General features: G+C 34.8%; 2 protein-coding genes and 1 non-coding gene across 4 annotated transcripts; 2 read left to right on the top strand and 1 right to left on the bottom strand.

Annotated features, from left to right (window-relative positions):
- Positions 1-37,717: 37,717 nt before the first annotated feature.
- Positions 37,718-41,179, top strand: LOC107895105 (sucrose transport protein SUC8). The gene is made up of 4 exons (XM_016820336.2): positions 37,718-39,073; positions 40,004-40,067; positions 40,626-40,669; positions 40,832-41,179. The coding sequence occupies exons 1-4, from the start codon at positions 37,856-37,858 to the stop codon at positions 41,006-41,008; spliced, it is 1,503 nt and encodes a 500-aa protein (XP_016675825.1). The 5' UTR covers positions 37,718-37,855; the 3' UTR covers positions 41,009-41,179.
- A 2,229-nt stretch (positions 41,180-43,408) lies between these two features.
- LOC107895106 (tetratricopeptide repeat domain-containing protein PYG7, chloroplastic) lies at positions 43,409-50,147 on the bottom strand. Of its 2 annotated transcripts, XM_016820337.2 has the most exons (6): positions 49,771-50,147; positions 48,897-48,983; positions 47,349-47,400; positions 45,548-45,840; positions 45,179-45,325; positions 43,409-43,792 (listed from the first exon to the last, which is right to left on the bottom strand). In XM_016820337.2, exons 1-6 carry the CDS (start codon positions 49,909-49,911, stop codon positions 43,511-43,513), a joined length of 1,002 nt encoding a protein of 333 aa, XP_016675826.1. In that variant the 5' UTR covers positions 49,912-50,147; the 3' UTR covers positions 43,409-43,510. The 2 variants fall into 2 exon arrangements, with proteins under 2 accessions (XP_016675826.1, XP_016675827.1); XM_016820338.2 differs by lacking the exon at positions 49,771-50,147 and having other exon boundaries at positions 47,349-47,404.
- Positions 50,148-62,705: 12,558 nt separating this feature from the next.
- On the top strand, positions 62,706-62,812 carry LOC121212967 (small nucleolar RNA R71). Its single transcript, XR_005908337.1, has one exon. It is a non-coding gene; the product is annotated as a small nucleolar RNA R71 (small nucleolar RNA).
- Positions 62,813-72,089: the final 9,277 nt, after the last annotated feature.

Genomic DNA, 72,089 nt, shown 5'->3' with positions numbered 1-72,089 from the left:
CCAGGGGTGCCACCTTGTGCTGATTGGGGGAAAAGTCTTGTAGGCGAGTGTTGGAAGAGGACGGGAGCTTATATAGCTTGTGGATCTATGGAGTATAGGATCAAGAGTTGCCCTAGAATGCCAGGTCAGGTGCCAATCATGGGCCGAGGTAGTGTTCAGCCACCAAGGGGTGGTCAGCTACCGCCAAGGGGCCGTGGTCAGCCCAAGGGCGGTAATGGCAATGGCTGTGGATGTGGAGCACTAGGCAAAAATGTAGGCCATGCTGAGACGAGGCTGTAACACCCCTATCCCGTAACCGTCGCCGGAATAGGTAAGGGGCAATACCGGACTAGTAACTCATGTCAGAACAGTAAAATTTTGAACTTTTTCTTGAAATAAAGATCATTCATTTAAATAAGTACTAAGCACAGCCAGGGATAAAATTTAAACTTCTCTAAGTAAACATTCAAAAGATGCCATTTTCGCATGGCTTATATACATTAACCAAAAGTATTCTTCCGCCACTAGTCTATTCTATACATGCCATAAGATAATCCAAAACGTAGCAGTACCAAACAATGGATAGTGATAGTGCGACTAGTTGCTGATGATCCCGAGCCTGTAGCTTCCAAATGAGATCTATAAAACAGAGGAAACAAAGTACACGGAGTAAGCATTACAATGCTTAGTAAGTTTTAAGCAGTGTCAACAGATAACAATCAAATTATAACATAGTTGTTCGTATTTTTATTTCACTCTTCCTTCGGGCATACCATCCCTTTACCGAATATGCACATCTCATCATATATAATAGGCAGATAAATTCTCACTTGATAGTGACCTCTTATGATCATAGGTACATTACATTTTTTTTTTCTGACTTTCCACATTGACCAAATGCACAATAATCATAGAACAGTCTTATTGCTTTACTCACATGTGCATCACATAACGACCTTGTGATTTAGTCTAAATCAAACTTAAATATAATCTTAAAATACATACCTGACCAACTTAACGCATTGAACGTATTTATTACCAATTGTTACTGTGAAGTTGTATAATCTTACGCTTTACTTGAATCTTCAGCAAAACCTTTAGTTCGAGGCTTACCTGGACAAAATCTCCACACGTAGTCATCGGGTCTTTAGAGCTCGGATATAGTACGAGCACGAAGCTTACGGACATTAATCAGTGATAATATTCTCGCATAAAGCCTGCGGGGTTTTAACCCGGATATAGTACTGACACAAATGCCCTTCGGGACTTATCACATTTATACACTTTCACATCCATCACGTTGGCCACTCGGCCCTGTCACATATATGCACTTTCACATTCATCACATCGGCTATTAGGCCTTATCACATATATACACTTTCACATTCATCACATCGGCTATTAGGCCTTATCACATATATACACTTTCACATTCATCACATCGGCCATTAGGCCTTATCACATATATATATACACTTTCACATTCATCACATTGGCCATTCGGCCTTATCACATATATACACTTTCACATTCATCACATCGGCCATTAGGCCTTATCACATATATATACACTTTCACATTCATCACATTGGCCATTCGGCCTTATCACATATATACACTTTCACATTCATCACATCGGCCATTAGGCCTTATCACATATATATACACTTTCACATTCATCACATTGGCCATTCGGCCTTATCACATATATACACTTTCACATTCATCACATCGGCCATTAGGCCTTATCACATATATATACACTTTCACATTCATCACATTGGCCATTCGGCCTTATCACATATATACACTTTCACATTCATTCAAATATACTTCACATACCACATATACTATCATGTACAGACTTGGTCTTGGCCGAATCTACATCCATCACTTTCCAATGAATAATTCAATTTTACGCCATACTATCATTTCATATTCGAATGCTCATAAGCTTACAATATCACGATTTAGAATTCAAGTATGGGTTTAATCACTAGCTTATGAGCAACTAAAACAAGTTTTATCCATGTTTACAACAAAATCACATATTCACTACGAGCTGTTTTCCTGAGCAATGGTCACTAAATTATTTATAACCGGAGCTACAAAACTCCAAATCACTTGCCGTTAATTTTCCTGAATATAGACTCGTATATCTTCCATCCATAAAATTTCCAGAATTTTAGGTTTGGCCAATCAATACCAGATTTTTCTTAAAGTTTCCCCTGTTTCACTGTTTGACTAATCTGACCACTCTTCACTACGAATCAAATTTCTCATTTTACAGAATTCAAAATGTGTTGTATTTGATTTCATTTGAAACTAGACTCATTAAGGAGTCTAAGCATATAAATTTTATCTTATAACCATTTTTCTACAATTTATAATGATTTTCTAAAAACAGAACAGGGGATTTCGGAGTCATTCTGACACCGTCTCACACAACTTTAAATATCTCTTTATAGGAAATTTCTGTAACACCCCGAACCCGAGACCGTCACCGGAGTCGAACACGAGGTGTTAACAGACTTTAAACCACTTATAAAAAAATTTCCCATACACTGCCAATCTGCATACTAGTCGCTTTAAAAATCATATCCTGAGTTCAGAAACTCGGAGTCCAGTTCCGTAAATTTTCCCTGAAACTAGACTCATATGCCCATCTACATATTTTTTTCTAGAATTTTTGGTTGGGCCAATTAGTACAGTTTATTAGTCAAATTCTCCCATGTTACAGGGCTCAACTACACTGACCTTTGCGCATTACAACTTGGATATCTCCCTGCACAGAGCTTCAATACTGATGCTGTTTATTTCTATAGAAACTAGACTCAGAGAGGAATCTATAAATATATGGCTGACTCCTAATTGTCTCTGGTTAATTTATAATGAATTTCCAAAGTCGGAACAGGAAATCCAGAAACCGTTTTGGCCCTGTCTCACGAGAACCTGAATATCTCTTAACATACTGTCCATATGACCGTTTCGTTACTTTCCCATGAAAATAGATTCATCAAGGTTCGTTTACATAATTTATTCACTATTTAATTCCCTTACTACTATTTTTAGTGATTTTCCAAATCTACATCACTGCTGCTGCCAGCATCTGCCTTTAAGGTAGACTTTACCTATTTCATAGTTTCCATGATTCAACTAGCCCTTTTAGCATAAATAGCACAAATTATGATAGTGATTAACCATTCCCAAGGCCAATCCTTGTTAAGCATATCCACACCTCTCAATAACCATGTCCATACCAAATGATTATAACATTATACTCAAACATATATAAGCCATTTTCGCATGGCTATCCAAAATTATACAAGTCCAAAGGGTCCATGACCCCCAACAAAAAGGGTAGTCCTATACATGCCATTTCGAAGTTCAACCAAAATTGTACCAAAAGGGGGGCTTTGATAGTGTGGGCGACTTCGACTTCAAAATCCCGAGTCCGATAGCTGGAGAACCAAAATCTATAAAACAGAGAATCAAGGAGACAGAGTAAGCAATTTATGCTTAGTAAGTTTTGAGCAAGGGATTCCAACACAACAAAAGTATAGCATTCATGTAGCTAAACGGATTGAGGATATTTCTGGGCCAACATTGAGGATATTACAGCTGACAACCCCTTTAAGTCCGTAGACTCAACTCGGATCATCTCGTTATTTGCGCACCTCAAATCAATAGTCTTGCTTTTGCAATTCACAACCGCATCATGCGCGGTCAACCAATCCAAACCAAGAATAACATCAAATTCAACAAACGGCAAAAGCATCAAGTCCGCCGGAAAACAGGAACCTCGAATTACTAGGGGACATTTCTTACACACTTTGTCGACAAGCACGTAACGACCCAAGGGATTTGACACCCGAATTACGAACTCAGTAGACTCAATAGGTAAAGTCTTACTGGATGCTAAGGTTTCACATATGTAAGAATGAGTAGAACCGGGGTCAATCAAAGCAATTACATTAGTATCAAAGAGAGTAAAAGTACCGGTAATAACATCAGGCGAAGAAGCATCCTCGCGGGCATGTATAGCATAAGCTCTAGCAGGCGCACGAGCCTCGGATCTGGTCGTAGCATCTCTAGATCCTCTCTGACCACCACTAGCATTGCCCGTATTTCCAGATTGTCTACCTCGAGCAGTGGTAGCACCCGGTTTCCCACTCTGATTTACATTCTGTTCAGACAACCTCGGGCAATCTTTAATGAAGTGGTCAACTGATCCGCACTTGTAACATGAGCGGTCAGGGAATCTACAACTCCCTGAATGCCATTTACCGCAATATCGACATTTCGTTCTGTCTCGACGTTCATTCCCAACACTGGCGACCGAAGTGCCTCGTGTACCCACAGGGGGTCGATCACGATCTCGTCTAAAAAGGCCCGAAGTGCCTCTAGACCGGCCCACATCATCTCGAAATTTCTTCGATGCCTGTTGAAGAGACTTTCCCGAGGATCTTTTACGAAACTCTCCAGTTCCCACATCAACTTTTTGTTTTTCTTTTCTAAGCTCTTCGGCTTTACAAGCTCGCTCGACAAGTACTACGAACTCTCGTATTTCAAGAATGCCCACGAACATTTTTATATCTTCATTTAGCCCATCCTCGAAGCGTTTACACATGATAGCCTCGGACGAAACACATTCCCGAGCATACCTACTAAGTCTAACAAATTTTCGCTCGTAATCAGTAACTGACATAGAACCTTGCTTAAGCTCAAGAAATTCCTTCCGTTTTTGATCAACAAATCTCTGACTGATATACTTTTCCGAAACTTAGTTTGGAAAAACTCCCAAGTTACTTGCTCTCGGGGCACAACCGAAGTCAGAGTACTCCACCAATAGTAGGCAGAATCACGTAGCAAGGAGATAGTACACTTTAGACATTCATTGGGTGTACAAGATAGCTCATCGAGTACCCAGATAGTGTTGTCCAACCAAAATTCAGCTTGCTCGGCATCGTCGCTATCCGTAGCTTTAAATTCAGTAGCCCCATGTTTTCGGATTCTGTCAACTGGGGGCTTATTTGACCTTATTTGGTCAGTTTCCGGAGGTATTGTAGGTGCGGGGGTGGTATTTCTCGGGAATGGAGGTTGTGGAACAGCCGTATTAGTTCGAATGTATTGGTTGAACCAATCATTCATCACGCTATAGAAAGCTTGTCTAGCTTCATCATTCGGGTTACTAGCATTAGGTTGAGAGTCTGCCGGCGCTGTACCTTGTGCGGGAGCAGGCGCTACACTCTCAAGATCATCAGCTACCGCTCGGTCGGGATCGGGATCCATTACTCTATATAAACACATTTACAATTGTTAGAAATCACCACACTATCAAATAATCACATAAAATGGCATGTATAGCTAGACCCTACGCATTACGGTAGTCCTAGAATCGACTAAACCGTAGCTCTGATACCAATCAAATGTAACACCCCGAACCCGAGACCGTCACCGGAGTTGAACACGAGGTGTTAACAGACTTTAAACCACTTATAAAAAAATTTCCCAGACACTGCCAATCTGCGTACTAGTCGCTTTAGAAATCATATCTTGAGTTCAGAAACTCGGAGTCCAGTTCCGTAAATTTTCCCTGAAACTAGACTCATATGCCCATCTACATATTTTTTTCTAGAATTTTTGGTTGGGCCAATTAGTACAGTTTATTAGTCAAATTCTCCCATGTTACAGGGATCGACTACACTGACCTTTGCGCATTACCACTTGGATATCTCCCTGCACAGAGATTCAATACTGATGCCGTTTGTTTCTATAGAAACTAGACTCAGAGAGGAATCTATACATATATGGAATGACTCCTAATTGTCTCTGGTTAATTTATAATGAATTTCCAAAGTCGGAATAGGAAATCCAGAAACCGTTCTGGCCCTATCTCACGAGAACCTGAATATCTCTTAACATACTGTCCATATGACCGTTTCATTACTTTCCCATGAAAATAGATTCATCAAGGTTCGTTTACATAATTTATTCACTATTTAATATTCTTCCTACTATTTTTAGTGATTTTCCAAATCTACATCACTGCTGCTGTCAGCATCTGCCTTTAAGGTAGACTTTACCTATTTCATAGTTTCCATGATTCAACTAGCCCTTTTAGCATAAATAGCACAAATTATGATAGTGATTAACCATTCCCATGGCCAATCCTTGTTAAGCATATCCACACCTCTCAATAACCATGTCCATACCAAATGATTATAACATTATACTCAAACATATATAAGCCATTTTCGCATGGCTATCCAAAATTATACAAGTCCAAAGGGTCCATGACCCCCAACAAAAAGGGTAGTCCTATACATGCCATTTCAAAGTTCAACCAAAATTGTACCAAAAGGGGGGGCTTTGATAGTGTGGGCGACTTCGACTTCAAATCCCGAGTCTGATAGCTGGAGAACCAAAATCTATAAAACAGAGAATCAAGGAGACGGAGTAAGCAATTTATGCTTAGTAAGTTTTGAGCAAGGGATTCCAGCACAACAAAAGTATAGCATTCATGTAGCTAAACGGATAATTTCATATGCACAAATTTTCAATATCATACTTACTTCACATTACCAACCCTTTTATTCATACACAAAGATCAACTTAGCCAAAGGCCGGTAGCTCATTTATCAACTGAGCGAATACTTATTTGTAAGGGCTCAACTAATTCAAAGCACATACGAAACATACCTCAATGTTGGGATGTTTCAAGCGTATTAACTGAAATTTTTACAGCAAGATCATTCATTCCCAAATCACGTACCTTCGGATTTTAACCGGATATAGCTACTCGTTCAAATGCCTTCGGGACATAGCCCGGTTATAGTAACTCGCACAAATGCCTTCGGGACTTAACCCGGATTTAGTAACTCGCACAAATGCCTTCGGATCTTAGTCCAGATATGGTCACCTAGCACAAAGCCTTTGGGACTTAGCCCAGACATCATTCAAATAACCATGCACATTTAACAATAAATCATGGCACATTCGTATTTCGTTTTCGTTAGCAAAACTCAAACGCAAGACACTTATCATTCTTGCAATTTCGGCTCAATAGCCACACACAAAGAGCATGATTTTGATTTGCTTAAAACATGATCTAATCAAATCATAATTTAAGCTCTTTTACTCAAGAACTTACCTCGGATGTTGTCGAACGAATCCGATAGCTATTCGACAACTTTTTCCTTCCCTTTATCGGATTTAGTTCCCCTTTGCTCTTGAGCTTAATTAAACAAATAAATTGATTTAATCATTTGAGCATCGAAAAGAGGAACACAAGGCACTTAGCCCATATTTATACATTAGACATTAAAGTCACATATATACGAAATCATGAATCAAACTCAACATTTTAGCTAATTTTCCCCCTTGGCCGAATTTTCTAAGCCAAGACAAAAGCATCAATATGCTTGCCTCTAACCGAATACATGCAACACCAATCTCCTTCCTATGGCCGAATATGCATGTCTATGTTGGGGCCGATTGCAACACTTAATACATTCTACAAGTATGGTCACTTGTATTGACTAAACACCATTTTGTTTGAAGTTCAAAACTTGGCTAATACACACATATATACACTAGTAAAGCATCCTCTCCCTTTCCATCAATTTAACACATGCATTACTCATTAATATACAAAAATTATATTCGGCCTTAGCACACAACTTGCTAGCCGATTCTTCTCCATCTAGCAACCAATGCACATATGTGCTCACTCAAAAATGCTAAAAAGAAGATTCAAGAATCATCAATCCACCATCACATGCATCATTAACAAGCTTCATATTTAGCATGCAATGGCATTAACACAAAATCCACCTAGGCCGAATATCATCCCCATGACATAGCAAAGATTTGAACCATGGGCTAATTAGAACTCAAGCTAGCAACTAAAAAAAACATGCATGAATCTCATGGCACAACCTCAAACATACCTTGATCTAGATACAAGTATGGCCAAACCTCCTCCTATTCCCTTTCCAAACCAAACATGAAGCAAGAACTCCTTCCTCCTTCCTTAGAATTTTCGGCCAAAAGAAGATGAAAAAGGATGAACAAAATTTTTCTTTTCTTTTCTTTAACTCACGGCAATAGGGGGGGAAACAACCACACACTTTTTTTTTGTTTTCATCATATTCCCTTTCATTATTTTATGCCCATGCTCCTTATTTTATCATACTTCCCATGAAACACTAACTCAACATGTTTATGACATGTTCTTGCCCATCACACTTGGTCTACCATGCTTGTCATGGCCGGCCACTACTAATAGAGGGGGGTAATTGACATGCAAGTCCCCCCTTTTTCAACATGCACTAATAGGTCCTTATGCTTTGACCTATCACATTTCAAAATTTTCTCACATAAGTCCTATTTACTAAAACTCACATGCAATCGACTAAATCGAAGCTTGAAATTTTCACACATTCATAATTACATATTCTAGACCATAAATATCACATTCGAACATTTCGGTGACTCGGTTTAGCGGTCCCGAAACCACTTCCCGACTAGGGTCAATTTTGGGCTGTCACAATTTCTTTGCTCACAAGGTCTCTTTTATAAGAAACTAGACTAATTAAGCCTTGATTACATATTTTATTCAGCCTATAATTCCACACCAACAATTTATAGTGATTTTCTAAAATCACGTTACTGTTGCTGTCCAAAGCAAATTATTACAATTTGCTCTTAAATTTCCAAGTCCAAACACTTATGAACTTACCATTTGAGTTTAAGACATATCATGGCCACATCATATCTTATTAAATCAACTCATTATGTCCTATTATGATTGAATTTACTCAACGTTTAATCACTTAAAACTTACCTCGGATGTTGTCGAACGATTTCGGCGGCTATTAGATCACTTTTTCCTTTCCTTTATCCAACTTTGGTCCTCTAAGCTCTTGAGCTAATTCAAACAAATTTAACTTATTAAAGTCTCATTATGCTAGCTTATGGCCGAATATGACAATGAATTTGATAGGTCATATGGCCACCTTTAGCTCAAATACAAAATGGTCATACGCATTTTTAATCACATTAAGCAATTTAGTACAATTAATCAAACATTTCCTCATGTGCACCTTTATGACCAAATACACACATCATTAACCTAATATCAATTAACTAAGCACTTAACAAATTCTCCTTGAGCCGATTGTCTAAGTCAAGATAGGATCATCATTATGCTTACCTATAGCTGAATGTACAACATCAATCTATGCATTCATTCGTGTGGCCGAACATGCATGTCTATGTTGAGGCCGATTGCATACTTAATACATTCTACAAGTATGGTCACTTGTATTGACCAAATACCATTTTGTTTCAAGTTCAAAACTTGGCTAATACACATATATGCACTATTAAAACATCCTCTCCATTCCATCAATTCAACACATGCATTACTCATTAATATACAAAATTATATTCGGCCTTAGCACACCTCTTGCTGGCCGAATTTTTTCTCCATCTAACAACATTTTATGTACTATGCCGAACCAAAAAGATCAAACACCTAGCTTAATCATTTCCAAAACACTTAACCGGCCTTTGACCAAGACTTTAAACAAAGTCTATGTTCGGCTATCACACATATGGGCATTATTAGTTCAAAGTTTTAACAAGATTAATTTCTTTGATCTTAACCTAAATGACAACCCCCATTGTTCATCTAGATTTAGCATGAAACAAACACCAACCAAGAAAACAACACCCATGGCCGAGTATCATCTTCATCACATAGCAAGATTTAAACCATAGGCTAGGTAGAACTCAAACTAACATCAAAAATATGCATGAATCTCATGGAACAACATCAAACTTACCTTAACCTAGCTACAAGCATGGCCGAATCTCTTCAACATTTCCTCCTCCTAATCCTCTTCCAAACCAAACATGAAGCAAGAACTCCTTCCTTCTTCCTTAGAATTTTTTGGCCAAAAGAAATGAAAGAGGATGAACAAATTTTCTTTTTTTTTCTTTTCTTCACTCACGGCAATAGGGGGGACAATCACACACATCCTTTCTTTTCTTTTTTTGTTTCTCATCCTACTAACACTAATATTTTATTGCCCATGCCCTTTATTTTATTAATCCTTACATAATGCACTACCCCAACATGTTTATGACATGTTTTTAGCCATAACATCTTGTCCACCCATGCTCTTTATTTTATTAATCCTTACATAATGTACTACCCCAACATGTTTATGACATGTTTTTAGCCATAACATCTTGTCCACCCATGCTCATGGCCGGCCACTACATATTAGGGGGAAATTGACATGCAAGTCCTCCCTTTTGATTACATGCACTATTAGGTCCTTGTAGATTAGCCTATCACATTTCAAAAATGTCACCCATAAGTCCTTTTGACTAAATTCACGTGCAATTTACTAAATCGAAGCCTAAAACTTTCACACCTTCATAATCACATATTTTAGACAATAAATATCACATTCAAATAATTTGGTGACTCGGTTTAGCGGTCCTGAAATCGCTTTCCGACTAGAGTCACTTTAGGGGTGTCATAACTCTTCCCCCCTTTAGGGATTTTCGTCCCCAAAAATTTCTACCGATGCATAGTTTAGGATAACGTCCTCTTATTGAATTATATTCATATAAACATTAGCTCATCGATAGCAATTGTAATTCATTATTGATTTCTCATCGATCTATAAAATCATTTTCTTATCTTAAAACAAATACATAAACATTTCTACAAGTATGCACATATATCTCATTTTCTTGATTTCATAAGCAATAATCACTTAATTTAATTCACAAATGCATTTGAAACACATATTAAGCACATATTAACATGTATAATTCACATCATCAACCCACATATTTGTAACCCACATTTTCATTCATGTATAAGCTGTAACCTAACCGAAAGTACACATATACTCAAACATCCCAATAAATATCCTTTATAACTTTATCACATCTCAATATTCAACTTAACTCATTTCCAAAAGAAAAGTCAACTTCCACGTACCTGAACATTTAGTTCATTTAGCACATTCAATCATAGTTAACGTTACCCGTATATAGTCGAATAGGTATAAAGCCTAATATAATACACTGGCATGAGATTTATTCTAGCGCATAACTCGTATATCCAAAATTATCAACATTCATCAAAAATTCTTTCAAACTTTCGAATGTCGAAACTTAATCAAAATAATTTCTTGAACAAGATTAACAAAATAGTGTCCATTCAGCAATAGCACATATAACTTCATATACCGAGAATCTCATAGACTAAATCCATAACACATCTATAACATGAATTCATTTCTTAACAACATATCCACCATCTTTTTACGTATTCACTTATTTAGTATACATAACATAATATAATATGAACTCACAAATTTTCACTTTCATTTGATTTTCACATACCTTCCGTACATACCTGTATCACTTATTCTGATCTTACTTTATTTATCATCTTAAATATACCCGTTGAATCATTTGAAATCATTACGGATACTCATTAAGCACATATAGCTCTTACAATGCCATATCCTAGATATGGTCTTACATATTCTCACATATCGAGCCGATGCCATGTCCTAGACATGGTCTTACACACTATCTCAAATCAATGCCTTCGTCCCAAACGAGGTCTTACATGAATTCCACTTCACACACTTAGTGCCCACTGACCGATCTCGCACTCATAGTGCTCGGTTAAAGGAATTCGCACACACACAGTGCCTCTAATCATTCACACACATAGTGCTCTTATTCGTTAATACACATTGATATGACTTAACCAAGTCTATAAACATCATGTATGTACACTTTTAAACATATCATCTCATTTAAATTTGAATTCGTATAGTAATGAGCACTTAAACTTTGCTCAAATTACCGGCACGAAGCCTACTAGGCACGAAGGCCCGAATACACGTCACCAGCATGATTACTCTTCGGGACCTAGCCCGGATATAACACCAGCACGAATGGTCTTTGGGGTTTAGCACGGATATATCACTAGCACGAATGCTCTTCGGAACTTAGCCCAGATATATCACTAGCACAAATGCTCCTTGGGACTTAGCCCGGATATATCACTAGCACGAATGCTCCTCGGGACTTAGCCCGGATATATCACTAGCACGAATGCTCCTCGGGACTTAGCCCAGATTTATCACTAGCACGAATGCTCCTCGGGACTTAGCCCGATATATCACTAGCACGAATGCTCCTCGGGACTTAGCCCGGATATATCACTAGCACGAATGCTCTTCGGGACTTAGCCTGGATATATCACTCTCAATTCTCATGTACATATACACATATAGCAATACACATTAGTATATCATTTACATTACTTGAATACAACCACAACATGCTTATCGACCATTCAACTTCCAGTTCCATAGCCACATACAAAAATCACATTTATAGTCATAACACTCTTTCAAAATTGCATCACTTATACCCTTATAATTCAATCCAAATCGAAATTTAAATACGAGTACATGATACGTACCTGATCAACTTAATAATTTAGGCATATCTAAGTGAAGTTATATCGCAAATTCTCATAGTCAGAAGCTTGCTACAGCTCGATCGGGATCAAGATTCATTGCAATACAGCAAACACATTGTAATAGCCAAAAATCATCACACTATCATTTTATCACTTTATGGCATGTATAAATAGACTCACGCGTGCTACGTTAGTCCTAGAATCGACTAAACCGTAGCTCTGATACCAATAAAATGTAACACCCCTATCCCGTAACCGTCGCTGGAATAGGTAAGGGGCATTACCGGACTTGTAACTCATGTCAGAACAGTAAAATTTTGAACTTTTTCTTGAAATAAAGATCATTCATTTAAATAAGTACTAAGCACAGCCAGGGATAAAATTTAAACTTCTCTAAGTAAACATTCAAAAGATGCCATTTTCGCATGGCTTATATACATTAACCAAAAGTATTCTTCCGCCACTAGTCTATTCTATACATGCCATAAGATAATCCAAAATGTAGCAGTACCAAACAATGGATAGTGATAGTGTGACTAGTTGCTGATGATCCCCGAGCCTGTAGCTTCCAAATGAGATCTATAAAATAGAGGTAACAAAGTACACGGAGTAAGCATTACAATGCTTAGTAAGTTTTAAGCAGTGTCAACAGATAACAATCAAATTATAACATAGTTGTTCGTATTTTTATTTCACTCTTCCTTCGGGCATACCATCCCTTTACCGAATATGCACATCTCATCATATATAATAGGCAGATAAATTCTCACTTGATAGTGACCTCTTATGATCATAGGTACATTACATTTTTTTTTTCTGACTTTCCACATTGACCAAATGCACAATAATCATAGAACAGTCTTATTGCTTTACTCACATGTGCATCACATAACGACCTTGTGATTTAGTCTAAATCAAACTTAAATATAATCTCAAAATACATACCTGACCAACTTAACGCATTGAACGTATTTATTACCAATTGTTACTGTGAAGTTGTATAATCTTACGCTTTACTTGAATCTTCAGCAAAACCTTTAGTTCGAGGCTTACCTGGACAAAATCTCCACACGTAGTCATCGGGTCTTTAGAGCTCGGATATAGTACGAGCACGAAGCTTACGGACATTAATCAGTGATAATATTCTCGCATAAAGCCTGCAGGGTTTTAACCCGGATATAGTACTGACACAAATGCCCTTCGGGACTTATCACATTTATACACTTTCACATCCATCACGTTGGCCACTCGGCCCTGTCACATATATACACTTTCACATTTATCGCAACGGCTATTAGGCCTTATCACATATATACACTTTCACATTCATCACATCGGCCATTAGGCCTTATCACATATATATACACTTTCACATTCATCACATTGGCCATTCGGCCTTATCACATATATACACTTTCACATTCATCACATCGGCCATTAGGCCTTATCACATATATATACACTTTCACATTCATCACATTGGCCATTCGGCCTTATCACATATATACACTTTCACATTCATCACATCGGCCATTAGGCCTTATCACATATATATACACTTTCACATTCATCACATTGGCCATTCGGCCTTATCACATATATACACTTTCACATTCATTCAAATATACTTCACATACCACATATACTATCATGTACAGACTTGGTCTTGGCCGAATCTACATCCATCACTTTCCAATGAATAATTCAATTTTACGCCATACTATCATTTCATATTCGAATGCTCATAAGCTTACAATATCACGATTTAGAATTCAAGTATGGGTTTAATCACTAGCTTATGAGCAACTAAAACAAGTTTTATCCATGTTTACAACAAAATCACATATTCACTACGAGCTGTTTTCCTGAGCAATGATCACTAAATTATTTATAACCAGAGCTACGAAAACTCCAAATCACTTGCCGTTAAATTTTCCTGAATATAGACTCGTATATCTTCCATCCATAAAATTTCCAGAATTTTAGGTTTGGCCAATCAATACCAGATTTTTCTTAAAGTTTCCCCTGTTTCACTGTTTAACTAATCTGACCACTCTTCACTACGAATCAAATTTCTCATTTTACAGAATTCAAAATGTGTTGTATTTGATTTCATTTGAAACTAGACTCATTAAAGAGTCTAAGCATATAAATTTTATCTTATAACCATTTTTCTACAATTTATAATGATTTTCTAAAAACAGAACAGGGGATTTCGGAGTCATTCTGACACCGTCTCACACAACTTTAAATATCTCTTTATAGGAAATTTCTTTGCTCACAAGGTCTCTTTTATAAGAAACTAGACTAATGAAGCCTTGATTAAATATTTTATTCAGCCTATAATTCCACACCAAAAATTTATAGTGATTTTCTAAAATCACGTTACTGTTGCTGTCCAAAGCAAATTATTACAATTTGCTCTTAAATTTCCAAGTCCAAACACTTATGAACTTACCATTTGAGTTTAAGACATATCATGGCCACATCATATCTTATTAAATCAACTCATTATGTCCTATTATGATTGAATTTACTCAACGTTTAATCACTTAAAACTTACCTCGGATGTTGTCGAACGATTTCGGCGGCTATTAGATCACTTTTTCCTTTCCTTTATCCAACTTTGGTCCTCTAAGCTCTTGAGCTAATTCAAACAAATTTAACTTATTAAAGTCTCATTATGCTAGCTTATGGCCGAATATGACAATGAATTTGATAGGTCATATGGCCACCTTTAGCTCAAATACAAAATGGTCATACGCATTTTTAATCACATTAAGCAATTTAGTACAATTAATCAAACATTTCCTCATGTGCACCTTTATGAACAAATACACACATCATTAACCTAATATCAATTAACTAAGCACTTAACAAATTCTCCTTGACCCGATTGTCTAAGTCAAGATAGGATCATCATTATGCTTACCTATAGCCGAATGTACAACATCAATCTATGCATTCATTCGTGTGGCCGAACATGCATGTCTATGTTGAGGCCGATTGCATACTTAATACATTCTACAAGTATGGTCACTTGTATTGACCAAATACCATTTTGTTTCAAGTTCAAAACTTGGCTAATACACATTTATGCACTATTAAAACATCCTCTCCATTCCATCAATTCAACACATGCATTACCCATTAATATACAAAATTATATTCGGCCTTAGCACACCTCTTGCTGGCCGAATTTTTTCTCCATCTAGCAACATTTTATGTACTATGCCGAACCAAAAAGATCAAACACCTAGCTTAATCATTTCCAAAACACTTAACCGGCCTTTGACCAAGACTTTAAACAAAGTCTATGTTCTGCTATCACACATATGGGCATTATTAGTTCAAAGTTTTAACAAGATTAATTTCTTTGATCTTAACCTAAATGACAACCCCCATTGTTCATCTAGATTTAGCATGAAACAAACACCAACCAAGAAAACAACACCCATGGCCGAGTATCATCTTCATCACATAGCAAGATTTAAACCATAGGCTAGGTAGAACTCAAACTAACATCAAAAATATGCATGAATCTCATGGAACAACATCAAACTTACCTTAACCTAGCTACAAGCATGGCCGAATCTCTTCAACATTTCCTCCTCCTAATCCTCTTCCAAACCAAACATGAAGCAAGAACTCCTTCCTTCTTCCTTAGAATTTTCGGCCAAAAGAAATGAAAGAGGATGAACAAATTTTCTTTTTTTTTCTTTTCTTCACTCACGGCAATGGGGGGGACAATCACACACATCCTTTCTTTTCTTTTTTTGTTTCTCATCCTACTAACACTAATATTTTATTGCCCATGCCCTTTTATTTTATTAATCCTTACATAATGCACTACCCCAACATGTTTATGACATGTTTTTAGCCATAACACCTTGTCCACCCATGCTCTTTATTTTATTAATCCTTACATAATGCACTACCCCAACATGTTTATGACATGTTTTTAGCCATAACATCTTGTCCACCCATGCTCATGGCCGGCCACTACATATTAGGGGGAAAATTGACATGCAAGTCCTCCCTTTTGATTACATGCACTATTAGGTCCTTGTAGATTAGCCTATCACATTTCAAAAATGTCACCCATAAGTCCTTTTGACTAAATTCACGTGCAATTTACTAAATCGAAGCCTAAAACTTTCACACCTTCATAATCACATATTTTAGACAATAAACATCACATTCAAATAATTTGGTGACTCGGTTTAGCGGTCCTGAAACCGCTTTCCGACTAGGGTCACTTTAGGGGTGTCACAGAGGCATCCAGCTTTGGTTTATGCTGCTCGTCGCCGAGAAGATGGAGATGCCCTAGATGTGATAACGGGTATGTTCTTTATACATTAGTTACCTTACATTGCATTGATTGATATTGGATCGACACATTCATATGTTGCATGCAATATGACTGAACCTTTGGGTGATATGTTTGAAATTACTGCGAATGAGATTACTGTGATAAGTCCGTTAGGCCAGTTAATGGGAGTGAATAAGTTGTTAGGGAGGTACCTTTAGTGGTTCAAGGGGTTACCTTTTTAGCAGACTTGATGGAACTGCCGTTTAGCGAGTTTGATTTAATCTTGGTTATGGATTGGTTGGTGAAACACCGTGCAACCTTGGATTACGCTACAAAGTGAATGGTGTTAAGAACGGTGGAGGATAAGGAGTGGTGGTGATTGGTGAACGCCAAAATTATCTGTCGAATGTGATTTCGGCATTAAGGGCTGAGAAGTTGCTACGGAAGGGATGCGAAGCCCATTTGGCTTATATTAGCTATACGGAGGCTAAGAGCCCTACTATTAAGGAGTTGAGAACAGTTAGGGAATTTCCTAATGTTTTTCCCAATGAGCTGCCAAGGTTGCCGCCCAACAGAGAAGTGGAATTTGGAATCGAGTTGTTACCTAGTACGGCTCCGGTGTCATCGCCCCTTATCGGATGGCACCGAAGGAGTTGGTAGAACTTAAGGCACAGATTCAGGAATTGTTGGATCGAGGATTCATCCGACCATGTGTCTCCGTGGGGAGCACCGGTATTATTCATAAAGAAGAAAGATGGGACGTTATGAATGTGCGTCAACTACCGGCAGTTGAACAAGTTAACTATTAAAAACAAGTACCCTCTGCCGAGAATCGATGATCTTTTTGATCAGTTAAGGGAGCTTCTATTTTCTCAAAGATTGATCTACGTTTGGGGTATCACCAATTGAAGGTTAAAGAGGCGGATGTTTATAAGATAGCTTGATCTACGTTTGGGGTATCACCAATTGAAGGTTAAGGAGGCGGATGTTTATAAAATAGCTTTCAGAACTCGTTATGGGCACTACGAGTTCTTGGTGATGTCACTCGAGCTTACGATCGCACCTGTCGCTTTCATAGATTTCATGAATCGGGTCTTCTAACCCTACCTGGATCAGTTCGTGGTGGTTTTTATAGATGACATCTTGGTGTACTCAAGAAATGAGGATGAGCATGCTGCACACTTAAGGATTGTGTTACAGATTTTGAGGGACAAGCAGCTGTATGCCAAATTCAGTAAGTGCGAATTTTGGCTAAGGGAGGTTACTTTTCTAGGACATGTGGTGTCAGCTGAGGGAATTGAAGTGGATCCCCGAAAAATTGAAGCAGTGTTAGACTGGAAAACACCTAAGTCAGCGTATAAAATTCGAAGTATTCTGGGCTTGGCAGGGTACTATAGGCGGTTTGTTAAGGGCTTTTCATTAATTGTTGCATCTTTAACTAAGTTGTTGAAGAAGGGGGTATCGTTTGATTGAAGGGACAAGTAGCAAGAGGGTTTTGGAAAGCTTAAGAAGGTTTTAACTGAGGTCCCTGTGTTGATTCAGCCAGAGCCTGGGAAGGAGTTTGTAACACCCCTCACCCATATCTAATGCCGGGACAGGGTTCAAAGTGCTACCGGACTTAAACTTAACCAATTATATAAAACCAAGTCGTAAAATTTTGATCAATTTAAAACTTTTCATTTCACATATATTTTTTCCCTTAAACGGGCTCACGAGGCCCAAAACATGTATTAGAGGCGGCTCAGGACTAAATCGAGAACTTAAGAAAAACTTGAAAAATTTCATGGTTTAAGGCTCCACATGTCCATCTCGATATAGACCGTGTAGTCACACACGCCCGTGTGGCTTGGGACACACTTGTGCCATTGGCCCGTCTGCAACACTGACTTTAAAACACGGCCATGACACATGCCCATGGGGGCAGACTGTGTGTCACACATGGTCTATACACACGCTCGTGTGTTTACCCGTGTAGACAATTACAATGCTATTTTCCAAGCCATTTGTCACCCTCACAACATATGCACACATACTTATCCAATAACATACAACATGACATAAATGAGCTCTTAAACATATACAAACATGTTATGCTCATGTCAATTTATTATGCAATAAATATCATAGAATTTACTCACATCATTACCACATACTTGTCATGAGTATCATTACGTTACAAAGCTTATGTCCATCACTAGGCATGCATAATCATATCCACAAACCATTCATGAGGCATTATTAACTATTTACCAATCACTTAATCTTGCATCAGTTACTAACTCATCAATGAATCTCAATTCAATCTCTAGGCATACATGCTGTAAGCCACATCACAAGAGATAATAACATACATGCATAAGAATAATCATATAGGCCCATAGCATCATTAGCCGACATAGGCAATTCACATGACTATATACTATCTTAATAACAAGCCAATGCGTTTGGCTAAATCATAGTATCACATACTCAACATTAAAATCCTATACATGCCGTAGACTCAAAACACTAGGATTTACTTACGTCGATAGCGTTAACTCGACAGTGTGATAATATCTCTGACGGCCTCCAACCCGAGCTAACCTGGAACCCTAGGGAACATGGGAAAGAAAAGGGGGGTAAGCTTTACGCTTAGTAAGTTCATATGAAAACAATAAGCAACTCATTAACATGTTTTATCAATGTTTACAACATATTCTCAAATTCACGACAAACTATCTTCCTGAGAAACAATCACTAAATTATTTATATCTAAAGATAAAAAAACTCCAAATTAAGTTCCATTAATTTTCCTTAAAACTAGACTCATGTACCTTTCTACCAAAAAATTTCCAGAATTTTTGGTTTAGCCACTTAGTACAATTTATTCCTCAAAGTTACCCTTGATTCACTATCTAACAGTTCAGACCCTTTTGCACTAAAGTTCAATTATCTCATAACACAGGACTCGAATAATGTCCTAGTCTATTTTTATTGAAACTAGACTCATTAAGTATTCTAAAAATATAAATCATAACTCATAAACATTTTTTTACAATTTATAATGATTTTATCAAATCAGGACAGGGGATTTCGAAGTCATTCTGAATCTGTCCCTCACAACTTCAAATATCTCATTATAGGAACTTTTTTTTCTAACTCATTAAGAAACTAGACTCAATAAGATTTATTTTCATATTTTATTAAGCTTCTAACTCATTTTACACTATTTTTAGTATATTTTCAAAATTACACTACTGCAATACCTTAAATCTGTCAAGGCTAAGTTACTCATTCATGATCATTGTTCACAAATTTAATAAAACATCATTTCATCCATCATGGTAAGAACACATATTTATGCATCCTAGATCATCACATACCAAGGCATTCTCATAGGCTTAATGTACATACATGCACAACTTGTAACATAACTCAAGTGCATACTTACCAATGACTTACCTCATTGGGACCATCATCAACTCTTTCCTCGGATTACCTGTTGAACACTTGGAATACTAATTGGATACTCGGAAAAAACCTTTGCACATAAATGCCTCAATTGTAGATAAAGCTACCTCATATCTCATGACATTTAAATGCTCACTCTCGAGCTAGTCATCTATACTCATAATTCCTAGTGACATGTCACTCGTATCCTATTTTATTCCTAAGGTTCAAACGGGATTTTTCCTCGCTTATCAAGGCTTTCTCTCATCATATTTATACTAATCACATACACATTAATATTTACATTTAAATACATGTATAGCATGGTATTATTTACATATGAAGTTACCTCGATACCACAAAGGTGAAATAGACGTAATCGTCCATAAATTGATTTTCCCCGTTCTAGGTCCAAATCGTGTTTTTCAATATATAAAACATCACATTTAGCTAATTAAAACAATGTACTGATCAAATTAGTCCATTGACACACTTTAGCAAAATTTACAATTTTGCCCCTCTATTTTGCCAAAATTACCAAATTGCCCCTAGGCTCGTAAAATGATTTTTATCACATTTTTTTTACTCCTTGAGGCTAGATGAACCATTTTCATAACTATAGCAACTCATAATTTCAACTATTTCACACATTTACAACTTCTTTTACAACTTTGCATAATAACCTTTTTAAGGTATTTTCATGCAAATTTCCTTCACAAAAGTTGTTTATTAGACAACTATAACTCATATTCTTCCATAAAAACTCAGAAAAAAAACACATATACATTCATGGAAAAACTCTAGACTCTTTATCATTTTGCAAACTAGACCCCTCATTTGAAAGCTTATGCTTTAGGGTTCCAAAAATGCAAAAAATCATTAAGAAATAACCAAAGATTACTTACTTGTTAGGGCTTAAAGTGGCTGAAAGTTTAAAGCTCAAAACCCCCATTCTTTGTTTCCATTTTCGTGAGGAAGAAGAAGAAATGAAAGAGAAAATGACATTTTATTTCTTTTTTCTTATTTTATTACAAATTAGTCAAAATAAAACACCTAAAAGCCACAATTTTTGGCTTTTTGACCAATTGGTCTCCCCTTGGCTGACCACACATTTAGAAAGGGTCTAATTTCCCTTTAAAGGCCTCCAATTTTATTTCTCTAGTCTATTAACACATTTAGGCATTAACACACAACTTTTACATTTTACGCGATTTAGTCCTTTTTCGAAATTAGACTAGAAATCGCTAAAATTAACTTACCAAAATTTACATGCACTTATAAAATTATATTATAACACATAAAATAATACTAAAAAAATTCTCTAGCCTCAAAATAGTGGTCCCAAAACTACTGTTCCGACTAGGCCCAAAATTGGGCTGTTACAGAGTTTACGGTTTATAGTGACGCGTTGCATGTGGGCTTGGGCTGTGTATTGATGAAGGAAGGAAAGGTGGTTGCGTATGCGTCACATCAACTTAAGACTCACGAGGTGAATTACCCAACCCATGACTTAGACCTAGCTGCGGTAGTTTTCGCATAAAATATGGAGGCATTATTTATACGAAGAGATGTGCATAATTTATTCGGATAATAAGAGTTTGAAGTACCTCCTTACCCAAAAGGAGCTAAACCTTAGGCAGCATAGGTGGGTGGAATTATTGAAGGATAATGATTGTACGATTGAATACCATCCTGGCAAAGCAAATATGGTAGCCAACGCGTTGAGTGGTAGGGTTAAGTCAGACTTGAGGGCTATGCTTGCCCGTTTAAGCTTGTTGGATGATGGTAGCTTGTTAGCTGAGCTTCAAGTAAAATTGGTGTGGGTCGAATAGATAAAGAGTAAGCAGTTAGTGGATGAGACTTTGGGTGCTCGTTTTAGACAAGTAGAAAATTAGGAGACGTCAGACTTTGGGATAAGTAGTGAAGGAGTGTTGTGTTTCAATGGAAGAATGTATATACCAAAGGACGATGATCTAAGGCAGTCTATTGTACGGGAAGCGCATAGCAGTCTCTATGCTATGCATCCTAGTGGAAACAACACGTATCAAAATTTGCGTGAGCTTTATTGGTGGCCTGGACTTAAACGCGAGGTTATGGAGTTCGTAAGTAAATGCTTGATTTGTCAAAAGGTGAAGGCGAAACATCAGTTGCCTTCAGGATTGCTTCAGCCAGTAAAGATTCCACTTTGGAAGTGGGAGAGGGTTACTATGGACTTTGTTAGTGGGCTACCCTTGATGCCTACTAAGAAAGACTCGATATGGGTTATAATGGATCAGTTAACCAAGTCTTCCCATTTTGTACCGGTCCGCATCGATTACTCGTTACAAAAGCTGGCTAGGTTGTATGTGGCAGAGATTGTGAGATTGCATGGAGTGCCAGTTTCCATAATATCTGATAGGGACCCACGTTTCACTTTGCGATTTTGGAAGAAGTTGCACGAAGTGTTAGGTACTAGGTTGAACTTTAGTACGGCATTCCACCCTCAAACTGATGGACAGTCAGAAAGGGTGATCCAAGTTTTGGAAGATATGTTGAGGGGAGTGTAATTGAGTTCCGAGGTAGCTGGGAAGACTATTTGTCGTTAGCCGAATTTGCGTACAATAATAGTTATCAAGCAAGTATTGGGATGGATCCGTATGAAGCACTGTATGGGCGAAGGTTTCGAACTCCAACATGTTGGACGGAATTGGGTGAACGAAGAGTTTTGGGTCCTGAGTTAGTAGTAGATACTGAGGGTAAGGTAAAATTGATTCAGGATTAGTTGAAGGAGGCCTCGGATAGGCAGAAGTCGTATGCTGACCTTAAGCGTCGAGAGATTGAGTATGCAGTGGGGGACTTAGTTTTTCTTAAGGTCTCTCCGTGGAAGAAGGTATTAAGGTTTGGACGGAAGGGGAAGCTAAGCCCAAGGTTCATTGGGCCATATCGGGTTGTGAGGTGGATTGGGCCAGTCGCATATCAGCTGGAATTACCTTCTGAACTAAGCCAAATCCACGACGTGTTTCATGTTTCCACGCTAAAATGGTATCGCTCGAATCCTTCACATGTCGTGTTGATTGAGGAGATTGAGGTTAGGCTAGACTTAACTTTCGAGGAAGAGCCCATACAAATAATTGGTCGTGATGTTAAGGTACTCAGAAGGAAGTCCATCCCATTAGTCAAAGTGCGTTGGCGTAATCACAAGGCTAAGGAGGCTACTTGGGAACCTGAGGAAGCGATGCGACATCAATATCCTCAACTGTTTGGATCAAGTAAAATTTTTAGGACGAAATTTCTTTTAGGGGGTAGAGTTGTAATGCCCTAAAAATCTCAAACTTTTTTTCGGTTTTGATAAAAGGTATGCTTAATATTCCCAGTCAAGTGTTATTTATGTGATAATAGGCCATGGTTAAGTTTTGAGTTCAAACTTTGGGGTGAAGGAAATTATAGTTTAATAATTAAAAGAACCTTAATGGCAAGTAGTTTGGTTTTTAAATAAATAAATGAGGAATTGGACACAATGAACCTTGTGTTAGAGTGTCAAGTAGCGTCAGATGTGGGGCTTAAAGGTGGCGTCATATGCATGGCAAGGAGGTTTGGGGTTCGGATCCCTCCTTGCTTAAAAGAAGGATTTATTCTTGCTCAATAACTGGCCAGTAGTGGTGTTCGATGTGAACTCTGAAGGGAGTGATCAGAGGAGAAATTTAAGGAAAGGATTAAGGAGTTATCAGGGAGAAAATTTAGGAGATGAGAGGTGTAGAGAAGTGGAGCCGAATTGGGAATTTGGGGATAGGTAAATTTGGCTATAGTATATATAGGTGCCGGTTTTGGGGATTCTAGGCTAATGCCGAATTCTCCCTTTCTATTTTACCAAAAACACGTGTCTCTCTAAATATCTAAAAGTCGAAATCCCTTATTCTTTCTCTTTTATTTTTTGTCAATTTCTTCCCTTCCTTTCTCATCAAACTCTTTTCTTTCTTGCTCCTATTTACTTTCTCTAAAGATGAATATCTTTTGGCCAAAATCCTGTTGTGCCGGCACTTTTTCTTCAACATTGGCCGACCGATTCTTATGTAAGTGCTTTACTTTCTTTTAGTTGGTCTTCCTAGTACCGATTTCTTTTCTCCCTCACTCTTAATAAATCGGTTTTGTTAGGGGATTAGTATCGAATCTCAAATTTCAGATCTCCGCCGAATTGCTCCTTAGGCATTTTAGGGTTTTGGGTAAGTTTTCCTCTTTTATTGGTTAAGGTTGGCCGAATGGTCATGGATGATTTAAGAGTGACTTAAGATGATTGCGAGTCACTTTTTGTTTAGTTCCTAATGATTAAGATTGATGGAGATTAAAGAAATACTCATGATTAGTGATCAAGGAAGGGTTGTTAAGGCTTGTCGTTCAAGGTAAGGCAAAGGTGAGATTTTTAGTTTCTAGTGATCGTATTTGATAAGTGTGTGATTAATCATTGAGTGACATTGGTTTTAGGTTCATAGCTAAGGAGATTGTGGCATGTCTTAGTACTAGGTGTGTCTATACATTGCACACACACAATAGACTGGCAAATCCTGAAATGCCAAAAAGCCGAAATACCGAAAAGCCAGAAGTTTGGCTACAGTAGACTTAAGAGTGAGCGAACACTCGTAAGAGGGGAAATTGATAGGTTATTAGAGGCTCCATGTGCGATTCCATGGACTTGGGCCGTGTATTGGCCAATCGAGCCAAAATAGGCTAAATGGGTTAAATGGGCCGATGAGCTGTAGGGCCCATAATAGGCAAAATTGGCAATTTGATACTTTGTGATGAAAAATCATATGATTGCATGGCTATGAATGTGATTGGGCCTGATGGTCCACACGAATGTGATTGGGGCCAATGGGTCATATGAATGAGATTGGGCCTAAAGGGGCCAAATGAATAAGTGTGGATCTGTTAGTGTTTAGTAAGGGGTTGTGAACCTAGTTTTTGGTAATTACTCAATCAGACATAAAATTTAAATAATTAATTAATTATTTGCGACCGTGGATGAGTCATAAGGATAAGGTGTGGCAATGGGTATATGCATGTCTAGGATTAGATCTAGAGAGAGCTTGGTACTTAAGCAGTCTTAATGACTCACCTCCTCTTCTTTGGAATCCTACCTAGTGCATAGTATCTATTCACTTTAGCCAACGAGGACTTGTTAACAGGCCAAGGTAAGTAATAAACCCATAATAAAGAGAAATTACCGAAATGCCCTTAAGGGCAAAAATGACTAAAATACCCTTACGTGTGGAATGTAAGATTTATGGATGTTACATGTATACCTGCTGCGTTAATAGGACAATCTGATTAGGTTGCATATGGGTTGGGATTTATGGAACGGAGGAAGAATATGAGGATTACATGGTTGTTTGACGACTGTGGATCCACCGGTGGCTTTTTAAGCCTAATATATGAGTAGCAACTTGCTGCAACGTTAGGTAGTACCGTAACTGGGCTACCATTGGAGTGTATCAGATGGGTGGGTCGATATTTATATTCCCACATGCTGTGTATTGGGGGATGGAGATGGTGTGTAACGGTTGGGTGGATAGGATTCGTGCATATTTGAATGTTTTACATCTGTTTTGATATTGAATTGGGCTCAGGCCCAAAAAGACTTGTTATTGCATGCTTTACTATTTGCCGAGGGTTGTACACACTGAGTTTTCGAAAACTCACCCCCCTTTTATTTTTTTCAGGTGATCCCCAGTGGGTGGTTCGATGGTTGGAGGGACTCCGAGGTGGCCAGCTAGCAAGACGACTTGGACCTGTTTTCTTAAGCATATAATTTCTAGTATTTTAAGTTATTTTAGTCCAAATTGTAATAAGGCCTATTCGCTAGATATTATTTCATTGTCATTACTACGCTTTGAAACTAAATACAAACCAAATGTTACTTAAATTTTCTCTTTTGAAGAGTTTTCAATGAAAACAAGATATTCGATAAAACACTTCAATGTTTTCACCAATGGCAACTTTCAAAATCTTTAACAGTTTTGGAAAATAGTCCCTGGGCTAGCTAGACCTAGCTGCAACGATCTCAAAAACATAGAAATCATTAAAATCGGGAAGAAAAATGGACTTACTTGCAAGGTTGAACTATGGCCGAATGTTTGAAGCTTTATCCATGGTTTTTTTCTCAACTCCAATCGGTTTTGATGAAGAAGATGGACTAAAAATGATTTTATTTAAGATGAAGAAGATGGACTAAAAATGATTTTATTTAACTTATTTACTCATTAATTAACCATTTACAATTATAACCTTTAATTAAAACATCGAAATTCACTTAAATAATGTCCATATTTGTCCACCAAATTTATAAATGGGCTAATTAACACTTAAGGAACTCTACTTTAAATTTCTATAGCTATTAGACATCTTTAGCTAATAGAACACCGATTTTACGCTTTATGCGATTTGGTCCTCTTTATCAAATTGACTAATCAAACGATAAAATTTCTTAACGAAATTTTTACAAAAACATATTTTTATGATGTAGACTTATAAAATAATAATAAAATAAATATTTTTACTTCAGATTTGTGGTCCCAAAACCACTGTTCTGATTGGACTAAAAACAGGCTGTTACACATTCTTCGGCTTTACGGATGACTTGGGCGTTTGGGTCAACACCTAATTTAATAATATACTCAAAAATAAATAGCTAATTAATTATTAAATTTCTTCATTTAATCAATTTATAACACTTACCCAACAATTATGTCAAAATAACAAACTAGTTATCCTTAATTGTACTTATGCTTCACAATTTGTGGGATCCGATTGACTAATTGATCAAGAACGTCTCTCCATAATTAAAATGTGATTAAAGTATGATTAGGAGGATTTAATAACACAATTTAATTCTTGGAAAATATGGGCAAGACCCAAGAAACAAAACGGCCCCCTTTCTTGTACATAGGCGCACACACTACCACCCATGGTGGCCAAAATTGGGGTTGAATTTTAAAATGGTTTGAGATCTCATTAAAATCTGAAAAAATACCTTTTAGAACATTTAAAATCCCTCAAATTAAAGATTTAATTGACAAAATTAATCAAGAAATTGAAGAGAAAAGAGATCTTACCCAAGCTAGTTGAGAGAAGCAGCAATGATACTTTCTTGGCAATGTTCGAGATCGATCTTGGGGTTCAAGATTTTAGATTTGGAGATGATTTAGATGAGGATAAATTTTAGTAATAAAGTAAAGGAGATGGTGCACAATCTTGATGCAAAAAGAAGAAGAAAGATATGGTAAAATGGCAGGTGTAGGTGACGACAATAATGGGAGAAAGAAAGAAAATTGAAAAGAAAAGAGGAGAGGAAGAGGGTGAACGGCTAGGGTAGGGAAAAATTGAATTAAAGGCTGAAAAATACAATAAAATGTTGTATTTATACTTAGGTTTCAAGGGTATGGATGGCACACCCATTAAGAAAAATAAAGAATTTTTCAAATTTTAATTATTTCGCAAAGGAAAGGATTAGAACTTAAGACCTCATTTACTTTTCATGCTTTTTTATATTTATTTTAACCATTAAGTTTTTTCCTCATTTTTAAAATAATTTTGCAATATTTATTTTAAAAATAAGGCATGTCACATACTAGGGTCTAAGACAAAATTTGTAAAATAATAAAAATGGTGAGAGAGAAGGGATTTGAACTTGGGTTTTGTGGAACGTTTCACTAACACTTAAGCAAAAAAACTAACACCTCATTTTATTCCTAAAAACAGATAGATAATCTCAAAAATTAGGGCATGACCACTCTCTCTCGATTCTCAAACCTGATTCTACTAACCCCCGATTTTTTGGATGTTACAGGTATTAATAGTTGGCTTAAAAGTAGTCGTTGATGACCATTTTGACACCAACGTATTGATACATATAGCCATATATTGATACCTTGAAGCAAAGTATCGATACATGCCCTTCCAGTTTTATTATTTGGCTATTCACTTGCAATGTATTGATACTTAGATCCCTAGGACTAATAAATCCATCAAAATTCCTTTAAAACATTTTAAACACTTAAAAACACTTTAGTATTGACAAAAAACATTTGGATAAGTTAAAATACATTTGAAACATGTTTTTTGAGTATTTTACAAGTCTTTGAATTGTTTTAAAGATTTAAAACATGTTAATAAAATTTTATCTTAAATGTTGTTATATCAAAAATTTGGGACATCACTAATAAAATTCAAATACAAAATTACAATAAACTCAAAATTAAATTAATATTTTTTTACTTTAGTTAGCTTACATTAAAATTTCTTATCAAATCTTGTAGAATTAAAATTTTAATTTTCTTATAAAATACCTTAAATTTCATAGCAAATTATATTAAAGACAATAGAATGTTAATTACTATTACTTTTATAATTATAAATATTGAAATACAAATTTAAATTAAATTAGAAAATAAAAGTTAACAAAGTTTTAAAATTTATACTACATTTAAGCATTTTTAGAATATGTTTAATTATTTTCTGAAATAATGTTAAAATATAATTAATTTTTAAAAAATATTTTAATATTGTTTAAGATTGTTTTAATATCACATTTTTAATATATTCTTTGTCAAATACTTTATTTTAATTCTTTACTTGTAAATTCATTATTTTTTAAAAAATAACATGAATTAAATTATATATTTTAATTATATAAAACAATTATATATCAAATTTTATCAAACATGTATGGACTAATTTGTTATTTTTTAGTAGAGGGAACAAAATATAATTGTAAATTACATAAATGGTCACTAAACTATGGCCCACATTCTAATTTGATCACCGAACTTTTAATTTTTTATAATTTGGTCATTAAGCTATTTGGAGTCAAGTTTTTTGGTTACCAAACATTAACATCCGTTTGAAATTTGACAGAATTGCTGATGTGGGCGCTTTTTTATTAGTCTAAAAATAAATTTAGCCCTCTAATATTTATACATTCTATCAATTTAATCTTAAATATTACTCTTACGAAAGCTTAAATACCCTTGAATTGCCTATGCTATCTTTTCATTTATTATTTACACTATCATATTACTTTTTGAGGTGAAATGCATTCGTAAGTATCAATATAGTTTTTGCTAGTGCATTTTGAAATTGTAACTTAGGAGAATGTCATATCTAGATTGATGCAGCATATCTACTTTGCTTGTATATTGCATTTGGTAGTTGCTTAGGCCCTTGCACGAGATTATCTTTAAATTTTCTTGAAGGTTGCGAGTATTTTCACTATCTATGGGTCGAGTGAAGATGTCGCAGCAGTGAGCTTAATGATGTTTGAGGAATTTCTCGATTTACACTATTCCCGAATTTTTTTATGCAACTAACCAAATAATTAATTGTTTACGAAAATGATTTAAGTAAAAAATTATGTATGTAAATGACTTATTTTCTATAGTGACCGCCGGTTCCGCTTGATACATTGGTGGCATCAGCCCCTCATCGTTAGCCAATCATCGGCTTTTTAAATTAAATAATTTTTTGGGTGTTGCTACTATGTCAAGTGGCACCGGCAAATATTTCTCAAAATATCCATTAAAAATATGGGTGTTCAAGGAGGGAAAAAAAAGAAAGAAATTTTTTTTAATGGGTGTTGCTGGTCTGTCTTGCGCCATCAAGGAAATTTAAAAAAAAATTGGGTCCCACTGATGTGTTAAGCGACATTGGTTAGAAAATTTTAAAAAAAAATTGTGTCACTGGTGTGTCAAACAGCACCAGCGGGAATTTAAAAAAAAATAGGTGAAAAAAAAAGGTTGAAAAGAAACATTTGAATTAAAAAAAAAAAGAAAAATAAAAGGGAAGCCCATGATGATGCTTGTTTCATAGGTGGTTCTTTTCTTATTGATTTGATAGTGCCACCATCAGTGGATGAAATATTATTTCAAAAAAATTAATCTTAAATGAGATTAGAGTGGAAAAGAAAAAGTTATAGGAGAAAGATAAAGGGATGAGAGGGAAAAATATAGAGGAAAGAGGGAAAGTCAAAAATGGGAAAAGAAAAAGAATAACATATATGTAAAATAGAAACATGAAAAGGAATTGAATATTTTATGGAAAATAGAGAATCGAATATGAGAAAGAAATGAGAATAATATCTGGAAAATAGAGATATGAAAGGGAATTGTCACACCCTGAATTGTTAAGTTAAGTTGGAATGGGGAACCTAGGGACTAATTTGAAAAGCTTACAGATTGAGTGGGTTCTAGTGGAAATAAGAGGAACTGGCAGGCTAGTTGTGGAAAGGTTGGATTTCAACCTTGGTTCCGTTAAGTTTGAACTAGAAAGTTTCTTAGTGGGAGACATGATGATTATGGATATGCACATTTGGTTGTTTAATTTGAGATAGGTTAAGGAAGTGTGTGACTAGTATATAAGTTAGAGACATTATTCTTGTTGGAAAAAATATGATTTGAAAATGGTTTTCTTGCACAGTAGAAAATTAAAATTTTGAAAACTGACTCGATTTGTGATATTTATACCAATAAACCTTAATCGAATTCGTACATGCGTTTTTGGATAAATGGATCCTTGATATTTTTCGAATTTCAACCAAACGATCTTCTCCACTATTCTTGTACTAAGAACTACTTCGAGTGTGGGCTCAAATTAATTGAATCAAAACACAGAACTAGAAAAAGTTTTCCTTTTTGGGTGAAAACAGAAATTCTCTCTTCTTTAATACAAACTGGTAAAATTGTTATTCTAAAAAATATATTTATAAGTCGAGAATAAATTCTCTCTATCTTTCGGCAGAAAAACAATCTCTCAAAAGTTGTCTACTTAGCTCTACTGATGTCATCTATTTATAGAAAGAGAAGAGAGAAGCCTTGTAGAGTTGTAAAGATTTATTTCCACTAAAAAAATATATCCTAGTTTAACTAGGATATAAGGGGCATCAACTCTAGTTAATGATACTATGGTTTTGTCATCCCACCTCCTTACATGAGGGGTTTTGGGAGTCTCTTACATCACGTCCAATTACGAGTACTTCTTGAGCCTTTTTGACCCAATACTCTATAACATGATCCAACCCGATTCAATTTTTCTATTTTCTAAAATAAACTTTAATATTTACATATTAAATAATTTTCTCATCCAATATTTGCCCCCAATAAATTTTTTAACAATTTTACTCCTGGTAAAATTTAATGATTTTACCCCCGATAAAATTTGACGATTTTACCTCTAATAAAATTTCGAAAAAAATCGTTCAATATGTCACAACTCAAAATGTTCACTATGACTGAATGTTTTATTTTCATTTTTGAGTTTCAAAATGATCCAAAAACATAAACTCATTCTTCCATCATTTTTTAAGTAATCCTATATAGGATTGCAAGTTTCTATTTTCATTTTCATTTCCATTTTTGGAAACCTACATTCATTTCCAAATGATTCTATTTCTCTATTTCAGATAAAACCATAATCATTCTTGAATGTTTCCTATTTCTCTTTTCCTATTCATTTTGTTCATTTCTATTCAAACACGCAATTCATTTCTGGTTTCAACGAGCTAGCAGAGGGACATATTGGACATATATAGTTAAGGCTCATATTATTTATAATTAAGTTTTGGCTTTTCATCTATTAATTATAAACTCATTTAGTCACAAAGTCATTCCACTATAGTATCATGACTAAGCTCTCCTCAATGACATACCATTACAAAAGCAACAACTCAATGCTCGTCCAATGACCTTGTCATAAGTGTGTCATCCTCATAAGATATCCTTGATCTCTTTGGGATAATATCTGCTCTCCCAATATGATCATATTTTATCTCACGGTAACCATTACATCTTCCTTCATGAAAAGTCAATCACTATCAAATAGTGATCAAGTCATCCATCATAAAGACGGACAACTCGTGACCACATTTACTTTTCATCAACCATGCAATGCCAATGAGAGGATATCATTTACCCATGTTTTAGGGTATGAATTCCACTATTGTGAATAATGCTACATACTACAAAAGTCGTACACAAAACGCATCAGCTTTTAGTTCCTTATCTATTTGAACACAGGCTTTTACTTACATCAATGTGTATGAGTCATGCATACATAGTCTGTCATCCACTCAAGATTTAGGTATGTCACACTATGAATGTCATAAGTGAATAAATTCATAAACAGATTCAGAACTTGTTCTGCTTGGTTCATCTCTGATGTATTGTCAGTTCGATCAATCACATCTATGTCTCTATCTTCTTGGAGTCATCCGCTCCGATGCCCAGTACAAGGCATCTCCCCAATTGGATTTGATAAATGGCATATTAGTCTTTCAATTGGCTTGCTCGTTCGATTAGACTAAGGACATGTTTAGGTTCGTCTACTAATACAAGTTGTCTTTTTATACTACGATCCAACCATGTAATACCGCTAAGTATTAATTAAGCATTTAGACAATCAATAAGCAACATTTGCTTCTATTTTTCTTTTCATGAAAAAAACATTTAAGAACAGTAATACAAATTATATTAATTTAATTCATGAATAATTTTAATAATCAATCTGTTCAGAAAAATCACAATTGTACAAACAAATATACTACACTTAGGGCATCAGATCCAACAATTCTCTAATGTGGTTCTTTCATTTTTTTCTGTTCCTTCTTCATCTTCTTCACTATTCTAGTTGAAAAAGAGAAAGATTAAGAGCGATTTGCATAGAAGAAGGTAGCTAAAGTTTGTGCATAAGTAACTGATGATTTCTCAAGCTGGTAAGCTTCCTAACTATGTTCCCAGATTTAAGAAAAGGGAATAAAGTTAAGGAATTCAGCTATCCATCGATTCTGTTCTGTTTTGGATAAAGTTGGGGATAATCATTTTAATGGCCTTTGCACGCAAACGAATTCTGGTTTTTATGGTGATGAATTATCTTCGTTGGAAATTCTAAAATGGTTGTTATGTTTTGTAAGCTAGAGGCTCGGGTAGCAAAGGAAAAGCTTAGATAGATTTGGTGTCAACCTTCCGGTGAGTTCCAGAACTCAGAACTTAAATTGTTGCTTGTTTACCTTCAATATCGTGTGTTGAGTAGGTTTGACTGAAAGTTGTGCAAATGTTGAGTTATTCTATGGCCGAATTATTATATATTGTGATGCATGCTCTGTATAGATAAGAAAAGATGCATTGGTTGTAAATCTATCCATGAGGTATGAATGAGATGTTTGGAGTAATGTGTGTCATGTATGAGCAATAGTATTGGTTGAATGCTTGTGTATGAAATGCATGTATATGAATTATGTGGAGTTGTGGAGGGTTGTCGAAGTGTGGTTGATATGGAAAACGAAGAAAGGAATATGATATGTGATTTTTCTCCAATATGGCATGTAAATGCAAACCGTGATTGATGAATGCCCCGTCTTTGTGAGGGAATACTTATATGTTCAAACTAAAAATGAGGATTTGCGGAGGTTCAAGCGGACTATACGGAGAATGGTGTACACCAGTAATAAAGCCCTCTATGGGACATAATTGAGCCCTTTATAGGGCGTATGAAAAAATGCAATTCCGTGGTCATGGCGTGAACCAGGGAAGTTCGTGAGACAGTTTATGTTATGAATTCGCTTGACTTGTCTAAGTGGCATAATCCAATGGAAGTCCACGTGATAAAATCGCGTATTAGAATCTGTATATATGTATATGTTAGTATCTATGTCTCCACAATATGGGATCCGCTTGATAAGTCCACCAAGAGGGAGCTATTTGTTTATATGAGTCCGTATGTCCAAGATATGACAGCCCGTCAAGACTATCTTAGGAGTATGATTTCGCAAATAGGGGATTCAGTCTTAAGAATTCACCTTCACGTTATCTATTTCTAAAAGTCGACCACTATAAATGAGTTATATGTTATTGCGAGACGGAGGCAGGATACGACAATCTATCAGATTTTTCTATTTGATTAAGATAAGTTGATTTTCTTTATTAACCCGTAATGGGAGTTTTCTCTATGAATTCATTGTTATGTTTCTTAATCTTTGAATCCGAAACAAGAACCCAAAGGGATCGTACTATGTATATGAGTCCATTAAGACAAGCTACTAATAGCAGTCTGTGATAGGAACTATTTACCAAGATTTTTTTATCTGATTATCTATATTTATTGGTACGAGACGCGCTATGAGAATTATCCATGGGTTTTCTTTTACAATATCTCAAGGAAATAGATGCATAAGGGTATGCAAATGCAACTAGTAAAGGTAGAATTTGTAGGGATAATCCGCCAAAAGGTCAAAAGTTATTAAATATCTATTTTGATAGTACATATATGAAGTCTCATCAGTGAGCTTTATGTTCTGTATTTTGATACTACATCTATGAAGTCTCATTAGCGAGCTTTATGTGTGTAAGGCGTTGTTTAGCCGAACTTGAAATCTTTTGTTTTCAAGTCGCCAGTAGTAGGTCAAATATAGCCGAGAAAGCCGAGTTGATCTCTAGGATGCAAAAGTAAATAAGAAATGGTATTAATGAAGCTTATGCGTCAAGTACAAGTGAGCCAATTTATGGGATGTAAATACTATACCAATGAGATTGGCGAACTGTTCTAATTCAGGTAGTCAGACTTAAATTCTAAATCATGAAACGCCAGCTTGTTAGCATTTTTTTGATGTAAGGTATGTATAACTCACTAAGTTCATTTGAACTTACGTATGTGTCATTATGTATTGCAGGTAAAAAGGAAAATATGAGGATTCGAAGAAGGACCAGGCTAGAATATGTAGTGCTCAAATGGACATGCTCCTTAGATGTAATATGCATATAACAGGACGACTTAGAGGCGGAGCCTAAGGGTCTTAGTTATATTTGTAATTAAGTGGTCAGAATATAATTTCAGTACTAAGCAATTATTCAATAGGTTAAAGTTATTTTGTGAACTCGTTGTACCTTAAATTAAAGTTTTATCATTGAAATAGATTCTTGAGATTTGTGAAATTAATTAGTAACAGTGTTATAAATATTATTTGTCTTGCACTATTTTAAAAATGCGAATTGTAATAATGAATGTGCTAATTGAATTTGAATATGGAGTGTAACACCTTATACCCCAAATCTGGCGATCGAGTCGGGTATGGGGTGTTATATGAATTTAATATTTTATGGAGAATAGAGAATCAAATATGAGAAAGGAAAGATGAAAAATATAGATATGAAAGGGAATTTAATATTTTATGGAAAATACATATCTCTATTTTCCATATTTGTTATTCTCTTTCTTTTCCTATATTTGATTCTCTATTTTTCATATACTCATTTTTCCTTTCCCATTCAAATTTCCCTTTTTCTTCTCAATTGAAAAAGCTAACCATCATACTCAGTTGTCCTTTTTATTTTTATTTTTATTTTTATTTTATTTTATTTCTTTTCCTTCTTCATAGGTTCTTCTCTCCATCGGAACAATAGGGCCATTATGCTCATTACTAAACTTGTTGAAGAGATGAAATATAACCAAGGTATATCTTTTTGATCAGAGGTTGAATCGATCATCAGAAGAAGAATTAGGCCAAAAATTAGGATACATTCTGGGAAAATAAAACTTCCATCGAAGAGAAGCAAATGAAAGGCTTTCATAAAAATTCTCGTAGAATCGAGAATGAAGTTTTCATTCTGTACATGCCAGATCATGAATTAGTAACTGCATCCAATCTCCAAAAAAAATCCCAATTGTTTTGAACTTTCTAGTTTTGGAATGGGAATATTTACGGAATCCCCATGAATAGGATCAAACCTTATTCCATGGTATTTACATGAGATTCCTCTTTCTTATTCTTAATTGAAAACCCTAGCTGCCATACTCAATGCCACTGATGCCGCCATTTACAATGGCTTTTTGTGCCGATTTCGACACCAAAAAAGATATTTCCTCCTTCTCGTTGACTTTTACAGTTTAGATCTCCTAGTAGCCAACTCAAAATCTTCTAAAACAATGACCAAAACTTTGAACTATTTTTTCTACAATTTTTTTAAAAAAATATCACCGGTACCGCTTGACACGGCGACAACACCTAAAAATATTTTTTTAAAATATTTTAACGGGTGTCACCTGACATATCGATGACACCCATTAAAATTTCTTTTTCCTTTTTTTTTCTCCATCGTGAATACCTATATTTTTAACGAGTATTCTAAAAAATACATAATGGTGCGGCCTGACATAGTGGCAGAACCTAAAAAGATATTTTTTAAGAAGCTGATGATTGGCTAATAATGAGGGGACAGTGCCACCGGTGAGTCAGGAGGCATTGGCGGTCATTTTTGAGAACAAGTCATTTACGTACATTAATTTTTTACTTGGACCATTTTCATAAATAATTCTTTTAGGATTAATTGCGTAAAAAAGCCCCCTATTCCCGACATGTGACATATATATTGTCTTAAAATTATTTAAATTTGAAATCAAATTGATAGAATGTGTTAGTATTAGAGGGTTAAATTTGTTATCAAACCAGTAAAATAAACTCATGTTAGCATTTTCATCAAATTTTAAATGGCTCCAAAAATTTTGATTCCGAATAGATTAATGTTAACATAAAAAAAATAAAAATTTAAGGGATAAATCCCAAAGATGTACAAGAAATATGGTTTAATATGCAATTGCATATATGAACTTTGATTTGTGCAATTTTACACATGAAATTTTGATTTGACCCAATTTTGTAAATTATTAACACAATTATTGATATAACATCATTTTATGTTTATATATTGTATATATAAATAATTATATTTATCCAATATAAAAAAAATTTAATGTATTTATTTCTTTAAATTCGCATGATCAAATCAAAATTAAAGTTTTAAATATATATTAAAACTATAATTAAAGTTTTATATGTATAATTGCACCAAATTAAAACTTATATATATAATTACATATTAAATCAAAATATATATAATTTTAAAATTAATCCCAAAATTTAATAAAAAATACAACACGAATAATAATTTAATCAACATTTCTATACTTCATCCAAATATAATATTAATCCTAATACAAAATTCTTATACGATTTCAATGGAAATGACACCAATTGAATTTAGCTTTTTTGGCGGTAGAAACAAATTAAATATAATACTTGAAAATTTTACCTTCAAAATTATTTTTATTAATTCCCTCCCATCTACTTCTGAATTTCTTACCAAAATCAAAATAGAAGGTTATAATAATAATAATAATAATAATAATTGAATAAACATTTAACCTCGACGCAAGTCTCAAATCTTTAATTTAAAATTAAATAAGTTCCATTCACCCAAAGCAAAAAAAAAAAAAAAAAAAGCCAAAATAGGAAAGATGTAATTATGAGATTCCATCAATTGGGCAACTTACTTGGATTCGTTACAACCAAGCTTTATCCATATATTGAATCCACAAATAGTATATACTTGTACACACTCAAATTTATTTTAAAAGTTATTAACTATTTTTAACCATATATAATTTCTTGTGCCCTATATAAATATCATCTTATTTATGATTCACTCACACTTCACACCATCAAGACATATATACACCATATATGCTGATTGCACTTTTCCATCAATCATCAGTTTCTTGTTATTCTTTTTTATCTGTATGATAAGAGCGCCATGGAGACAGGTCAAACCGTAACCCCGATCCCGCTATGGAATATTGTGGTGATTTCAGCCATTGCCGCCGGGATCCAATTCGGATGGGCTCTGCAACTTTCTCTTCTAACCCCTTATGTCCAAACCCTTGGTGTTCCTCACGTCTGGGCTGCTTTCATTTGGCTTTGTGGTCCCATCTCCGGCCTCGTCGTTCAACCCATTGTAGGCTACAGCAGTGACCGTTGTACCTCTCGCATCGGTCGTCGCCGACCCTTCATTGCTGTTGGAGCTTGTTTCGTTGCCGTCGCTGTTTTCATGATTGGCTTCGCCAAAGACATCGGTCACCGATCTGGTGATTCACTGCAAAATCCCACAAAGCCTAGGGCCGTTGCCATCTTCGTTACAGGTTTTTGGATCCTCGATGTGGCTAACAACATGTTACAAGGTCCATGCCGCGCTTTCTTGGCTGACCTTTCGTCGAATGATCATAAAAGAATGAGGATCGCCAATGCGTGGTTCTCGTTTTTCATGGCTGTTGGCAACGTTTTAGGTTATGCAGCTGGTTCCTTCTCAGATCTCCACAAGCTCCTACCCTTCACACAAACAACCGCCTGTGATGTTTACTGTGCAAACCTCAAAACTTGTTTCATAATTGACATTGTTTTCCTCCTGTCTATCACAATAACCGCCATTACCACCGTGAAAGAGACACCAATAACAAGAAAGGAAGCTGGAGACGAAGAGGACAACGAAGGAAGGTCATCGGGGCGGCCTTTCTTTGCGGAGTTAGTGATGGCATTCAAGACCCTGAAAAAACCAATGTGGATCTTGCTTCTGGTGACATGCCTTAATTGGATGGCATGGTTTCCATTCTTGTTGTACGACACTGACTGGATGGGGGCGGAAGTATACGGAGGGAAAGTGAAGGGGAGTGCAAGCCAACAAAAATTGTACGACGAGGGAGTGCGTGCGGGTGCGTTGGGTCTAATGATAAACTCCATAGTGTTGGCGTTCGCGTCGTTGGGGTTAGAGCCTGTGAGCCGGTTGATAGGTGGAGTGAAGAACATGTGGGGGGTGGTGAACTTGATATTGGCAGCATGCTTGGCGGGGACGGTGTGGATCACCAAGGTGGCGGAGGCATGGAGGGGTGAACATGGACCACAAATCTTGACCCCTCCACCAACCAGAATCAAAACCTCTGCCTTGGCTTTGTTTGGGTTGTTGGGTATTCCACTTGCGGTTAGTTTTCCTTTTTTACCTTTCTTCACACTTAATCTCCAGCTCTTTCATAAATGTGTGATGCTACGTAATGGAAAAAGGTTTAAGTCACCCTCCGTGATTCACTATTAAATCACGGACACACCTTCACCATCAAAATAATTTTTCTTCATAATCATCGCCTGTTGGTTTTTAAGTAATTTTCAGACTTCTTTGGATCATTTTCTATAATTTATTTGGGCTTTTAAATTAACACACATTAATGGTATATACTTAAAACATGACAAATACACAACAAATTATATTTATAAAATATTTTAAAAAAATATTAATACAAGTTGAAATAAATTTCAAGAATGTTAAGATACTATTAATTATGATAAAAACAAAAAAAAATTCATGTGATAGTACAATTTTAGGAAAATTTATGGATATAAGAAAGATTTACATCTAAAATTTTTGGAGGCTCAATGTTTTGTTGAAGGTAAAATGTAGAGGCTTATTGAAATATAATTAAATTGAATTTGCATCACACTTTAATTTTTTTTTCTTATATATCAAATGATGCAGGTTCAAAGTTAAAAAAAAAAAGTGATACAAATTTGGTTGGCTAAAGATTATAAAAGTTTTAGGAAAATTGTTGCCTTCACAATAATACCCAATTCTTCAAGAGACCCATTCCTTTTTTAAATGGAATGATAGAAGGTTAGGTAAGTAAGGTTTAGAGTTTATCATTTAGCTAACCTAAACTAGACCCTTTTTTTTCTTAAACCATAAGCTTTATACCCTTTTATTAGTAATATTTTTGAAATCAATTTTAACAATCATGATTGGTAAAAATTAATATTTTTAATTTAGAGTTGAGTTTGGACATGAAAATAATTATCCAAGGTTAGATCCATAAGCACGAAATTGTAAAATAATCAATAAATATAATGATGTTTGATGCAGGTAACATTTAGCATTCCATTCGCATTGGCATCCATCTATTGCTCTGAAGAAGGTGGCGGTCAAGGTATGTTACAGTGGTGTTAATGATGTAGTGGCTATGCTTAATGCTTATACTAGCTTTTTACACACAAGTAAAAGTATTATGAAATATCTTATAAATGATATTTTGATTTTTATATTTAAAAAATAAATTAATTAATTTTTATACGTTAAATTAAAGAGTAAATTAATCTTTTTATTAATTTTTTATCCATTTTTACTGTTAAAAATTAGTCTTTATATGTTAGTAGAGGGTACATGTGGCATGTCACGCTTCACTGTCTGGTTATTCTATCAACTACACCAGTTTTTAACAATACAAAGAGATGAATTTTTTAAAAGAAAAGAATAATTTGCTCTTTGATTTAATTTACAAAAAATAAAATTTTTTTTGAATAGAAAAACCAAAATACAATTCGATTCTTACTATAAAAACTTCTATGGTACATTTACCAGAGAGAAAGGGACCACATGACTATTTTTTAAACTATACGCTAAGAATATGTAATTACCATTTTAATTAAATTGAATAATGTTACATGTATTCTACCTACTAAATTTGATGGTGATCCAAAAATTGTAGGTCTGTCTTTGGGAGTACTAAACTTGTCTATAGTTATCCCACAGGTAAAACATCAACTTCTTTGCCTCTGCTCTGCTCATTTTACATTGAATTTCAAACAATAATTATAACGTTTTGGTGTTAAGAAAAAAGATGAATGATATAGTTGTTTCAACTAAAAATAGATTCATAAAATAAAAAGGGTGTTGAATTGGGAAATGTGACAGATGATTATATCAGTGATTAGTGGACCGATAGATGCAGCATTTGGTGGCGGAAACTTACCAGCCTTTGTATTGGGGTCTATTTTGGCTGCCATTAGTGCTTTATTGGCAATATTTGCACTTCCCAATCCCAAAACACAACTCTCTCTCAACTCAACCGGAATGGCTGGAGCCCATTGACCACTGTCATGGAAGAAAGTGAGATACTATATTGTTTCCTTTTTTCTTTAATTTTCTGGGATCTACTCTCTTGTCAGAATTTCTTAATTACTGACTGATGTAAGTTCTTGAATGTGGCATTAGCCTTCCTTGGATCTTAAGTTTTATGGCGATATTTATATTTTGATTGTAGCACTATGCTTTACTCCTTTCTAGATATGCTGCAAATTAAAATTTCAAAATATATCAAAATAAAATTTTGCTTCTAAATCTTTATATCTTGAATATATATAGAGAGAGAAATTTATAATAAGTGTTACAATTCTTTTATCTAAACTATTTAATAAATAAAAAATAAGGTTATTTTAATTCAATAATAATCTAATAGTATTTTTTAACTATTCCAAATAATTTTTATTCTCTCTAAACCAGTTTCAATATACATTTGGCAATTGCAAAAGCATTTCTTCCAAATATATATACTTGCCTCCAAATTCTGCCCATATTAACTACAAGTTTGAAAGAAACTATTAACTAATGCATAATAAACATCTTGCGAGCTAAAATAGAGCAAACTCATCATAAACATATTATGTATTCATATAATGTAATATCTTAAATTTCTGATACACCACTAAAGGCAATACAAGTACCTGATAACAAAGTTCTTAGGAAGTAATATTGTTAGCCACAGCAACGTGGCTCGTTGTTGAAATCGGACGTAAATGCAATGATGAAAAGCATAATGGCATTGCCATTGGAACTTGGAAGAGTTTCAAACAGAAGGAGGTACATCTCAATTACATTGTGATTTGCCAAAAATATTGGATGCAGGTTACACACAACGGATTGTAGTAGCTTGTTGATTTACTAAAGCTCACCATTGATATAAGGGTCCTTTCAAAGTTTCAAGAAGAGTAGATAAAGGCCTACAAACTGAAGTTGTTGTCAATACTCAAGGGATGACAATTCAGATTGCGAATTTGGATATTTACAAATATTCAATCTATTTTTTCCAAATTTAGGTATTGTGGATTTATATAATATTTGGATTCATATTTTAAAATTATTATTCACTACAGATGCGAATAGATATCTCTAATATTCATTATCCAAATCTACATTTTTTATACAAATAACGGATGTATATTCAGATATTCGAATCCAGTGGTTATCAAATGCTTATAGTTTTTATGTTTTATATATAAAAAGAATTTTAGTGGATTGAAATTCATATTTTTGTAGATTTGGAAATCGAAAAATGTTTGAAAAATTTGAAATTGTTTTTTTTTATTTGGATATCCAATGGATGGTAATATTTAATTTGGATTCATATATACATAGTAATATCAGGATAATTTGCGGATAATAAATAGATTCAAATTTTTAGGCAGATTTGCATTCGTAGATTTGGATATTCAAAAAATGTTGATATTTGATCTAAGATCATTCCTATGGCACATGGAGTTGAATAGAGGTAGAATTATAGTTTGGGAGTTTGTTTGAAAGAAGAGATTACCAGATAGTGAGGCTGGTTGGAAATCAATTGAGGTCAGATAAACCAATTTCATTTCAAAAACATAACGAAGGCGTCTCTAGAACAAATGGTGGATAATGATATTGAATGCGCTCAAAGGATCAAGACCGAGGCGCATATAACAACAGAAGGCGTTCATTTAAGTAAATTATGTTACTTAACTCACTAGGAATTACCTAATTGTTAGAGCATTTTAGAAGTGGATCTGTAAGTCTAGTAACCTAATAAACACTCCAGTAAATTTTAGCTATTATGTTTATTTGAATTCTAAAAGATATAGATATAAAGTTTAAATTTCCTTAAACTTATAGATAAATTTAAGTATTAGCTGTTGATGTAAATTAATTTGTATTGTTAATTTGAGAGTATTCAACTATAAAGCCTCCTACCTTGATTGTATCATTCAACATTGAGTTGAGTTTTCCTTATCTCGCGTGAATTACTTTCCAACTTTAATCCCTTGGAGAATTCTTCAGTACTTTCAACTTTGGAGGTTCAAGTTGATACAGACCAACAAATTGAAGTGAATTCTCTGCTTAACACCCCACATTTGCTTTGTTAAAGTCCAAGCCATGACACACTCACAAAGCCGGTGACAATGTGGCTATATATAAAATCTATTTTCTTTTCTGGGTTGTCTTATACCGTCTGAAATAATACAAATGTTTGGTTTTTCTATTGTGGTTTTGAAGGGAGTTAAGCTCATTTAGGCCATTTTTGAGGAAAGATATTCCCAACGGCTGGTTAGTTGAGCTTGGAAGGGCAATGCTTTCGAAAGATCTGTCCATGGCCGTCTGTTCTGGTATTTCAGATGGCCAAGGTAGGTGATAGGAATCTTCGGTATGAGAAGATAGAGGTATAGAGATTGTATCAAAACAGTAATATAAAGAACTGTCATAATTCCTTTTCTGGGTGTTAAATTGTTTGAACCAACCTTTAGTCACTTGTCCAAAATTCATATCCAAACATGCAGCAACCTCACAAAATCATCTGTCTTTTGATTTGATAGGAACTCCTTTGTACATTTCTACACGATCCTTCAATGCGTCTCGCCTTGGGCGTGCTATCTTATTATTAGGATCGAAAAGCAATACTTCTTCAAATGCTTTCAGTGCAGACTTGTAGTCTTTTTTCTTCTCATATGCATCGCCAAGATTGTTCCAAGCTGTGACATATCCTGGTTGAATCTTCACAGCAGTTTCAAATTGATTGATTCCTTTCTCAAGCTTCCCATCCCGAACGTAACTGACACCAAGGGCATTGTAAACCTATGCAATGGTTCGGAAAATACTTAAGGTTAGTTTCATGTTTACAGAGCACCAATCAGGATACCAAGAAGAAAGTACGAAATCAAGATGACCCGAAAAAAGTATTGTGTATCCTTATTTATGTATTTGTTTAAGTTAGGTACTTACCACATATAGGTAACCTTCACAACACATGCTTCAGAGTGAAACCAAAAATAGATGCCCAACATACTGCTATGTGTCGGTGTCATAATAACTTTTTTGAGTTTACGAGTGCAGTACAAATGACAAATATCATATGTCTGAGCAACTAGAACTAGAACTAACTTAATCCAAAACACTACGGACTGAAAATCGAAATATATCTGGATTATCATAATAACTAGACAAGTTCTATTCATTATTGTAACCAATCAATGAGTGCAAAAAGAAAAAATACCAGCAAATGAATAACCAGACTCATGAACATCAAGAACACAAAACTGAAGGGAAAATTCAACATAACAAATTCTATCAATGCACATGGTAGTGGCTTCCATTTGTCCAGTTGGCGGTCAAAATCCATGATTTAATCCCCTTTCTGAGTTTGACCTAATGCGTACGAAAAACCAAAGGCCAACTCTTGCTAATGCAGTTTCAAGACTGTACTTATTGATAGAAAGAAAGGCTACCACTTATCATTTTGTTTCATAAATAGTTCATATCATGCAATTTCAGAATTAGACAGCTATAATTCCTGTTAGATCCAGGTTTCTCTCACTAATGTTCTGTCGATTTGATTCTTAGTCATTTCATGCTAGAAATTGTTGAAATGTGTATATATTTTAAATTTATTTAGGTAGATAAATCTTATTTAGGAAGATAAATTTTATTCTAGGAATATTTTTATTTTATTTTTTAGTAGTTTATTAGAAAAAAGGAACTATTTTCCCTTATGTTTTAGTAGTTTATTAGAATAAGGGAACTATTTTCTCATTTAGAATTAGGACTGTTTTCTCTATTTAAGTTCAGTTCTTTAGTTAATAATATAGAACAGTTTTATTAAAAGCTCTCTTGGAAACTTTCAGAAATCACCACATTTTTGTATGCCCTCTGACTAAAACCACAAAGCAGACAAATTGCACTGCTTATTGCGTGATTTATGACTCATAGAAGAAGAATACTTAATCAATGGATGATTCTACGTTAATGGTCGATAATAGTTTTCAACACAATCATCCAAATGAATCTCCTTAGCAAACTCATATGTGATGCTTAAAAGCAGTAAAGTTCATGCAAAAAATGGTTGACATAATTGATTGTAACAGCAAGGCAGGACATACGAATCACATTCTGTAAAGTAGAATTTATAAAATAAAACAAAATGCTTCTGCTTGTAAGATATGGAAGATCCAAATGATCTCATACCTGGGCAAGATCTTGATCATCTCCATCCCATTTTTCGATTGCCTGAAGCAAAAATTTATTTGCAGCTGGGTAAAATTTCCTTCTCAACATAACGGCACCTAGCTCAAAAAGCTCTGTTGCACTGGCATCTCCACTTCTGACTTGCTCCTGAAATTAAAATAATCATATTCAGGAGTAATGTAAGCGGAAAAGAGCAGTCGACATTCATTGTAAAGCTAAGAACAAAGAGTTGGAAGTCTTTCCCCATTTTTCTTTTCATTTGGTTACAGTAACTTGATTAAATCATCATAGACATTAAGAAAAGTAAAATAGACAAAATCTCAGAGCAATTTAATTAGCATTTTTTTGCATGGGAAAATAGTTTCTTACCTGCAATTCTTTGGCAGAAAGGTCAAGTTCTCTCCGTACAAGTACTTGACGGATTACAAAGAAGGTCCCAACCCCAAGTAAACCTAATAGTAAAAGTAGATAAGATAGCTGGATTCCTAACTCAAATAACTCTCCAATCTCGTAAACGGCATCTCCGCTAGTAATTTCACTTGCGTTTGCTAGTTGGGCAGAAATCAACCGCAATGCTTGACCAAAGAGGAAAGCAGACACCACACTCAATGGCTTCTTCACATTTAAGTCATCAACCATAGCTAGATGATTCTTCAAGGATTCTGCAACAAAATGGTAACACCGATTATTTAATGCAAGCAATTATGGTGGAATCTTAGCATAAAGTGGAAAAAAATTGAAGTCTCTTAGCCTTGACCGAAGTACTATTTTGGTCAAAACCTTGAGTGAGAATCAGACGGATTTAATTATCAAATATAGCCATTGAGTTAAACAATAGGAAAGACAGAATAGATTATGCGCTAAAAGTAAGTTTCTGCAACATAAGACTACTTAAGTTTACAGGTCTAATTTATGTTACCACTAATTACTGCATTAATCATTGCAGTAAAGTAAATTGTCTGCATAAGTGTTTTCGATTCCAACTTGTCAAAAAGTCCATGATCACAGTCTAGAGGCTAGTGATTATATTCTTTGTCCTTCAAGTTATGTTTAAAAGGATCCTAGTGTCAAAAAATGCTCAAAAGTATAAGGAAAAAACACCTTAGAACTTTCACTGCTCATTACACTAGTTGGAAATGATAGTCTTTGTAAATATAACCGCCTATATTATTCACAAAGTATGAGCTTATCGAATGTTAGCCAATTACTAATTTTGCTGTGTGCATCACATTCAGTTATTTAAGATGCTTTGAAAATACGGCAACTATAAGTAAGGCAAATTTAGAAAGTCAGAATACAAGTCTATAAGTGCATGACTATACTCAAACTTGATGCTGTTTTACCATCAATGCATCTTGTATATTAAGTTATTTAACCCAAAACTCAAGCAAACTCCACAAGAATGAATTGTTCAGCTTCATGACAATTTTGAATAAGTACTATTTATAAGGAATATTAATCAGTATAATATTAAGAGAAATATGATGCTCTATCAAATAACCACATAAAAGGTCTGCGTCAAAATAATGTTTAACAAGTGATTGCACACAGCTGCTTCATTGCAAACTCTAATTAAGCAATAAACATAATATTAAACCACTTAAATTCCTATGAAATGTAACATTGTGGAATTATCAATATTACAATCAAATACAAAAATGTTATGAGAATGTTTGGCCTTGTGGTCTTGGAATTTCTTTTTTCTTCTGAATTTTACAGACCCCAAGTATTGAGCACTTAATTGGCTTTGTCGTGGCATAGAAGGGCTATGAAAGTTAAGAGCATAAAAGTAATGGTAGTTTGAAAATCTGGAGACCGATTTCTTATACAGGAAAATTGGAAAAGATATGGAGAGAGACTTGGCTGGGAGCAAATGAATGTTTCTTCAACTGATATGCAATACAAACAAAATTTTAGAAAAATGATGTTTTGTATTATCAGCTGGGTTAAAACAAAAAGAATTGTAAAAATATATGGCTAAATGTTAGAAGGGGAGGATACATGCATCCTCAATGTATTAGATATACAAGGAAACACGGCATGAAGAGTGCAACTTTCCATATATCAGCTGTACTTTCCCACTTTATGACATGTAAGTTCTTCACGCACTGATGATAAGCAGCTAAACAACCTTGATGCTAAAAAGTGGAGCAAAGAGAACGGAAATTACCATCAAAGCGTGATGACGTAAAAGATTTTGCTGCCATTCCCTTTTGAAACATCTGCCTTTATCCGCAATCAATTGGAAAAGGGAAAAGAAAAATTAACAGAAAGCTTTGTTAGGGCTAGTAGAGAATTATTTATCAATCTCCATTCCCTAAAATAAAGCCTGATAAAAAAATTTAAACATGCACTTTTCTTATGTAACAAAAATGTAAATTTTATATACACAGCAGCATGATATAGAGTAGGCACGGATGGAAACTGAAGAAGCTGCATTGTACAAGCCAAATAATACTACCCTTTTTTTGCGTTTATAACACAGCACGATTTAGGTCTCTTTTAATGAAAACCACATGCAACCATTTAACTTAATTTCTTTTAACTCCAATATCTTCAGGTTTAGGACTAAAACTTTCAGTACTCAAAAACAGCATAATAGCATTGATGACTATGTAGTTAAAAGTCTCTTTCTATCTAGAATTCTCTTGAATACATTTGACATCCCACCTCTCCACCACCATGCCACATTGGTGGAAGCTATGTGCCATTGAATGCATGGCTTCTGAGAAAGACAGCATTAACTTTGAATCTTTCAACCAAATTTTGATCTCAAGGCAATAGATTAAGATAAGTTCATTTCTTGAAACTTAAGTCCAAAATTAGTTATTAAAAGAGAAATCCTAAATTCTTCAACTTTAACCCTTATTTTACTGATAAAGTATTAGAAACCAGAGCTAAATTTAATGAGGATAGAATCCAAAATCTAATGACGTTGACAAAAAATGAAATCTCTTGCAAATAAAATAGGGATGAATGCTCATCATTCCAGTTTACCAACATTACTCCTCCTAACAGTAAGGGCATTATTTATTTCTTAAATAACCTTAGAATAAAGATAATTGTAATCTATACATGTAGAGTGGAAGTACAATTGACCTCTATTAGTTTTACTGGTATATTTCATAATTTTCATAAAAAAAAAAAATCATTCCACTTATATAACATAGGATCAAAAACTAAGAACATGCTTGCTACATTTGTTTGGACAAATATATAAAGTTCAATATCACCAAGTAAAATAGTTCAAAGGAACTAAACTTCAAGGAAACATGAAATAAAATACAAGATTACCTAACCAGTAACTATCAACTTTTGAGGAATTTGGTAGAGTAACAAAGTTAAACTAAAATTCAATATCAAATCTTATTCAAGGGGAACAGATAATTACTATAGCTTTAGACTTATACTTGTATAACCAGTCCTTGTAGCGAAAAAAATTCTAACCCTATAAACATTAGCTTTGTTAGGTTAGATGGCTTTATCTGCAAGTAGAAATTATAAAAGTCAAGGTGGTTAAAGAAAAACCAATAATCAAATCTATTTTCAGAAGATCAGTTGGATAAACACAATAGAGGTGAAAAGAAGGGGCCGACCAAGTCAATAACAGAGTTAAGCATGTTGAATGACTAAATTAAACCAAGAATATAGAATGGAAAATTTTCCTACGATCAATGTTGCAATTTTTCTTGAAACTAAGAGAGAACAAAACACTTACCTGTAGGTTGAGAAATTTAGTGTCATTCACTCCATTGCCTGCCCCTGTGTTTTTCAAAGCTGGTTCACGAGAGCACCGAACAATGGCCTGGAGAATTGAGTGCAGCATTATCCAGTGTTCTTTATAAAGCTAAAAGAAACATGTAAATCTTGTTTTTTGACCTTCCTTTAGCAAAATTTTGTAATCTATGTTGTTGACACTTGTGTTCGGCACATATTAAAAAAAAAATGCCTCTAGAGACTCCTCAAATACATGGAGAAACTTAGAAAAAAATTAAACAAGTCCGTGCTGGACGCATACCTATACCTGACGCTCGGAGTCCATGTAACAATTTCTTTAACTAACATGATAATTTCACAATTTTGAGAAATTTCTACTACTCTTTAATGTAGACATTTTTATAATCTCATTTACCTCACAATATAATTTTACCAATTGAAGCAATCAAACATGCACATTAGCTTGATTACTTTGCTACTAATTATTTCCCCGAGAATTTTTTTTCTTAACCAAAAAAACAACAAAGAATTGAAAACACCTTGTCATGTTTTATCTGCACGGAAATTTTGCATCTACCCTTTCTTTTTAGTTTTTTTTTTTAAAAAAAAAGAAAAACCTTTTTGTTTACTATATCATAAAATCATATTCCAAACTTAAAATGTACAATTGCATCAATCAGAATTGGCATAAATTTAGGAGAGGCAAAGAAAGCGAGATTAGTTACAGTTATAGCCATATAGCATACGTGAGCCAGGGCTAGGCAGCTTTCGAATGAGCCAAGAACAGTCAAATTTAACAAAATACTTGATAATTGGTATATTTGAATTATAACAAAATATAGTAGAAGAAATAGTTAAGGGAAGAGCTTTTTGACCTGGAAGAAGAGGTTTTTGCGGGTGAAGTTGAGAGAAGCAGATGCGAGGAAAGAGTAATAAAGAGGAAGCTGGTGGGTTGCTGAGAAGCACGCATGCCGTTGATATAAAGGCCGAGATGAGATTGTAGTTTGGAGAAGCATTTTTTTTTTTTGTCTTCAAAGTTCGAACATCAAAGGAAGTCACTCTCTGTTTTCACTGATTTTCTGTCTAAGAAACTCACTGCAGAAGCATCAGCTGCCGAGTTTGTTAGTGGTTGAAGATAAAGCTTACCCATCATTGTTAAAAATAATAAAATATCACAAGATAAGACCGCGTTTGTTGTTCCAAGGCAAAACCCAGCTTCGTCTTTTTACTATTCATTTTTTTGGTAAACTACAATTACACTCACCCAACTATACATTTGTATAAATTTTGATCTCCTAAATATAAAGTTTTTCTACTTAATTTATCAACTTTCAAAATTTAATATTGTAGGCATCTCCTATTAAGTACAATTAAGTATTTATGTTTTTTTTTCAGATTGGTACCTAACCTTTTTTTGTCACCCACTAACTTGGTACCTGAGTCTAACGACATTAAGATTTTGCTAACATGGGAACGCTAGCCACTCGTACACCACTACATGTTGCACTCTCAAGACCCTTTTGACTGGTGTTTAATTTTTTTGACTAGATTGTTTTACATATTTTTCCTTTAAATTTATTTATTCACCATCGTCTTCAACATTTTTCCCTGCTACTTTCTCTTTCGTTTTCTTTGCATCGTCTTCAACATTTTTCTATCCAGTCTCTTTTTCTTTCGTTTTCTCTGTCACCTCTTTCATTTTCCCTTCTTTTGTTTTTTCCTTTCACTTATTTATTTCCTATCTCTTTCGTTTTCCATCTCTTTCACGTCTACACCATGTCTTCTTCTATAAACAGAAAATCATGTGTATAGAGAATTGTTTTATACCGCCATTACGAGCTAAGGGCTCTGATTTGCAACACGAATACTCCAAAGAACAAAAGGAAAAAATTCTTTGGGTGTGCAAACTTTAAAGAGGTAAAATAGGGTTTATGTTTTGGTATGTCATAGTTGGGCTTGTGAGAAATAAAAGGCTTTGTGTGTTTTGACATTTTGTTGCAATTTGTGTTGATGTGTTCTTAGATTTTTTTTTGTTGCAATTTTGGATTGAAGATGGGTTTAAGATTTTGTTGCAATTTGGGTTTAAGATGTGATTTTTTCAGTGGGTAGAAAGTAACAATGATAGGACGGATTCAACTGCAAAAGAACAAGGATGCACAATCAATGAAATAATGCTTCAAAATAAAATGTTATTGACAGAGAACAGGAGATTAAGACTTGAGAACGATGACCTCAATATTGATGAAATGTGAAGAATGCGACTGAAGGTAACTCGTTTAGAAGAGAAGATAAAATTGTACAATCCAAAAATGTCAAGGAACAACAATGTAATAATTGCTTATAAGTTATCGTTAATTGTATCATGGATGATTTTTTGGGTTAGCTTGCTTGGGGATGGTGATATGTTGCCCATGTATTTGTTGCATTAGTTGTTAAGAATGAAAGGATTGAATTGAATGGAAAATATTTTTTTGTTGTTGTAAAAGTATATGAAAATACCAAAATCGACATCAACAAAATTGAACCATCCATTACAACCATCATATATAAAGATCAACATAAACTGTCCATCAAAATACAACTATCAAAAAGATCTAACAAAATAAAACCATCAAATTATCCATCGTATGTCAACAAAATAAAACCATCAAATTATCCATTGTATGTTAACTAACGAAATCAAATTGACATCAACTATATCCATGGCTTACGATTGTGCTGGGTGGATCTTTGGACTTAGCTTTTTTTGTGTTCCTATTTTTCTAAGTCCCACTTATAGTTTCCTTGTTGTTGCTTCCCTTCCTTTTATCGATGCACTTGCTTGGAGCGGACATCATGGTTTCCCCTCTCATACCAAGCTACAATGCATAAAATACATAATTAAAAAATGTGTTGCACTCCCAAAATACAATAAGCATAACAGTTCAACAATTTGTAACTTACATTCAGAATTTATTGTCTTGTCCTCTCATCAGTGTATAACCCAATCCCTTGCACAACTTGTTTTCCCATGCTACTTAGTCTTGTAAGTAATTGTTGTGTTGAAAAGGTTGGCATGATGGGAGGAGTTGGCTGTGTTGAAGGAGTTGGCGGTGATGATGTAGATGCTTCAGATGCAACTATTTAAGAAAGAGCTAGTAGAGCAAGATAAAAAAAATGGTGGAGTAGGAGCTGGTGAAGCAGGAATAGGTGTACTTTGCAAATTTAACATGTTAGGATTTCTCAAATTAGCCAACAATTGCATTAAACTTCTTTGTCATCAAAATACTTATAGTAGATGAAGTTTGACAGCTTCTGGAATTGTCTCTAACCATGGATTGCACTTTATCTTCCTCCTTTTTTCTAGATAGCGTACTCCCACTCCTTTCTCCCTCTTTTCTCGCTCTGTTTTTATTCGATTTGCTAAGCATTTTCCTTGAATGGGGGGCTTAATTGGTCCCATATCAATTTTCAACTAAAATTTCTCACTTGGGACAACAGACAATACAAAGCCATATATTTTTCAAACACATATTTTTAAGCCCTTTATAGATAAAATCAAAAATATTAACTTTTTTTTCCATAAAATGACTACAACAACATGTGGACATGGGATGCCAGTGAGATCCCATCTCCTACAACTACATGACCACTGAAATAAGTCAACTACAAGAACACCAAAGTTTGTCACTTCAAACCCTTCTGCTTCATTCCATTTAACATGACAGTATGAACTCTTTTGGAAACTCTTATGTAACTTCTCACATATCTTAAGACAGAATTGATCATTCCAATTTTTACATTTTGCCGAATTGTTTACAATCCTCCTTATTACATACTTCCTAATTTCTTCTAACATGGAAATGATAGACAAAATTGTTGTCAATTGCATCACATATAGACCTACCAGAAAAAAGCCTTTGACTATTGCTTAAGATCAATCCTAAGTAGACTTACCTTGGCACTATGTTTGATAAGATCAATCTTTTCGATATGATCTTCAAATTCAACAATTATGTATGATTTGCATGCTCCCCAAAATGTTTTTTGCAGGTCTTTTTCAGTATTTTCTTTCCTTTAGTTGGCATATAAATGCCTTGCATAGACTCTATGATCAACCCTTGGAAACAACTCAGATATCTCCTCCATCAATCTCTAAAAACAAAAATAATGGTATTAGATTGTTGGTTTAATAAATTAAGCATGGTAGGATAGAATTATTTAAATAATGTCCCTAACATACCTTTTATTTATCAGTTATAAACGTGAATCTAGAACCATTACCAATTGGTAAATCTGAAATAACATTTTTAATCAACCAACACCATGTTTCTGTACTTCTATTGTCCATAACTGCCCATGTAATAGGGTAGATTTGGTCATTGCCATCTCTCCCCATAGCAAACAGAAGTTCCCCCTTGAATCTTCCTTTTAGAAAGCAACCATCTAGACAAATAAAATGTCTACAACACTTTAGAAACCCTTTTCTCAATGCATTAAACCTTACATAAAATCTTCTAAACTTGGGAACCTCAGTAAGGGTTGGTCTTTCTACCATCACCTCTATATTGCCATTCGGATCTGCCTTTCTAAGTGCATTTGCATAGTTCCATAGTCTATTAAACACATAGCTTACCCTTCCATTGATCTCCTCCAATGCCTATCTCTTAGCCATGTTGCATGTACCCCTACTCAAATTAACTTTCAACTCCTCCGTAGCTAGTTTCTGTATCTCAGTTAACTTCAACTTTAGAATCACTCTGATTTAACTTGAGAAATACTCCCTAACAAACTTGTAAGATGCCCTTTTGTTTTTAAAAGTTATTGAACATTCATAGGTTTCTATAAATGTTTTTATCTTGTAAAACCCATCACTATTATCTACGGCATCATATATTCTAAAAGGGCACCTATCTTCCCTACACCTAGCCTTAGTCCTCCTCTTTCCATTCCTAAGATATATAATATCAAACCTCTTTTTTACTACATATTTTGCTAAAGCAGTCTTGAATTCCTTTGGTCCCCTAAACATCATACCAAGCTCTAAATATGAGATATGGTTATTAGGATCAAAACAAAAATGTCGGCTTCTTCTATAGACTACCTCACCATCTGAATCACTTCCATAAGACCCCAAATTTGATGAATCAACGTAATCAGTTCTCCCTATTGGATCTGAAACCTCACCATTTTTCTCTCTCTTTTCACTACCTTCACCTACCTTTAGACCTACACTGTTAGCCTTATTTTCTCCTTCTACTTCTCACCTCTTCATTCTCAAATTCTGCCTCAAAACCCCTTCACTACCCAATGGGTTATTTGTATCACCAGTCCCACTACTTTCAAAACTTTCCCCACTCTTAGCACCATTACTATTACCAAGCTACCATTGTTGATGAAAAAACAACAAAGCAATTTGCAAACATAATTAATAATTAGGGAAGAACAAAAAGAAAGAAAAAAACTCTTTGATAGTGTGATCACTAATCGTGAAGGCTTCTTCCAATTCTCATAGCTACTCCTCCACAAATTGCTCCTCAAGGTGGCCGACCAAGAGACAGATTTTTCTCTTGGGATTACTTAACTAAATAGGGAAATGTGATGGGTTGAAAGGAATGAAAGTTAGAGAGAAATGAGATTATGGATGAATGTGCATTAAAGGATGAAATGAAGAATGATTGAGGGATGATTTTTGAGGGGTGTAGATGGTAGCATTTATAGTGGATGGATGGCTACTATGTTTGCTAAAAATAACTTAAAATCCCTTAGGTTTCTCACTCCCATGGCTGGCCATAATTTGTGAAGAAAAGAGGTTACTTAGTTTCCTGATTCATGCATGAAATCATGCTTGAATCAAGCAATGTGGTGGATAATTTCAAAGGTAAATTTTGTGTGCTAATTGCTAATTTATTCTTAATTGTAGGGACCTCCAATAAATCTCCTAAAAGTAAATTTTGAGCTACCCAAATTCCCTTGCTAAATTGGGCTTCATTCTCTCTTATTTGGATGGGTTAATAAACCAAATGCTTGCCAGACTTGTTCATCAATTACACCAACTTCAGTTGGATCAAATTAATTTCTTTATGACCCAATTTTCCTTTCCTTTGCCGTCCATGTAGAGTGAAATTGGCTCATGCCCATGTAGCTTTAATAAATAAGTTATGCATAAGTCTTTGGTCCAACTACAACAAATAAATCAAGATTAAAATGTAGCATAAAAATTAAATTATGCACAAATTTAATGCAAAATAGCACAAAATTGCATTCTTTATTAAATCATGCTCATTATCTTAATATGAACAAATTCACCCAATTAATTATTAAATACTCAGAATTAATATTATTTTTAAGTAAAAAGGTGTCATAAACTACTAAAAAAACTATATAATTTAGAATTTACACACCCCCAAACTTAATCCATTCCTCGTCACGAGTAATTTAAGCAAAATTTTAGGTAAATCAATCTTGGAATAAGTTTAAATAGAATCCCTAAGTAGAATCAGCTTTTGCACATAAACATACATCAACAAAGCCATGCTCACAAAACTCTTTTTGTTGACAGATCGCTCACGTGCAAACATTATTTCATAATTTTATAATAAGTGAGGGAAAATGCTAACATAAGTCATAGAGTGCATGCTTTTCAAGGTCATTAATAAGATTCACTATTCAATCAAAGTTTCCTTATCAATTGGACAGAATAACCACAAGATTTAATTAATGGTCCTCTTTTGTTGAACTTAGAAATTCCTCTCCACTAATGTAGATGGCATAATTATCAAAATCAATAGGTCTTTTATAGGGTTGTAATGAAGCTAGGCTCAAGGCAGGGATAAAGAGAAATGAATTTTTAGGTTCAATAATCTTAACCCTAACTTTGTCTTGGATCCTGTCGAGGTACATCCTTCCTACTAACGGGTTTTACCACCCCCCAAACTTAATTTGAAGCTTTATGCCCAACAATACTCCTTCAATAATCTTAACCCTAACTTTGTCTTGGATCCTTTCGAGGTACATCGTTCCAACTAATGGGTTTTACCACCCTCAAACTTAATTTGAAGCCTTATGCCTAACAATACTCCTCAATAATTGAGTATTTATTTTCCTCTTTTTGCTTGACATTTGAATAGAGATTTTTTTTTGAGCATACATAGAACATATACATCTTTTTGAATTTTTTTTCTCGATCTTTTCTCACCAAGACAAGTATAGTTAAGATAGGTGCAAAAATAAGACAAAACTTAAAAAAAATGGTAATATGGCTTATGATGTAGGTGAATAATAATAAAATAGGCTTAAAGGCTCAAACTAAGGTTTAAGGGTTAAATTTATATGGCAGGCTTGAAAGGCTCAAATGATCCAAAGAAAATAGCCTATATCATGTTTAGATTCTTATGCCTCCTAGGATTTCGCCTCAAGAAAGTTACTAAGTCAATTCTAAGGACTTAAACCTTCATGCATGTCTATTTTTAAGGAAATTAAGTTTTCATGGAAAAAAACTACATGAGACCTAAGAACATACAAGCATTCCATAACATAAGATAACATAAAAAAAACTCAGATAAAATCAGAAATCATGCTTGCATTTGAGCTAACTTATGAACAAACTTATTTTTCTAAACATCAATTTATTTTAGCATACTTATGTGTAAACATTGAATCATACTTAAGAAAAAATTTAAAATTCATGCAAATATTGCCCTACCCCCTCCTTAAAAAGAAGTAATGTCCTCATTGTGTAAACAAAGTAATGAATGATAACTGAACACTAGGTAAGATTGCAAGAAAAGAGAGGTGAGTCTTGAAAACTGCTTAAGTACCAAGTCTTTCTTAACAACCTAATTCTAGACATGTTCATTCACATTACCACACTATTTCACTTTTTATTAGAGAGAGGCATTGAGCTTAATTTATTCATGTTTGCAATTTCTTACTTATTGTATGAAAGCAAAATACTAACTAAGAAAAAATATAAATGCCTAAAAATACTAAGAAAAAAATAAAAGAAATTCCTCCGCTTTTTATTAATTTGTGTCATCCCCTTTTTTCTGATATTGATGCAACGTAGGGAAGTGATGCTACAACAAGTGAGTGTTAGATATTTTTCTCCTCATCACTGTTATGGGCCTTCAGCCCAAAACTGTAAAAATTAATTACCTACACTGAAATAAGACTTGACATTTAACATCCCAAAATTGGGCTAAGTCAGAATAGTGGTTTTGAGACCACAAATTCGACGTTAAAATATTTATTTTATGATTATTATGAGGTCTAGGATATGAAAATAAGCATGTGTTAAAGTTTCATGAAGAAATTCTAAGTATAAGGTGTCCAATTGGAAATTAGGGACCAAATTGAATAAGTTGTAAAACTTGGGTTCTAGAAGAAAATTGTATGAAATTGATTTGGATTCTTAATTAGAAGGTCTTAAAGAGTAATTTTCCTAATTTCTAAGTTTTTGGTTATTTTGAAAATTTTGTAAGGAAGGGTATTTTGGTTATTTGGTAATAAACTTAATAAAAAGGGAAAAATAAGCCAAAATCAGGTCCATCTTCTTCTTCATGCTGCCGAAAATTTTATGCTCCCCATAGCTAGGGTTTTCAACATTTTCAATCTAAAAAGTAAATACTCATGCTCTCTCTATTTCTACTCATATTTCAAGCTAAGGTTCATGTTTAGAAATTTACCCATGCATGAGATGCTTTTGTTTTGATGATTTATGGAGGAATATGAGAGTTTAAAGGATGGTAAACAACTTTTACTAAGTAGTTTTTCATGGATATAGTTTAAGAAACCAATTTGTAAAAGTTGTAAAGATAGGTAGAAAAATGTGAAATGAAGAAAAATGTGGGCTGCCATAAGTATGAAAAATATTCGGCTTGGCTTGGGTAGCCAAGAAATTACATACATTTTGTTAAACAAGCCTTAGGACTAAATTGTAAAAGTGTGAAAGGTTAAGGGTAAAAGGGTCATTTTTCCCTAGGATAAGTTTTAGGCTGGAAATAAACAATTTGAGGTATTGATAATCTATTTTCACTGATATAGACCCCAAGGAACCAGTTTCGGAGGTCGACCATGGAAAACCAAAGGTTTCGGAATAACCGAGATACGAATCCAGAATGTCTATCAGGTGAGTTCGTGTAACTCAACCGGTTATATGTGTAAATGTATTGATTCTATTGTTGCGTTAAATTGATTGTGTGATGTATGAATGATAAATTACATGAAATTCTCTAAATCCCTAAATTGTTTGGAAGAAGGTAAAAATCCATTTGGATTATTGTACCCTAATAGATATCATATATTACACGAGAAATAAGATCCTGCATGTGTTGCAAAAAGGATTTAGCCCAGAAGGGTAATCCATTGATCTCAGTATAGGAAGGATTTAGCCCGGACGGGTAATCCTGAAACGAACTTTTCGAGTAAGTGTGATGAGAAGGATTCAACCTGGATGGGTAATCCATTGATTCCGGTATGGAAAAGATTTAGCCCTAATGGGTAATCCTAATTGACTAGATAAATATTGGACTGGCCACCCAAATTTACTCTAAGAGAAATGCTCTGTTATATTGAGGATTTAGCCTAGACTGACAATCCAACAAAGCCTTATGGTACATGGTATAATGAGAAATTAGCCTGGACTGGCAACTCCATTGCATAAATTGAGACTCGAGATGGTACACAAAAAGGGAAACCACTAAATATGGATCAATGAGAATATCCACCGAGGGATCAATGATTCAATGGACAAATGTATGTGAAAGTGTCATGAGAAGACATGAATTAGAATGTGTACTTAATATGATGAGCTCATCTATGTATTTTGGTATATTTGAGACTAACTTGATGATTGAGTGTATGTGTTAGGAAAAAAGGTAATTATAATTGATGGATGACATGGCATATAATGACTGTGTATTTAAATGTCTGGTAAGTTTACTTTCCGTTATACGAACTTACTAAGCATGTTAATGCTTACTCCTTTTCTTTTTCCCTGTCTTATAGAGCTCGAGGACTTGTGAAGATCAGAAGACAGTTGGAGCATTCTCTACACTATCAACTTGTCTCGCTTGGTATAAGGAAACTTTCATTTTGTTAAAATGGGATGTATAGGGTTATAGTCATTTTGTTATATGTGTCATTTGGCTAGTCAATGATATGGCTTATAATGATATACTTATTCTTTGGTATACGGCCATGAGATGTGGCTTATAATGATGTGGGTTGTAACCCTACTTATTTTGTATGCTTAAGTTTAAGTGTTTCATGTGACGCGTTGATGTGGTATCATGGATGGATATATGAAATGTGGCCTAATAATTTGAGAGTGGATATAGCATAAAATGGTACATGGTTATAATATGGTTTAAGTAGTAAAATGAGAAATGTGATATGATAATCCTTAATGAAAAGGATAACCTAGCATGTGCTAACCAATGAGATGAGGTTAACACACAATAGGTTTTGTCAAGATGGTTTAAGAATATATTTAGGCCATATTAAATACCATTGAAGCTTATAAGCATGTATGGATGTTGAGGGTGACCAAAGGCTTGGTAGATAGTCTCAAAACGGTCTACACGGATAGTCACACGGGCATATGTCTAGGCCGTGTGTGACACACGGTCAGTCCCCATGGGCGTGTTGTACGGTCGTGTGTCCTCTGCACCTAAAATTTTAGGTCAGTATGCATGGTAGTAAACACACGGGTAGAGACACGGCCGTGTGTCTCAACCGTGTGGAGGACATGGCCTAGCACACGGGCATGTGCCTTGGCCATATGCCTCAAAATGAATGATGACGTCATAAACAGAATGTCTAGATTTTTGGACACGGGCGATGGCATAGTCATGTCTAGGCCTTGTGAGGGACACGGGCGAGGGACACGAGCGTGTGCTCGGCCGTGTGAAAACCCTTGTAGGTTCGAAATGAAAAATAAATTCTAATAATTCAACACGGGTAAGGAACACGAGCGTGTCCCAATGCACACGGGCGTGTAAGGTTTAAACCTAGAAATTCCCTAAAGTTTTCTAAAGTTCTCGGTTTAGTTCCGGATTGCTTTTAATGCATTTTTTGGACCTCGTAGGTCCATAATTGAGACAATATTATTTTGTTTGATCGGTTTTAAATTGAAATGAAATTTTATAGCCCGTAACTTTCGGTAATACCCTGTATCTTGTCCCGGTCTCAGGTATGGGTAAGGGGTGTTACATGACAAAAATAAACTGATTAAACCTTGGGCCAACTTGACCTCTTATTGAACATAAAATAATAAATTTAACATTGGAAATAAAAATAAAAATGAAAATGAAAACTTTTTTTTAGGTTACTTAGAAAACTTCTTCTCGAAAAAATACATCAAATTAAATTCCCAAAAAAGGTTAAAGGGGTCACAAATGGTCTCACTTAAGTTCCAATCTCCTTAGACAGAATTAATTTGATGTACTAATTCAAGAAAAATAATTTCTAAGCTTGCCATTTATTCAAATAAGAGAAAAAAATTGAAAATAAATTAATGATAGAGAGAGTGATGAGAACTCCCTCAATGTTATTGATGTTTGTCATTGATAAAGGCGATGTCAAATAACCATTTATCATACCAATCATATCCATTTAAAAAGAAGAGATAATGTCGCCCAACAATTATATTCAGTATTTGATTAAAGAATAGTAACAAGAAATGGTCTTTCTTATTTGCTTTGCTCAACTTTCTGTCATTCATACAAATATACTTACCCTTGATGATCCTTAACGAAATCAGCTCGTTTTCTATTATACCTTCTTTCTTTGGTACTAGCCCCACCCGCGGAATGTCATTGGTGGGATAAATGATCATTGCTTTTTCCCATTGAGAATTGAGTTGCCCAAGATCAAATACTCGAGATTAGATCTTCTATCCCTCAATAGAACTCTTTTCAGTATCTAATGACATTTTCAAAACCGTTAAGTCTAACTCGAGTGGCTCTTCTCTTGATGGGTTGGGTTTTTTGTCCTCATGTGATGATAGCTCTAATGATTCGAACTGAGTTTTTGAACTGAATCCTTTCGAGTTAGCTTCTAAACATGTTTCATCCTCATCTTCATATAGAGAGTCAAATGAAATACCTTCTAATGGACATTGAATTCTAATTTTGCAGGAACTAGCGAATCTTCATTGGAGATGGCAGAACAATCTTTGACCTCATTAGGAGATCTTATGGCCTTAAATACATTAAAGGTCACCTATTCATCTTGAACTCGCATGGTGAGTGCAACTTTCTGTACATTGATTATCGACCTGTCGATTCCCAAGAAATGCCTTCCTAGGATGATTGATACTTTTTTATCTACTTCAAAATCTAAGACAATAAAGTCGATAGGAAATATGAATTTATCAATATGTACCAATACATCATCGATCTTTTCTTCTAGGTATGCCAAAGATCGATCCGCCAATTGGACTGTAATTGTAGTCGGTCTGTCCTTACCAATACCTAATCGTCTAAACATAGACGTAGGCATCAAGTTGATCCTTGATCCCGAATTGCATAAAGCCTTACCACAATAGGATTATCCAATATTGCAAGGTATGATGAAACTTCCTATATCTTTCAACTTAGGAGGCAACTTATACTGAAAATATAGGCTCCATTCTATAGTTAGGGCTACAGTTTCAAATTCCCCAAGCCTTCTTTTCTTAGCCAGAAATTCCTTCATATCTTTCACATAATTCAAAATTTGTCCAAAGCTTCCACCAACGAAATGTTGATACATAGATGTTTTAGCACATCCAACATTCTCTTGAATTGAGTATCCTATTGTTTTTATGTTGCTGGAGTCTTTGAGAATATGGAGGTTGTGGGATTTTGGCTTGGAATGGATAGCTCTTCCGAGGTAATTTATCTATATTTAACGAAGGGGTTAGCTTATCAGAACTTACTAGTTTATTTTTACCTATTCAGAATTTGCAGAATCTGGCTTCTTTGGTGCAAGAATTTCAACTGTTGGTTAATTTCCCTTTTTCTTGAGAGGTTCATCTTCAACCTCAACTTCCTTGGGTTCCAAAGTCCTTCCGCTTCATAAAGTTATTGCTTTGCAATTCCCCTTGCTCAATTTTCTTAGGTTCTCCGTGTCACTAGGCAAAGCTCCTTATGGTCTATTTTGAAGTTCGTTGGCTAACTCCTCCATCTGGTTCTCCAAATTTCTCAGAGTTGCATCATTCTTCACCATATATACTTTTAATAAGTTTTCAATATTATTAGAAGACTCGACTGTTGGAGGATTTTCTATGTCGTTTGTTATAACACCTTAAGGTTTGCTTCTAAGCTTATTAGCAAATTGTCCCACATGATTTTCCAGATTCTCTAATGTTGTGTCTTGGCCTTGAATCAAGGCATCATTTTTAGCAATGTACGCCTTCAATAATTTCTCCAAATTATTAGAAGGTTCAACGTGCGATGGTTTTTGAACTTGTTGATTGAAACCAAGAGGTTGAATTGCACTATGCTGCATGTAATTATTGTTTGTGGATCCTTGGTAGTGGATTGGTGATTGAGCTGCAACATGATTTAAACTATTAGTAGTGAACTATTTCAACATTGAAGAGATAGAAGATACTTGAGCTGAGAGTGAAGTAAGGGCATCTACTTCATGTACTCCGACTATTAGTCTTTCTGAAGCTGCTTGATTTGTCGACCACTAGTAATTGTTACTGGTTATTCTCTTGATGATCTCGTAAGCCTCATTATAATTCTTTGACAAGAGAGCACCATTTGCAAAATCATCTACCACCAACCTTGTGTGTACATTGAAACCTTTATAAAATGTTTCTAATTGGATGCATTGAGGAATCCCATGGTGAGGGAATTTACGTAGTAGCTTTTTGAATCTTTCCTATGCCTTGTATAAGGACTTATAATCCATCTGTTGAAAAGTGGTGATCTCATTTCGCAACTTAGCATTTTTGCTAGGTGGAAAATACTTTACCAGAAACCGTTCAACTAATTCTTGCCCAGTAAAAATTGAGTTGGTTGGAAACGAATTAAGCCATGCTCGTGCTTGATCTCACAAAAGTATGGAAACAAATTCAATCTCAATGCATCTTTAGTTACACTAGTCATCTTAAAGGAATCGCTCACCTCCATAAACAATTGAAGGTGAAGATGTGGATCTTCTGTGGGCATTCCACTGAATTGGCCTATTGTTTGAAGCATCTGAAATATCATAAGCTTCAATTCAAACTGTGGTGCCTCGATCTTTGGTCCCCTAATTCTCGATTTTAAATTAATAAGATATGACACAGTGTACTACCTTATAGCTTGATCCCTATCATCAGTAGTAAGGTTTGGATTACAAGCATTATAAGCTCCATTCTCTTGAACATCATTTTGATTTTCAAGATCCATTTTTGCCACTTGTCTCTGGGCTAATCTTTCTCGTCTTTTTTGTCTAAATGCCCACTCGATTTCAAGGTCTACAAGGAGTAAATCGATGATTTGATCTATACTCATGAAGACTTCAAAAGAAAATCACAAAAAAATAAAGAATAAAAACTAATAAAAATAATTAAATAAGAAAATAATTGAAAATCATTAATAAACCAAATTATAAGAAATAATTTCACAATAAATGATTAATACAACAGCCCCCAGCAACGGTGCCAAAAACTTGTAACGCGTGGTTTGTGCAAGTAATATTATCAAGTAAAAAGTATAAGAGTTACCATCTCCACAAGGACTATATATATTAATCAATATTTTGCAAAATTAATATTAACAACTTGGTAAGAAAAAACACAATAATTTTGAGTGTTGGTAAAAATAAATGACTAGATGCAAAGTGATCCCTTATGCAAGTCAACCTAAATGCAAATGAAATGAATGGTTAAAATGGATTAGACGGATTTATCAGCAGAATTCACAAGATTTCAAAAACAATAACATGAATAGGCTAGGATAATCACATCAATTAATTTAGTTCATTCTCATCATGTTAATAATGCTCCGGAAAAATATTCCATGGCAACTCAATCTTTCATAAGCTTGAAATATTAAGTCCTTTCGGAATCTTTTACATAGAAAAACATGCATATTACTAATTATATTTAAGTAAGGGTTTCTTAGAATTCATGTGAAGTAATAGGGTCTGGGTCAGTTTGAAACAATTTAATCACGTAAACCTGAAAGTTATGCAAGCTAATAGAGCTCGATCAAGTTATCATGAACCTTAATTTATTCTGGGTCAGATATAAATTAAGCATGCACTTTTCAATTATTGTGTCTATTAGCCACCATCTAGGTCAAATTAAGCAACTAATTCCAATGCATTCAATCACATTTTAATTAATGAAATATATGCATGATTTTATTTGAAAACATGATCGACTGAGGCACAAAACATCATAACATGATTTAAATAAACTTTATTGAATTGATGCAATCATCTTAACTAAACAGAATAAAGCTACCATTGTTGATGAAAAAACAACAAAGCAGGAAGAGCAAAAAGAAAGAAAAAAACTCTTTCATAGTGTGATCACTAATCGTGGACGCTTCCTCCAATTCTCACAGCTACTCCTCAACAAATTGCTCCTCAAGGTGGCCGGCCAAGAGAAAGATTTTTCTCTTGGAATTACTTAGCTAAATAGGGAAATGGGATGGGTGGAAAAGAATGAAAGCTAGAGAGAAATAAGATTATGGAATCAAAGTTAGAGAGAAATGAGATTATGAATGAATATGCGTTAAAAAATGAAATGAAGAATGATTGAGGGATAATTGTTGAGGGGTGCAGAGGGTAGTATTTATAGTGGATGGATGGCTAGTATGTTTGCTAAAGATAACTTAAAATCCCTTAGGTTTCTCACTCCCATGGTTGACCATAATTTGTGGAGATAGGGGGTTATTTAGTTGTTTGATTCATGCATGAAACCATGCTTGAATCAAGCAAAGTGGTGGATGATTTCAAGGGTAAATTTTGTGTGCCGATTTTTTATTTATTCTCAATTGTAGGGACCTCCAATAAATCTCCCAAAAGTGAATTTTGAGTTGTTCAAATGCCCTTGCCGAATTGGGCTTCATTCTCCCTTATTTGGACTGATTGATGACCCAAATGCTTGCCAGACTTGTTCATCAATTACACCAAATTCATTTGGATCAAATTAATTTCTTCATGATCCAATTTTCCTTGCCTTTGCCATCTATGTAGAGTGAAATTGGCTCATGTCCATGTAGCTTTAATAAAATAAGCTATGCATAAGCTTTTGGTCCAACTATAACAAATAAATTAATATTAGTATGTAGCATAAAATAATTAAATTATACACAAATTTAATGTAAAATAGCAGAAAATTAAATTCTTTATTTGAATCATGCTCATTATCTTAATATGAGCAAAATTCACCCAATTAATTATTAAATATCGAAATTAATATTATTTTTAAGTAAAAAATGTGTCATAAACTACTAAAAAAACCTATATAATTTAGAGTTTACAACTGCACATGCATAATATAAACTGTAACATACATACATGATATACATACATATTATAAACAATAATTCACATAGCATACATACTTAAATAGTAATATACTACATAACATACTAACAGATATACATAATTAGTAAAGAAAACAAACGTGACAATAAAGAAAAATGCTGAGGGTGAATTGGTACCAACTCGAGTGCAAAATGGGTGGCGTGTCTGCATTGATTAAAGAAAGTTAAATTCTTACACTAGAAAAGAACATTTCCCTCTTCCTTTTATAGATCAAATGCTTGAGCATTTTGCTGGTAAAACTCACTTTTGTTGTCTTGATGGATACTCAGGTTTCTTTGAAATCCTAGTTGCACCAAAGGACCAGGAAAAGACCACTTTTACATGTCCATTCAACACATTTGCATATAGAAGGATGCCATTTGGACTTTGCAACACACCGACCACCTTCTAAAATACATGATGAGTATATTTTCTGAATATGTGGAAAAATTTATTGAAGTTTTTATGGATGATTGTACTGTATATGGGAATTGTTTTAATAAATGCCTTGAAAACCTCATGATAATTTTAAATAGGTGCATAGAATTTAATCTTGTCTTGAATTATGAAAAGTGTCATTTTATGGTATATAAAGGTTTGATTCTAGGTCATATAGTTTCAGCTAAGGGAATTGAAGTCGATAAGGCCAAAACTGACTTTATAATTTTTTTTCCATATCCCTCTACTGTAAGGGAGATACATTCTTTCCTTGGCCATGTAGGGTTTTATAGGCGTTTTATAAAGAACTTCTCAAAAATAGCTGAACCACTGTGTGAATTATTGCAGAAAAATAAGAAATTTGAGTTCGGCCTAAAATATAAGGAGGCTTTTGATACACTTAACCAGAAGTTGGTTTCTGCTCCTCTAGTACAAGCACCAGATTGGAACTACCCCTTTGAAATTATGTGAGATGCAAGAAAGCTTGGTGTGGGGGCCATGTTGGGGAAAAAAATAGACAAAGAGCCCCATGTAATTTTTTATGCCTCAAAAACCTTAGATGCTATACAAAACAACTACACCACCACAGAAAAAGAACTCTTAGCTATTGTATTTGCTTTGGATAAATTTTGATCTTATTTATTGGGATCTAAAGTGATTATTTTTTCTGACCATGCAACTCTTAGGTACTTGATCGCAAAGAATGAAGTGAAACCAAGGCTTATTAGATGGATTTTACTGCTTCAAGAGTTTGATATTGAGATTTGAGATAAAAAGGGAGGCAAAAACTTAGTAGCTGATCACTTGAGTAGGTTAAAAACACCTTATGATGACATTCCTATAAAGGATGAGTTCCCTGATGAAAGCCTATTCTCGACCGAGGTACATTTCCCATGGTATGCGGATATGGTAAATCTCCTAGCCACAGGATCATTGCCCATGGGTTAGCACGTTTCGTGAAGGACAAGCTTAAACGAGAAGCTCGATATTACATTTGGGATGACCCAGACTTATGGAAACACTGTTTAGATTAGATAATAAGACGATGTGTTCCAGAAATCGAGGTAACCTTTATCCTTACTTTTTGTCATACAGAAGCTTTTGGAGGTCACTTTGGCCCTAAACAGACTGCTCATAAGCTATTGGAATGTGGGCTATATTGGCCTATAATTTTTTAGGACACATATAATTTCTGTAAGTCTTGTGATAAATTTCAACATACAAGTAACATCACTAAACGAAATCAAATGTCCCTATCCCTGATTCATGTATGTGAGATTTTTGATGTATAGGGCATCAGCTTCATAGGCCTATTATTTCCTCATTTAGAAATATATATATATAACTCTTGCAATAGACAATGTTTCTAAGTGGATGGAAGCAAAGCCTACTTGCAATGATAATGCTAAAATAGTTGTGGAGTTTTTAAAACGAACTACTTTTTCTAGGTTTGGCACACCTCAAGCGTTGATCAGCGATCATGGAACCCACTTTTGCAATAAAGTCATGAGGCACTGATGAAAAAATATGGAGTTCACCACCGTATAGCTATAGGCTACCATCCCCAAACGAAAGACCAAGCAGGAATCTCGAATAGGAAATCAAGACTATTTTGGAGAAAACAATTCAGCCTAATTGAAAGGATTGGAGTCTTAGGCTATATGACACACTTTGGGCTTATTGGACGGTGTATAAGGAACCAATTGGCATGACCCCATATCGGTTTGTTTTTGGCAATGCTTGCCACCTTTTGGTAGAGTTGGAACATAAGGCTTACTGGGTTGTTCAAAAATGTAACATGGAATTAGAACCCACAGGGAAGGCAAGGAAATTAAACATCCAAGAGTTAGAGGAAATTCATAATAGTGCTTATGAGAATTCTCGTATATATAAAGACAAGACAAAAATGTTCCATGACAAGAAAATATCTCAAAAGCATTTCTCGGTAGGACAAAAAGTATTACTTTACAACTCAGTGTTAAAATTATTCCCAGGTGAGCTTCGGTCTCGATGGCAAGGACCTTTTATTGTAACTGAGTTATTCACAAATGGTGTGGTTGAAATAGAAAGTGAAGAATCAGGAAAGCGGTTCATAGTCAATGGCCAAAGGTTGAAGCTGTTTTATGAGAATTTTCAAGCCTACACGGTTGATAAAATTTAGTTGGAACCATCTTAGCATCATTCAGGTCACCAAGCTAATGACGTAAAACAAGCGCCTGTTGGGAGGCAACCCAATTTTTATTTTTCTTTATTTTTATTATTTATTATTTTATTACTTTATTTTATTTTATTATTTATTACTTTATTTTGTTTAGATAATAATTAATTTCTCTTCTTTTATCTAGGTAAATAAGGGCTGTTTTCATGCCAATTGTTTTTTGTTTTGCTCTTTTTCCTCCTTATTTTCTCTTCTTTTATCTAGGTAAATCGAAGAGAAAATAAGGAGGAAAAAGAGCAAAACAAAAACAAATTGGCATGAAAACAGCCCTTATCCTATCCCTATTCCAACCACGAATAGCACCTTCCTTTTCTATGATTACTCCACTCCTGCAGCCAAACACTCCACTCTTTAGCCAAACAAACCTCCTATACATCCCCAAACCCTAAAACTTATCCCATTTTTAAACTAAAAAAAAACACCCCCCAGTCGCCGTACATTCTTTCTTCGTCTCCACCCCAATTCATCCACAACCATGGTAAGAACCCGAGCCGAGTCGTCGCCGAACTATCCTTCACCATCAATAGTCGACGGCACCAATTTTCAGCACTCCAATGAATCGATTTGGCCGAAGAAACGCCTTCCTCATCCTCCTCTTCGCTGGCCACGTCACCCACTCCATCTCCCTCTCCTCCACGCAGTGAATTCGCTCCTTCTCCCTCCTCTCCTACACGTGACTCGGGCGCCGTGCCTCTGCCCGTTTCTCCTCCGAGCGCAGTACCATCCTCTTCACGCGGCCTACCACTTTTCCTTTACCAATCTCCACCGTCGCCACTACCTTTCGCGGGTCGTCACTACCACCATGCTTTGCTTTTAGGCCCTCTTGATGCCAACCCTGTCAACGAAAATTGCCCCCTTCGGCTGAACCAACAGAGGCATTCGCAGGTTCTTCCTCTGACTCCGACGTTGATATTCCCGAACAACCCACATACATTGGCACCTCTGATAGTTACAAAAACCAACACCCGTTACCTACCCGCAGCCGAACCTACCATTTTCAAGTGAATATTTTGCCACCAGAATGCAATTTACATGGTAATCTAACGTTTACTTTCACTATCGATCGGGACAAGTATGATCGTCTAAGACATAAACAAATAGTGACTTGAAATTGTTTATCGATATCTATTTTTGTTGCTTTGCATATTGAAACTGCTGTTACAAATTATTTTCACAATATTGGTTATGTTGAAAATTTTAATATTACTCATTGCGCTTATTATGAACTGGTTTTGGAATTTTATTCCACCTTTCATTTTCAGCAACATGGACAAATTTCATTGGACACACCGCGCATTATAAAATTTTGATTGCTTGGTACCACGCATAGTTTATCCATCACTGAGTTTAATATTGCATTGGCTTTTGTGTCAGAGGAGTATACTATGTCCACAGATTATGAGAACAGTTTGTGTACGTTTCCAATAGACTTTAACGCTGCCGAGGCCTTTGTTTTTATTAATAGATAATGTTGAAACCTTGTATAGCCCTAAAACATCAAAGGATTTATGGTTTCGTAACCCTATCTTGTGTTACATACATCGTTATTTGGCTTATAATTTCTCAAGCTGATGAAATGCTTCGACTACCATCTCAAACATGGAATTATTCTTATTATGGTGTATTTACACCGGTCGTCTGGCACATTTGGGCTATTGGTATGCACTTCAATTTGAACATGTTATAAATGCAAAGCATCCTCAAATTTTAGGCTCTTTTATTACACAACTGTTATTTTCATTACATGGCTTTAATGCTCCTATTTCAGACTTACATGTTGCTTGTTAGCCCAATCCATTAAATGCTCACTGCCTCAACTCGATGGGATTGCTTCTTGGCATCCCTTCTTCCTTTCGTTTCGTCCCTCCAGGTTTTTGCTCTTCCCTAGCTGAACGAATCTTTCGGCAGAAAACTCAACACGATGTACCCAATCAAGAACGACCTTCCATGACCGTCGAGCAATGTTTGGAGCACATCGAGACACAACTCGACACCCTCGACCAACAAATAGCTGATCTTATTACAGCTTTGCGCGAACGACAGTAATTACATGAGGAGTTCTTCTAAACTTTTCTTCTTTCACCTATTTATTTATTTTATTTCACATCGAGGACAATGTGTTTTAAGTAGGGGAAGACATTATTCATTATTTCTGTCATTTTATCTGCTGTTTTTGTTGTTGCTACTTTGTGCTCGGTTCTGTCCATATTTATTTATTTTTAGAATATTCTGCCTTTTTTCATGCCCAAGATTTTTACCAGGGCTTGCCCATTGTTTGACCTACAAGCATGATTCTTATGTAATGAGTTAGTTATGATTTTGCTAAGTTGGATTTCGTCTTTATTGTTTTATTTTTATTAGGCTAAAATAATTATGATTAATAGAGTTAACCCTATCTTGCTTATAGTAAAATCGATTAAGACTAAATGCAAAGAGAACACTTAACACAATTGCATGCTAAAATTATGTTCATAACTGTTAGGTGGTTGCTGAAACTTATTTTCGACACTTGCTTATTTTTTTCCCTAGTCCTCCTAATTAAAATTTTGTTTCATTAATAATAAATCTTGATGTTTCCGTGGTTATGAGTACAGCTTAAAACATGACTGACTAAGTAACCGGGGTTCGGTGCTTGGGTTGTCATCCTATTTCGCGTCAAAAAGTTGTGTGACGTGTTAGGTAAAACTCCGCTAACCAGAATTAAATTTTTTTACGAATATGTCATCTAATTTTTATGAATTAATCCAAGTCGATTTTTTTATTTTTTTGTGTATTAATTGGAATACTTTTTCAGTTTTACTTAAAGCAAGCCATGGGTTCTCTTTATTTTTCATATGCATTATGCTTACTTCTTATAAAACTTTGGAATGATATTTCTTTCATGGAAAAATTCTAAATTTCACAGTGGATAGGAACCGTACTTGAGGGCAAGCATGGGCTAAGTAGGAGGAATTTGATAATACTCTAGAATGATATATTTTTATGTATTAATTACACATTTATTTGGAGTATGATCCTACTAATTTGAGCTATTTATGGAGTATAATCCTACTAATTTGAGCTATTTATGGTTTTTTATCTTGTAGGGACTAAATTGAAGGAAAAAGGAAATTTTAGGCCAAAAAGCGTGAATTTAAAGATAAAATGGGCCAGCATGCGAAGTAGGAAGGAAGTGGTGCAAAAAATGCAAAGTGTGGAAGACTTGGGGGCAAAAGTACAAAGAAGAGATTTTATAAACACAAGACTCTATTTAATTTTTAATTATATGAGGATAATTGTTAAATATTATTTAGATTTAATTTTAGCTTTTTTTCTTCATTTATGTTTAATTATCTTTATTTATTTATATTTATCTTTTAGAATTTAATTAGGAATAGACTAGGTTTCTTAATACTATAAATAGGGGATGGAATGATACAAACTTGACTCATCTTTTCTGAAAACACTCCCTCTCCCAAAAAACTTAGCCTTATGTCCTTTCATATTATTCAATAAAAATTCCATTTTCATTACATTTATTTTTTTTCCCCAAAAAACATGAGTCACTAAAGGGTTCATGAGGCTTAGCATCCGCACTTAGCCTTCTCAACAATTATTCGTCGCTCCTCCTCACTATGGGACTGACGCTTCCGTCCATGTCTCTTCAAAAGTTATCTTTTCAACTTGTGTAAAGGCGGCCACTTTGTATGTTTTGGGAAGGTTGTACAGTCGGTTCGTTACCTTATTGCATCAGTGGTTGTTGAGCCCAAGAGACAAAATGTCGTGGCTGCCATTGAGAAGTGATGATCTAGTGTAAGACGGTCCCATAAAAGTGACAGTTGGCTAGAGTCAGGTTCCTCTAAATCGTAAGTCTAAAAATCTAAGTGGAGCTAGTGGTCGTAGGCGTCCTCTTCCACTATAATTGGCTTATTCTATTCGAGAAGGATCACCTAAAAGCCGAGGATTGAGCCCAAGGAGGATCGAGGCAATCGGAGACTAGAATTTCTCCATAAAAAAACTCTCTCCTTCCCTAACTCTGTTTATCTCTACAATTTTAATTTT

This window comes from Gossypium hirsutum, chromosome A13, assembly GCF_007990345.1.
Source record: "Gossypium hirsutum isolate 1008001.06 chromosome A13, Gossypium_hirsutum_v2.1, whole genome shotgun sequence".
NCBI lineage: Eukaryota > Viridiplantae > Streptophyta > Magnoliopsida > Malvales > Malvaceae > Gossypium > Gossypium hirsutum.
The sequence above is the reverse complement of the archived record's forward strand: the minus strand, read 5'-3'. Positions and strand labels throughout refer to the sequence as shown.

Bases quoted from the DNA above. Each gene is read 5' to 3' on its own strand.
- LOC107895106 (XM_016820337.2), bottom strand. From the start codon at position 49,911: ATGCTTCTCCAAACTACAATCTCATCTCGGCCTTTATATCAACGGCAT. The intron at 47,401-48,896 runs GTAAGTGTTTTG...GGATAAAGGCAG, and splicing joins CTAAATTTCTCAACCTACAG to ATGTTTCAAAAGGGAATGGC. The intron at 45,326-45,547 runs GTAAGAAACTAT...TTTTAATTTCAG, and splicing joins TTTCTGCCAAAGAATTGCAG to GAGCAAGTCAGAAGTGGAGA.
- LOC107895105 (XM_016820336.2), top strand. From the start codon at position 37,856: ATGGAGACAGGTCAAACCGTAACCCCGATCCCGCTATGGAATATTGTG. The intron at 39,074-40,003 runs GTTAGTTTTCCT...TGTTTGATGCAG, and splicing joins TGTTGGGTATTCCACTTGCG to GTAACATTTAGCATTCCATT. The intron at 40,068-40,625 runs GTATGTTACAGT...CAAAAATTGTAG, and splicing joins TGAAGAAGGTGGCGGTCAAG to GTCTGTCTTTGGGAGTACTA.